At 42.9% G+C, this 72,089-nt stretch overlaps 1 protein-coding gene across 1 annotated transcript; it reads left to right on the forward strand.

The window, feature by feature from the left end:
* The first annotated feature begins 16,795 nt into the window (after positions 1–16,795).
* LOC140190571 (transcription factor GATA-4-like) lies at positions 16,796–46,776 on the forward strand. The gene is made up of 6 exons (XM_072247248.1): positions 16,796–17,630; positions 32,205–32,371; positions 39,893–40,018; positions 43,563–43,650; positions 45,378–45,502; positions 46,119–46,776. Exons 1-6 carry the CDS (start codon positions 17,141–17,143, stop codon positions 46,254–46,256), a joined length of 1,134 nt encoding a protein of 377 aa, XP_072103349.1. The 5' UTR covers positions 16,796–17,140; the 3' UTR covers positions 46,257–46,776.
* The last annotated feature ends 25,313 nt before the right edge of the window (positions 46,777–72,089 follow it).

The following is a 72,089-nucleotide window of genomic DNA, read 5'->3' on the forward strand; positions in this document are numbered from 1 at the left end:
AAATGAGTTTTAAATGCCTTAAATTTCTAATATAAATGTAACAGAATTAAATCACAGATAAATGAAGTTTGTTCGGTTTTTTTAAAGGGTCAAATACTCTGCCAAGCTGTAATTATGACTGAGTGTAAAATTAAAACCTTGCGTACATGATTAAGATTTTCAGCATATTTTGTAATGGGGCTAGTTCTTAAAAATAGCTTAACTTAATATTATTACAGATGACACCCCCCCCCCTCCAATTCCATCTTAAACAGCTGCAAACAGTGCAGGCTATAGAGGAAGCTTGAACCAGTCACTTCAGTTTTTGGAGTTCCACATTAAACTAGGAGAGTGCAGGAATCCCAAACCTGGTGCCAGTTCCATGGGTTTTAACAGCAATGTTAGTAAATTCAGCCTCATTGCTGCATGAAACTTTGGACAGAAAATATGGGTTTGCAGGAAGAAAAATGGGTAAAAATGAAGTAATGAATATTATGAAAGGGGGAGTTAACATAGAACAGGCATCCAATAGGAACAAATAGAAAAAAATCAAAGTCGAGTTGTGATCTTGAAATACTTGAATAGGAATCTGGCAATGTAAAACCTAGTATTTCTAAGTAGTGTTAAAAAAGTATGAGTGACGTAACAAAGGGTGTCAGGTATGAATTGAAAAAGGATTTTAAAATTATACAACCAACACACACAAAATGCTGGTGGAACGCAGCAGGCCAGGCAGCATCTATAGGAAGAGGTACAGTCGACGTTTTGGGCCGAGACCCTTCGTCAGGACTAACTAAAAGAAGAGCTAGTAAGAGATTTGAAAGTGGGAGGGGGAGGGGGAGACCCGAAATGATAGGAGAAGACAGGAGGGGGAGGGATGGAGCCAAGAGCTGGACAGTTAATTGGCAAAAGGGATACAAGGCTGGAGAAGGGGGAGTATCCTGGGACGGAAGGCCTTGGAAGAAAGAAAGGGGGAGGGGAGCACCAGAGGAAGATGGAGAACAGGCAAGGAGTTGTTGGGAGAGGGAAAGAAAGAGAGTGAGTAAATAAATAAATAGGGATGGGGTAAGAGAGGGAGGAGGGGCATTAACGGAAGTTAGAGAAATCAATATTCATGCCATCAGGCTGGAGACTACCCAGAAGGAATATAAGGTGTTGTTCCTCCAACCTGAGTGTGGCTTCTTCTCAACAGTAGAGGAGGCCATGGATTGACATATCAGAATGGGAATGGGATGTGGAATTTTCTGTTGGGGGATGGAGGTATATAGGGACTGTTCCTGGTGGGGGATGGAATTTTAAATTATACCATGTTTTGCTACAGTAGTCTGGAATATCCCTACAAAATGCCGGAGGATCTCAGCAGGCCAGGCAGCATCTACGGAAAAAGTACAGTCGACGTTATGGACCAAGACCTTCTGGCAGCCCTGAAGGCGGTCTTACTGAAGGGCCTCAGCCCAAAACGCCGACTGTACTTTTCTCTGTAGATGCTGCCTAGCCTGCTGAGTTCCTCCAGCATTTTGTGTGTGTTGCTCGGAATTCCAGCATCTGCAGATTTTCTCTTGCTTGTTCCTAGACTATCCCATCCATTTCTGGCCTGCAAATTAAATGGGATATACTATTAAACAGGGACATTTGGTGGGGGCTTATAAGAAAACCAGATGTTAAAAGGGTGAAAAGGAATTGAATTGATGCTGGAAATCTGAAATTTAAAAAAAAAATAGAAACTGCTGGAAATATACAGAAGATCAAGCAAAAAATATCCCCAAGCAGGGTATAAAATCGATAACTTTTTTATACTTTTGATTTCCAGATAGATTAAAATTAGTTCTAATTCCTATCTTGTTCATTCGGTAGGGGGATATTTACATTGTTTTGAAGATAACATGCCTCCCTTTCCCCTCTCAACACACAGGCAAGAGTCAATGTTTCAGATACAAGACTTTCCGAGAATTCTACCTGTTCCCCCACCCCAACATCTTCTGTTTTTATTGATGAAAAGTAATTCCCAGCATAGATGTTTTCTTTCTGGTTAATACTTGTCAGAGCTCTCTTTTAGATTATGAAGGCAGAGGGAGATAGATAAGCAATGGTTTGAAGGGTGATAGTGGATAGACAGGGATGCACTGTCGACCAAGGTAACATTATAATGAGATCAACTACATCTCGAGGTTAGGTGATCATGCTCCTGCTCCTAGTTTGTATGATTCATTCTTTTGATTCAGTAAGCCGGTAAAATCGATGTTTGCTCATGATAAACCAGAGATCAAGGGTAGAAAAATCAAAATAAATGAGCAATTCAACCAAAAGTGCAAACTAGGTGATTTGGTTGTCCAAAAGTGTGTGAAATCAACCCCAAACTTTGCAATGGGAAACTTTAGCTCATCAATTCTTATCTTTTAAAAGGATCAAACATATAAATAGTATTTCACTGGAATGAAAGACAAAATAAATAAAAGAATAAATCATTTGAAGTAAAAAAAAATTTTAAAATATACCAATTTGGTGTTCTTGTACATCAGTCACTGAAAGCAAGCATGAAAGTACAGCAGGCAGTGAAGAAAGCTAATGGCATGCTGGCCTTCATAACAAGGGGAATTGAGTGTAAGAGCAAAGAGGTCCTTCTGCAGCTGTACAGTGAGACCACACCTGGAGTACTGTGTGCAGTTTTGGTCTCCAAATTTGAGGAAGGACATTCTTGCTATTGAAGGAGTGCAGCGTAGGTTCACAAGGTTAATTCCCGGGTTGGCGAGACTGTCATATGTTGAAAGATTGGAGCGACTGGGCTTGTATACGCTGGAATTTAGAAGGCTGAGAGGGGATCTTATTGAATCATATAAGATTATTAAGGGATTGGACACGCTGGAGGCAGGAAGCATGTTCCCGCTGATGGGTGAGTCCAGAACCAGAGGCCACAGTTTAAGAATCAGGGGTAGGCCATTTAGAACGGAGTTGAGGAAAAACTTTTTCACCCAGAGAGTGGTGGATGTATGGAATGCTCTGCCCCAGAAGGCTGTGGAGGCCAAGTCTCTGGATGCTTTCAAGAAAGAGATGGGTAGAGCTCTTAAAGACAGCGGAATCAAAGGTTATGGGGATAAGGCAGGAACTGGATACTGATTGTGGATGATCAGCCATGATCACAGTGAATGGCGGTGCTGGCTCAAAGGGCCGAATGGCCTACTCCTGCACCTATTGTCTATTGTCTATTGTCAATACTGGAAATCCAAACTCAATGCAGGGAATGCTGGAACTATTCAGTCAGTTACTTCCAATGAGGTAAAACTTAACAGCGTAAATGGCAGTGCACAGGATGACAAGGGGCTGTAGAGACAGTTAATTCCATCACGGACACAACCTTCCTGCCATCAAGGACGTCATCAAGAGCTGATGCCTCAAGGAGGTAGCAACCATCATCAAGGAGCCTCACCACCCAGGACATACCCTCCGTGCATTACGACCACCGAAGAGGAAGAAGAGGAGCCTGAAGACCCAGTGTTTTAAGAACAGCTTCTTCTCCACTGTGAATGGTCTATGAACCCATGAACATTACAGTTTGTCTTATGCACGATCGACTGACTTATGTAACTTATGGCAAATTTTATGCATTGCACTATACTGTCGGAGCAAAACAATAAATTTTATGAAATATGCCAGTGACAGTAGACTTGACCCTGATGTCGAGTTTGGCCGCTTCCATGGAAAGAGAGAGAAAAAAAAATCCATTGACACTAAGTCTGCTTCTCATCCCAAAGATGCCGCCTGACCAGCTGATTATTTCCTGCATTTTCTCGGTTTGTTTTAAATTGTAACGAATGGTATTCTCCTGCCTGAAATATACTTTTCCTCTTCATAGATGCTGGATTCTCCCAACATTTTGTGATTGTTGCTCTGGATTTCCAACACCTGCAGAATCTCTTGCGTTTATTCCAGACATATATTTTATTCTGTGGCATTAATTTGCCTAGTAATTTAACATATGTAAGTAGGTGAATTCATTAAAAAAGCTCCATACCTCCAAAAGTAACCACGATCCCTATTTTGCTATCTTTCAGGTTCCTGAATTGGCAATTATTTCCTAATCACAGCTTTCAGGAAATTGGTCAGAGCCTGATGTGGTTCCGCACAGTTTATTAAGGTAAATTTATGACTCATAATCTAAGTATTGGCCTACAAATGATTTTAAATAAGCAGGTTTGAAAGTAAAAGCACAGGAACCAGAAACACACAGGATGATTTATTGACTTCCACTGGCATTGAAAATACTCTTGCAGCTGCGTGCAAGGTTGCCTCTGCCTTTTGCATACTGTAATCATTTAATACAAAGATAACTGATGCATGCACGATAGGACGACTCTGAGAAAACCTTGATGTCTGAGATGGTTTTGTTTAAACTCGTTGCTAATTGGGCAAGTTCTACAAATTCCAATGTGGCAAGGCACTTAGGGAGGTTGTTGCTAAAACACGGGATTCAAACTTCGATTTTTTTTCCAGAAGTGAAATAAATGAAGCCACAGTTAGTTGTGGAGGAGGGCTGCTTATTGAGCAATCTGTACCAGAGAGAGACAGCACACAGTCCATAGGGAAGATGACTTTGAAAAGCTTTCTCCTTCCAAACCCTGGCAAGGAAAGGAACATAAACAAAAGACACAGTGATAAGAATAGAGAGAAAATACAGAATAATGGAGAGAAAGAGAGACAAGAAAATGTCACACAGACGAAAGACACACATGCATTAATAAAAAAGCTTTTCTTAAATAAATCACATTTGATTTTAATTTTTTACCATTCAATTAAACTTCTGATGTTGGGGAAGAGGTGTGTTTAAAGGCAGTAAAAAGTAAACATTTTCTGGACAATTTCCATTTGCAGTCCGAGTATTTAAATATTATATCGTATAGTGTTTCGTAATAAATTGTAACAATGCTTACACCCAAATGTAAAAATTCCTTGATGCGGCAGTCTACTTTGTCCATACTACTTTACGGTATCCTTATATCAAGAAATCAATTCAGTTTAGGAAATGTGAAAAACAAGCATGCAATCAGGAAGCTGATGTTGATAATCAGCAAACATTATGACAGTTTATAATAAACAACACTATATGAAGATTATTTTGGTCTCCTAATAGATGTGATGATAGTTAAGCATGCTGCAAGTAAGAAGAATGACAAAGAATATTACTGGTTTGGTAAAATTGTGCCTTGTGTAAGTAATGGGACCTCAACCCTAAGTTATCAAAGAATGCTATGTACACACAAATTCCAATTTAAGAATAATAGTTAAAATTTACAATCAGTGACCCTTCTGGTTAGTCATCACTGTAAATGGAAAGTAGTTCATGGATTCGCTATGACAGAATTATTACTACAATAACTACATTCCAAAAAATACCAGCAACACATATCAAAGTTGCTGGTGAATGCAGCAGGCCAGGCAGCATCTCTAGGAAGAGGTACAGTCGACATTTCGGGCCGAGACCCTTCGTCAGGACTAACTGAAGGAAGAGCTAGTAAGAGATTTGAAAGTGGGAGGGGGAGGGGGAGATCCAAAATTATAGGAGAAGACAGGAGGAGGGGGGATGGAGCCAAGAGCTGGACAGGTGATTGGCAAAAGGGATATGAGAGGATCATGGGACAGGAGGCCGAGGGAGAAAAAAAGGGGGAGGGGGGGAAAAACCCAGAGGATGGGCAAGGGGTGAGAGGGACAGAGGGAGAAAAAGGAGAGAGAGAGAAAGAATGTGTGTATAGAAATAAATAACGGATGGGGGTAAGAAGGGGAGGAGGGGCATTAGCGGAAGTTAGAGAAGTCAATGTTTATGCCATCAGGTTGGAGGCTACCCAGACGGAATATAAGGTGTTGTTCCTCCAGCCTGAGTGTGGCTTCATCTTTACAGTAGAAGAGGCCGTGGATAGACATATCAGAATAGTAATGTGATGTGGAATTAAAATGTGTGGCCACTGGGAGATCCTGCTTTTTCTGGCGGACAGAGTGTAGGTGTTCAGCAAAGCGGTCTCCCAGTCTGCGTCGGGTCTCGCCAATATATAGAAGGCCACGTCGGGAGCACCGGACGCAGTATATCACCCCAGCCGACTCACAGGTGAAGTGTCGCCTCACCTGGAAAATACCTCTATTTTAATTTTATTGAAATTCAGCATGCAACAGGCCCATCCGACCCCTGAACCTCACCACCCAGCACTCCCCCCATTTAATCCTAACCTAATCACAGAACAATTTAGAATGACCAATTAAACCGCTAACTAGTACATCTTTGGACTGTGGAAGGAGACCAGGGAACCCAGAGGAAACCCATGCATTCCACAGAAATGAAGTACAAACTCCTGACGGGCAGCGACAGAAATTGAACCAGGATTGCCTGTACTGTAAGGTGTTGTGCTAATCACTGCTCTATGTGCCGTCCTTAATTGGTAGCAAAGCACTTCGGGATGTCCTGGTGTAGTGAAAGCTTCTTTCTTCCTTCTCTCCCTCTCTCCTTTTCATGCATTCCTTCTTTCCTCTCATTATTCTATCCCTCCCTCAATTTTCCTTCCATCCCTTAAGCATTCCTTTGCCATTGTCACTGTATGGATCAACAAGATAACTGATTCGAGGAACATTCAATGAATAAAATAGAGATACCTGTTATTATACAGAAGCCCTTGGACAATGAATGCTGTCTCACAAGAATGGCACACAACGAGATATAATTGGACAAAAGTGGAAATTCTTCTGTTCAATCCGTTTAAGCAAAAATTGTGAGCATCTATCTATAGTCAGACCGTGGTATTTTAATGAAAGTTTGATTCATCTGTCCATGGTCTTGATCTCTTGGCACTTCAGTTCTAAAGACCAGCAGGAAGAAAGCAAGACAACTATCAATAGATACAGAAGTAGCTGATTCCATAGCTCTAGCAACTGCAGCACTTTCCCCTGTTACAATTGTTCTCCAGATCAATCCTATTTGATGAGCCAATTAAGTTAGTAATTATCAAGTTAATAATGTCAATATCCTCCACGAGGACCACAACTTTGACGTGGTTTGGAAGCTTGCGTGCCTGAATGACCCAGTGAGCTGTGTTGGCTGGAGTCAGGGCTTTATGCTTTGGCTCTTGGTAGGGTCACCCGTGGCAAACAATTTAAAAGGGTAGAGGCCAGACTAAGAGTGGTCCACTGGCCCTCCAGTTCCAGGGATTCAGCTCAGGGCTAACAACCCTGAATTGTTCCGGAAACAGTAATGAAGAACCCTGACTGCGACAGTATTCCTGAGTCTCCAACTGGGACTTGCATGATGGACAGTAGTGAAAACCAAGAGGAAGCTACTAGTGTGATAAAGAAAGCCCTGAACACCACCAGAGATGGAAGACCTTTATTGCTGCCCTAAATGCCAGCAGCTTCACAGGCAGTAGGTAATATCAATGAAACTATTTGTATGTGACACATCCAAACTTCTTGATTTTTATTTTATGCTGAACTCATTAATTTATTTGGTTAGCAGTTCAGTGTAACTAATTTCCTGTTTCACCTTTGCTGGATTTTTCCATTCTTTTTATGATCTGTGCTAACGTTTCCAATGTAAGGGGTTTCACTGGAATATTGGGCGCTAGCATTTTAGCCTACTAACCAAACTGTCAATATTTACTGTGCGTGATAAATGGCTTCATAATTAGTTGCATTCTTAAACATGATATTGTTAGCTAAAGGGAAGCTCAGTTGCTCACTTGCATTGCAATATTGCAAACCTTCTGTTGCCCTTATCAATGTAATACTAAAGGAGTTCTATACTAATGTTATACCAACAATGAAGCATTATAATGTCACATAGGACGATAGTGACAATCCCACCACACACCTACAGACAATGGAAGGAGTCCTTCTACCAAGGCCGCTGGTTTTCCCTTTTCTGATATACTTCAAAAAGATTATGCGGTTGTTAACACGTTGCTGTTTGTGGGACCTTGCAGTATACAAACGGCAACAGGGACTACGCCTCAGCAGTACTCCAGCAAAATACTGCTGATGTTGGCAGCATGAAACAAAGAAATTATGTGCTGAAAATCTCAGCAGGACAGGCTGTGTCTGTAGACATAGAAATGGAGCTAAACTTTCAGGTTAATGACCTTGGACACTGGCTGTTTATAGAGATGTTATTCATTAAAAACACAATAGATTATCACCCTCACTCATAAATCAATTTCAAACTATTACAGCATATGGTCAAATATTAATATTCCATCATTTAATTGTTAACTTATTTTTCAGATTGTTTCGGCAAACACGAGAGATCCATTACTCATCTTCAGTGTATTCTGTTGCAAAGTAACATTATTTCCAGTGTCCTTTCGTATATTTTAATTTTTTTCCCTTTTTTTAAGTATCTGAGATGATGCTTGTTCATTCCTTGTTTTCATCATCTTCTCCAAATTTCTCATTGTCTGTGTCAGCTACACGGCTGGTAACAAACTCACCTCTTCACCTGTACGTTGAAAACTCTTTTCATATTCCAGAAACGTGGCCACAAAAACCTGCACTGAATCTCAGGGACAAACAAGAGAAAATCCGTAGATGTTAGAAATCCAAGCCAAACAAATAAAATGCTGGAGGAACTCAGCAGGCCAGGCAGCATCTATGGAAAAGAGTACAGTCAACGTTTCGGGCCAGGACCCATTGGGCTGAGTCCTGATGAAGGATCACAGCCTGAAATGTCAACCGTACTCTTTTTCCATAAATGCCTGCTGGGTTCCTCTGGCATTTTTTCAGTCTCAGGGAGGCTGTTTTGTGCTTTGGGGAGTATCTTTTAGTTAAGATATTAAACTGAGGCCTCGTCCACTGCCTCAGGTGAATTTATTAGATTCTTTAATGCTATTTTATAAATGTTCTCCTGTGTCATGGCCAACATTTATTCCTCATTCTATTTCTGGTCATTATCACGTTGTTGATTAGGCAAATTGGCATGTACAATTCCTACATAATAAATATAACTGTACTTCAAAAGTGCATCATTAGCTGTAAAATACTTTTGGGACATCTTGGGAACACATAAATGAAATGTTTTACTTTGTTTTATGACAATTTTCTAGTTGTGAATGTGATTGTAAATTCTGTTGAACTTGCCACAGTGGTAACGTCATCGGCAATCCCAACCTGACCCTCAAGAGTAGCTGGATGGACACTTGGAAGGGAATCAAACCAGTTTAACTCCCACTCAATTTAAGAGCATTGGAGCAACCCATAGACCATTTACCAATTCATTGGTCATTTACTATTACCCAGCAGGCAGTGGATATTTGACCAATGGGTATACTCAGGACAGGGATGGATTCCTTCAGGTATTTGTGGGCTAAGGGAAACTAAGGTGGATGGTGTGGGATCAATTATGTTTTTACTGGATAGGTGAGCTGACTCAATGGTCTATTTGTGCCACAGTGATCTGCAGCAAACCATAATTTATTCAAAAACATCATTAATTAAGTAATGTAAACACGATTAATCATATAACCATATATAACCATATAACCAGGCCATCTCGGCCCTTCTAGTCCGTGCCCAATGCTTACTCTCACCTAGTCCCATCTACCTGCACTCAGCCCATAACCCTCCATTCCTTTCCTGTCCATATACCTATCCAATTCTTTTTTAAATGACCAAATTGAACCTGCCTCTAGCATTTCTACTGGAAGCTCATTCCACACAGCTACCACTCGCTGAGTAAAGAAGTTCCCCCTCGTGTTACCCTTAAACTTTTGCCCCTTAACAAAAGTTGAGTAAGTAATATCTTTTATTTAAATATATTCTGGGTTCTAAATTAATTAAGTTCATATTCAATCACTGGTTGCCTACCTTATTCTGCTATGGACCCCTACTATTAGCCAAAAGGTCTGTAGAGCCTAGGTTGGGGACCCCCTGTTTTAGATGCATTAAAAATTCTTTTGGGGTCATTTTCTCTGGCAAGAATGTTCAGCAACAATGAAATCACAGCAGGATTTTAAATATCCAATCTTAAGTGCTCTGAAAATGTTATTGTCTGCACCCAACATGTTAGTATCTACTTCCTCTTTGAGTTATGTTGAAGGAAAATTAAACTAATTAAAATACAATCTTATGAACTAGCAAAGTGGCACTTGATTATTTAAATCTTAAACATTTCACATAGTAATGTAATTTTAATTTTAATTATAGAAAGTTATATAAAGATTATAGAGATAATACATTATATAAAACTGTAGATTGTATTTACCTTGTGGTCTAAATAACATCCACAAACTATTTAAAATGTACTCTTGTTGTCTGTTACTCTGTCTAAATTCTGATAATAAATGATAGTCTTACTACTTAGTTGCCCATTTTGCAAATCTCTCTCAGGTGATAGTAGAGTCCAAGAAATTACCTGTGAAAGACTGAAATGATGGGTTCTCAATAAGTAATATTTTGTTAAATCTTTGCTGCTTATGATTTATAATTGGGCAATGCTGTGTGAGAGATGTTAATTACAAATCTTAAAATGGAATCCCAGAATAGTTACAATACAAAATAAAGAGCTTCAGCCCATCACCCAGGACATACTCTCTTCTCGCTGCTGCCATCAGGAAGAAGGTACAGGAGCCTCAGGACTCACACCACCAAGGTTCATGTCCCCTCAACCATCAGGCTCTAGAACCAGAGGGGATAACTTCACTCAACTTCACTTGCCCCTTCACTGAACTGTTCTGACAATCTATGGATTCACTTTCAAAAACTCTTTATCTCATGCTCTCAATATTTATTGCTTATTTATTCTTTATTATTATTTTTCTTTCATTTTGTATTTGCACAGTCTGTTGCCTTCTGCACTCTGGTTGCTCGCTTGGTTTGGTCTTTCATTGATTCAATTTTGATTATTGGCTTTATCGAGTATGCCCATAGGGAAATAAAACTCAGGGTTGTATATGGAGACATATATGCACTATACTAATAAATTTACTTTTACTTATTTTTACTTTTTTATTACGTTAGCTCCTTGATTTCCTCCATTATTTGTCTAGGGCCACCATCAAAGATATTTTAAATAATATCTATCTACCTCATGAAACCTTGATTGCTTCTATTTCCCAAACCACTTCAAGCAATAAGGTCCAGATCATTAACACGCTCGGAATTAAAATGAATTCTCACATTGTCCTTGCAAGATTTTTCCCATCACGTTGTATCTACTGCAGATTTAAATAAAATATTAGTTCCCTTGCCTTGTCTTATTCTACATCTTCTGCTATCTGCTGCAGTCGCTGCATTATCACACAGTGCACCCACCAATCAGAGTCATTTCAGTGAAAGCGAGATCCTCACGTTTCCTGTTGAACCTTAGGTCAGCCAATGATATCAAAATAGCAAAATGAAATTGCAGAAGGGAGGAGCCATTAAACATAGTAGATGATGTCAGATTGTCTTAACACTACACATTGAAAAGATAACTTTTTAGTACAGCTCCACTGTTTAAATCGATTTCAGATTATGAATATTTTGTTTTACCTACAGCTCAAAAAAGAACATCCGTTTCATTTTTCATGCTTTCAAAACTATTAGACCTAAGGCATCATGAATTTAAAAGCTATTGTGTCATGGGAGCACAGTGTTAGCAAAACGCTTTACAGTACAGGTGATTGGGTTCAATCTGTCTGTAAGGAGTTTGTACCTTCACCCTGTGTTTGCATGGGTTTCCTCCGGGTGCTCCAGTTTCCTCCCACAGTCCAAAGACATACCAGATGGTAGGTTAATTGGTCATTGTAAATTATCCTATGATTCAGTTAGGGTTAATTCGGGGGTTGCTAGGCTGTGCAGCTCGAAGGACCAGAAGGCCCTATTCTGCTCCGTATATTAACAAGTATTGCATTGAATTGAATAAGAGTAAATCATATTGATATTTGGTGGGGAAACCTAATATCTTTACTTTTATAAAAGTGATCAGCCAGTTTCAAAATATAAACAAGCAACTTCCAGAAAATGCAGATCATTTACTGTCTAGTTTTGCACATTCCATGTCGTTTCCTGAATGATATTTCTGCATTTGTTATTGTCATGATTTAAGAATGCTGGGTGGCTGGTTAATCATGAGATTAGGATATTTAACTTTGCATAAATACCATTAAGGTCTGTTGGACTAAAAGATTTACATAATGTTGTTTTAAGCCTTTATTAGTAACTCTATGCTCCCCGTTGTGTTATATTTATATGCTTACATTTTAAGGGAATCATATTCCACTCTCTAATCTTGTCAGCTCATGTCATGAATTTTGGTAGAAAGTGAGAATCATAAAACATTAAACTGATAATTTTATTCCAAAGAATAATGGTGTTAATATATTTTATTGAGTTTGTTCATGATTGAGAAAGTACCTGGAAAATGCAGATAATGTAACTTCTAGTAATTTGTGTTGTCTTCCAGAATATACCATGACTGTGTGGCTGTCACCAAACCTTGACAAGCTAGCTAGGAGACATACTGTATGACAAATTTTATCTGAATATCATCAAACGAGGCATATTGAGGCTACTTTCATGTTTAAAAAGCTGCCTAAACGCATGATGTTTAAAGTAACATGATTTAAGAAATAGCATTACTCAGAAATTCGAAAGGGAGCAAAAATAATCCCTGTACATTCTTGTGACATTAACTTCGCTTTTTTTTATTCTCACCTTTCCACAACATTTAAACTTTTTTGTTCTTTTGTGATGTCTTAAAGCACAACAGAAGAAATCACATATTCAAAAATGTTCTTTACCTTCGGTTCTCTTTATCTTGCAATTTCATGCTCTCGGTATTTATTTGCTATTTATATTTGCATTTGCACGGTGTATTGTCTTCTGTGCTCTACTTGATCTTTCATTGATCCTTTTATAGTTACCATTCAATAGATTTGCTGAGTATGCCCGCAGGAAAATGATCTCAGGGTTGTATGTGGTGTCATATACGTACTCCCATAATAAAATTTACTTTCAACTTTGAACTTTGAAATGGTCACGGAAAAGATTCACGGTAGCTCCTCCGATCATCTCTCAAAGGGAATAGTTTGCTTTTTCATGACCTCTTCCAAAGCAATCGGATTATTTACTGCTTAACTAATTTTATGATAATAATTGCTTATAAGTATGACTTGATAATGTTTCTTATACTATGATAAAACAAGATCATATGACAGTTTACTAATTGAGGTTTTAATAGTTTTCTAACTACTTCCCTATCAATATTGTAATTACCAGCGACAAAAAAAGATCTCTGCAACACTGCCTTTACAGGTCCCATTTTTCCACTGTGTATCACCTTGAGTTTTATTATTAGAGTCTTGTGCTAGCTAAGGAAAACAACATTTTCTTTTGCTCAAACATCTTTTGAACGGATAGATAAAATGTGCTAACAATCATTCTCAAACAGCGTTAAGTTTGATGATTGTAATTAATGAGGTGAATGTGAAAAGAAGTTCACCTGACAATGCAGAATAAATGGAACAAGTGTTAAGCAGCCTTCACACCTATCTCCTGACACATTTTTATCGCGCATGGAAGGGGAGTGGTGTCCTGTTTAATGTGTCGCTTAAAATCAATGCCAAAACCAACACTTTTAACATAAAGAGGGTCAAACTGTGCCCCGTGACTAACTTCCAGTGGTTGAAAGGGGTGTTCCTTCAATATGTAAAAGTCTTCAGTGATTAGATTAAGAGATGCAAAAGGTCTAAATTGACTAAAGAATGATGTTAAAATCCACAGTAAACACATGTTTTTTCTCAGCACTTAAATACGGGGATTTAGTGAGGTAAAATGATATGTAATGTAATGGGGTTAATCTGTTCAAGGGCAGAAAGTATGTACATTAATGTTCAGGTATTTATATTTTCTCACCCAGGCCCCTGTCAGCTACGCACTTTCAAAACTGATACACATGAGCCCAACCTTTATAACAGTAAGAGAGATACGTCATATTCAGAGTTCAAATTTCAAAGTAAATTTATTATCAAAATACATATATGTCACCATATACAATCCTGAGATTCATTTTCCTGTGGGCATACTCAGCAAATCTATAGAATAATAATCATAACAGAGTCAATTAGAGGAACCAACTGGGCGTTCGACCTGTGTGCAAAAGACATCAGACTGTGCAAACACGAAAAGAAAGAAATAATGACAGTAAATAAGTAAGCAGTAAGTATTGAGAATGTGGGATTATCAGTGCTTGAAAGTGAGCCCATTGTTATGGGAACATTTCAGTGATGGGGGAAGGGAAAATATTCCCTTTGTTTCAAGAAGCAAAAGGGTAATAATTGTTCTTGAACCTGGTGCTGTGAGTCCTGAGACTCCTGTCCCTTCAGCAGCGAGAAGAGAGCATGTCCTGTGTAGTGGGATCCCTCGCGTTTCCTGCGACGACAGTCGTGGTGCAAAAAGTCAAAGACTACCTGATGCACAAAACCTTCCAGCATCTCAGTGTCAGACTTGGTAGTGCTCTGTCTTCGCGCGGAAGCAATGAACCCCAACCTGGTTCATTCCATGCGGGGCAAATACCTATAAACAGAAGTTCTTCTAACGCCAGCGCCATCAAATAAAGCGGTAAAGTCTAACAACAAGAAAGTCACACACATCAAAGTTGCTGGTGAACGCAGCAGGCCAGGCAGCTTCTCTAGGAAGAGGTACAGTCGACGTTTCGGGCCGAGACTCTTCGTCAGGACCACCAGCAACTTTTATGTGTGTTGCTTGAAATTCCAGCATCTGCAGATTTCCTCGTGTTTGCGTTACAAGAAGAAAGTAGGTGGGTAAGGTTGTGCCTGTCCGTGGTTGATAATATTATTGGGTAAATCGTTTTTTTTTATTAGAAAAGACATTCGTGGGATTTGATGTTAATGTATTTGGAGCTTTCAACAATGAGCAGTTTGTAGACCGTTTCCAAAGCACAGTCTAGATCAGCAGGTTAAATGTCAGTTTGGATTAATTCAAAGACTTAGTCCTATAACAAGCACCTCAGTTTGCCCCCCGTCTATCTGCCTTGTTCCGTAGATCCATTCAGCTGAAGGAAGATTTTCAGGCCACTGCAAGGGATCCCTTCGACCCAATGAGTTTGCACCCGCTGCGAGTTAGCACAAGGCGAAATTAATCACATTTCATACCCTGGTTTCAAGTTTGTCTTCCTTCCAACCATCTTTTAGGAATATCACTTCGTAAAAAAATAATTTCCTCACCTTTCTCCTCAAACCCATAATGATAACTAAATAACCGACTCAGTCAGGAAGCAACTTTTCCTCACGAGCAGTTTAAATTCTCGAAAATGTTTAAACAAATGCAATCCTTAAACCTCATCATAATATTTATTTTTTTCTCTCTCTCTCTTTCTCTGTGGCATTCGTCCCAAAATCTCACGCCTTCCTTCGACGACCATAACGTTCTATTCTTCAAATTGCCGCGATGAATCCGCGCTAAACGACCCGTGTGTCATTTGTCTCCTTTCTGTAACGATACCTAAAACTGTACGGAAATCTGGTGTGGCCTTGTATATATTTATGGTCATCTTTCCCTTAATGTAAAAGTAGAATTCTGCTTCGTTCTGGAGCCATCTCAGGGTGCTTTAGCTGGATTGCCTATCGGCGCGTTGGGGCAGGGGGTTATATTTCCTTAGTCTAGACCATTTACTGACTTTCCACAAAGTATAAGGTCCCAATTCTTATTTTTCAAGAGTTGCATGAGAGAGAAAAATATATACTAGGTGGACTCATGGCCACAGTTTACCTAGTCTGTTCCAAACCGAGATACAGTACGATTAGGGTATCGCTTTGGAATAACATCAGATGAACGGTTGTCAGTGCTGTTGGTTCGTATCGCTCCGGTGTAACATAGAATTCACTTGATACCAAAGAAAATTAAAATATGTTACAAGATCTGAGAATTTATTTTATTCGATTAAATTTTTCGTCGAAAGAGACTGAAGATCCCCAAGTAAAAGTATTTAAGTTGAGTAAGTGTCCATGTGTTACCATCAGTTTTATAATTTAAATAATGGCTTAATATTTTCAACATCACGACCGCCCGGCACAAATCTCTGCTGATTTTACTTTCATGAACTGTTAGCCCAGGTGGAAACCTCGAAGTCTGAACGTGCCGCCATGTTCCCAGGTCAGACACAACGCACTTGTCTCGTGTACTTGCATCTGCCCTGAATCTTCGGTCAAACTGGGTTATTTCTGTCGCTGCCGTTTTTGCCTCTGGGTGAATTATTGTCCGCTGTCATCACGCGTATTCCTGCGTAAATGAAAAGTTCATCAAGACCTCTTTTCAGATTTTGCATGGCATCAGAATATTTGAAGTTTAAATGTTCTCGCTCGCGTACTCTCTTAATCCGGTTACAGCCATGTAGAATAAAAATAACAGAAGACCGGTTATAGAAAGAATGGGAATCTTGAATCTACTAGCCAAAAAGAGCAATTAGAGAGTTAGCAGCAAATCAAAAGAAAATTTTACAGGTTGAATTGGGCACTCCTTTCTTGAAATCAAAATCCTTATTTGGATCATGTTATTATAACGACAAATAATAATATTTGCGAGCCTTTCGTCCTGCTAAACAGCCATATGCAGCGCCGATAAACGAGGTGGGTAAAGGCGCGCGTTCCCGCACCTGGAGAGCGGAATCTGCCGGGATTCCAGCCGGCTGCAGACCCGGGTAAACAGGGCAGAATAAAGACCGCCCCGGGAAGTTGAGTGAGGGCTGGGGCTGAAATAGTTAAATGGCAGATTGACAGCGAGATGCATTCACTGGGAGACGTTGGCAGGTGGGAGGGTCCTCCGAAATCCCCCATGATTTGACTTCCATTTCCTTTCCCTTTTTCCTTCGATCTTTGACCAGCTGATGAACTCTGCCTCTCGCTCTCTCACTCGCACCCTCTCTCAGTAGTTCTGTCAGTCAATCCCCTCCCTCGGCGGATGTCAGTGGTCTGGATCTACTCTCCTGCTTTGGGACGGACTCGGAACCGGCACCATTTGGCACCAACTGAGATCGCCAGGACTTTCCACTAAAGGACATCTATATTCAGTGAGAGGGGGTCGACGCTGTGCGTCCCTGAGACGGGTCCCGGTATCCCGGGACATCAGGCGGGTGGCACTGCTGAAGTTTCTCCCGGTGCGGGACGGCGCTCCCGTTGCCCGGTACCCTGCCCCGGAGATGTACCAGGGTTTGGCCAATCCCTCGCCGTACACGGCGCACCCTGACCCGGTCGGGGCTTTTCTGCACTCAGCCAGTTCCGCCGTCTACGTCCCAGGTACCAGGATGACCAGCGGGCTCTCGGGTTTTTCCTACCTGCAGGGCGGCTCCCCCCAGCAAGGCAGCCCGGTGTCGCCGCACCCATCTTGGGCTCAGACGCAGGCTCAGGCGGCGAGTAGCGAGCCTTCGTGCAGTCGCAACCATGGTTCCTACTCTTCCAGCCCGCCCATCTCCAGCGGAACCCCCGCCTTCGGCAGCCCTCTGTCCATCTCCTCGGCCGCCGCCGCCGCTGCCGCCGTGCGGGACCAGGTCAGCATTAGCTGGACCCTCAGTGGCTCTTTCCCCAATCACTACCCACAGTACCTGAGTTCAGAGGCGGCTACTGCCTGGAGTTCGGCTCCCATGGACAATGCTGCCTTCAGTTTCCTCCCGGGTCGCAGGCACGGCGAAGGTAAGGCTGGAACTGGGTGTTTGTGGATTGGGGAATGTGGGGAAAATGCTCCAAAACAAAAGAGCAACGCGAAGGGGCTGGGGCTGCATGAACCCATTTATTGTTCGCCAGAATAACTGTTCAGGATCTTTCCCTTGTTCTGTCCGCCGGCTGGCCACGACTACAATTCATTTGTTACTTCCTAAGCAAAGTAGAGTTCCAACGAATCTTGTTATTCGTAGGTTTAGGTACGGAAGAAAATCAAGACACGTATTTCTAATGCTTAATGTTGGCATTTTAATTTGCGTTAGCTGCAATCTACAATTTAGAAACGTTAAAAGCGATTGTTATAATTAAAGTGTTGATGCTATCTACAGCTTTATAAACATCACAGGTTTCACCGTGAGGGTTCCTGATCGGACTAAAATTGATCATTCTGATAACTTTAAAGAAACTGTCAATGTAACTGTACTTAGTTTCTCCGTTTCATTAATGGAAAGATGTTAAGGACGAACTGTGTCATTCTCGCCTACTTTTGAAAGCGACAGATTATATGACGTGGCCAACTAATTTTGTAATTTTTTTCAGGCGTTTTCGTAATCTGTGTTTTCACAGATTGTGTTCAAACCGTGATGTCAATTAACTGGAGTAGATTAGGACGGAGCACAAATTGTGCTTTGAATCCAATCGAAGGGGGTTGATTGTACCTCAGTTGCTGAGGAAGCGCAACTGAGGCCTTGTAGAAGTTTGTAGCGATTCTATGCCTGGTTTAAGCAGAACGTACACATTGGAACCTGAGATTAAGAGAGAGACAGCCGAGTCCGCTTTTTTAAAATAAATTCGCAATTCAATAATTAAAATGAGGATTTAAAAACATGGAAGTTAACGAACAAGTCGCCGGGCTTCAATTATTAGGCCGTCTGTGCGGAGCAGAATCATATCCCCGGGAAAAAGAGAAACAAAACGTTTCTGACGCGGTGAAGTTACGTTAGTTTAGGTTCCAAACCTTATTTTGTTGTGTGTGTCTTAAATGTTATGTAGCTCTGCTACTCCGATTACGGTTTGTGCCTATTGACGTTAAAGTGATCAAACTGTTAGGGGAACTGATCAGTTTGCCACAGAGCCCGGTTGGAGATTGGCAGCGTTGCTAGGGTAAAGCTTCCAGTAACTTAAAGGTAATCGAGCGGCGACTTTACAGTCAAACCCTTACTATGGTGAATGTTGTCCACTTTGCCCCCTTATGAGTTACAAGCTCATTGAGTGGGTAGTGCTATCCCTCAGATTTAGAACATGCTGGGAAAGGGATCGGGTAACAACAAGAAGCCCGCAAACCAATAACTGGAATTCTGTATCCAGAATTCCCTTAATACTTGATAAAGTATATATTTTCTTAAGGACCAATGCCACATATTCCAAGTAAACAGAGCACTTTCCCTACAATTCCTCCCTGATTCCTTGATTTGCACTTTAAGGGTCGGTAGCAATGGCTGGCCGCAGTGTTTATTTTCGTAGAATTGCGTTTAAGTTTTCATATTCTTCGAGTGAGGTCTGTAATTAACTTTTCAATGTAGTCCGTTGTGACGGTCCAGTTCTGATGTAAAACGCCTTTATTGTACATCGTGCATAATAGCAGAAAGTGCAGGAGTGAGTGAGGTTGGGAATGGGATAGGTGCTGGGCCCATTGAAAAACATAACACTGTTGACGATATTAAAATATATTTTACCAAAGCACGTCAGGTTTGCGACTTTCCTGAGACTTTCGTTCTCCAACTCCCCGGAAATGCGGTAAGAGAGAATCTGTGTATGCGCATTTTGAGATATTATGCAACCATATTCTTCAGCCATCTTGTAAGGTATAGATAATTTTAAAAAATCGAAAGAGTGAAGAGTGAAGAAAATTCGCGTCCAACATCCAATCTTACACTTTTTTTTTCCGTGTTAGACGAACCAGTAGAACGTAGAGATCCAGAAGTCCTGTAACTACTAAATGTCAAAAAAAGTTCATATATATCCGTCTACTGCTTCGGTCTGTAAGCAGGCAACGGAAAGTAAGGGTGATTTTCCTGAACGTTTTACTCATTCTGTTCAGTCTCTGCAGGCCGTTTTGGAACGGCGTTGCTGCTTAGTTTAAGGGGAGTCGATTTCCTTTGTAGCTACAGAATGATATAGCTGTGAGTGGGAGAGTTACCGGAAAAGGTGTTTGGCAGGAGCGGTACATGTTTTGTATCAGGAAGGGAATCATGGAAAGTTCTGTTTTTTTTAGCTGAACTTAAAAGATTTCGATTGTTGAAATATAAATCTTTACTGAATGTTGTTTTTTAAAAAAAAAACAGGGCCTATAGGCAGTGCCTTCGCGTTCAGAGCTCCGGCCCACACAGCAGTGATTGAAATACATGGTCATTTTTTCTCTTAGATATTTCTTAAATGGCCAGACCTACCTATCACATACAAATAAAGTAAGCTGCTGTTTTTCAAACAGAATTTTCAAAAGATTAATTAGTTTAGTTTGCATAGAACGGTGCCATATTGTGTGATACGTGTAAGTATGGCGGTTCGCGAATTGGGCTTGAGAACCTTTCTTGAATTAATCGATAAATAATGGTCGACTTGTTGCTGAATATTCTCTTTATAAAAATGCCCAGACCGCAATTCGCTCCCATTAAAACCTTTGACTTAAAACCACGTCCTTGCAGAAATCAACTGTACCTTCGTCTGTAGTTAGAATTGGTCAGAAAATTAAAACACCACTGGTAATAGACCATGCAGGGAATTGTTTGTGTGTAGGTTCGAAATCTCACAAATTTTAGCATGTGTAGGTACACAGGGCTCTCTGTCCATTGCAAAATCAGCCAGGCCCTAACAGATAAGATTTGATCCCGCGGTAATATCCCCGAAAGGAGTGAGGCCTCCGTCGTCAGATTTGACCATGGGCATTGCTTCCTAGTTGACTATCTACGCACACCTGAGCAGTACGATATGGGGAGCAAGCTGTTAATCCCAAAATAATGCCAATGATAATCGTCGCCCAGTTCTAATTTGTGATCTTTTTTCCCTGTCTCATGTGAAGGCGAGCCTCGTGCCTTCTGTAAAATAAAACCTAACCCTAGGAGGGTGCAAATTGATTCCTGCACCACTCCCTACCCCAAATTATCGCTGGTTAATTTAGGGTTCAAGGCCCGGTGAAACGATAGTGTGAAAGCAAAGGGCAGGAGCACTACAAAATGATCAAAGCCAGTTGAGAAACGATTATATTAATTGCCTTTCCAAAGACATAATTAATATAGTTATTTCTAAGATCAAATCATATTTTTGAGACACAGCAGGCGAGCTCAGTCGATTGCGATGCGACGACTACTTGCGGCGCGAGGGAGGGAAAAGCTTCAAGACTGCATAAAGCTGCTGTGATCAGTGTTTTGTGTCGTATTGTAGAACACTGCGGGACATTCTGAGCGGATAATGTCTCGGGACGGTTGACACACTTCCTTTATTACACACTTTGGGAGGGAAAGGCAGGTGAGGGGCGAGGGGAGGTCGCTGTTGTGCGAAATGGAGCACCTTGCGTGTTTAGAGGTAGAGCCGGGTATGTATGAGCCCGCTTTTTCCCTCACCGGTCCACAGCCAGCCATCCCTTAACCCTCCGTCCTCTTTGTGACGCTATTACGGACCTAGAGGTCCGAAGAGAGATCATTTGGGAAATGACTGAAGACTGGATGCGAGGGTGCAGTTGGGCCGGGGGATGAAGAACGTCACTACCCCAACCCACCTCTTCCAGATATTAATTGATTCTGTTTCTATTCCGCTAATATGGCGATATACAATTCGGAATGGAAAGGACTGCCGATTCTTTTATAAAGATGGACCCTTTGGGATATTCAATCGGACAAGCATCAGGTGGAATTACCTTACCAATTTCCATTGCGGGCGAATCGGGAATTGATTTATTCTGCAATCTAGCTACCAACGTGCCTTCCTGATTTTAATGCAGGATGGTTGGTAATTAAATCCAGTAATGCAAAATTGTAAAATACAGAGCATTCTAGTACCTGGGCTTACGACAGGTGTTACTGTCCAACATGTTCCGGAACTTACCGTCGAGATCCCTCGCGATCAATCACTTAAGGCCACGTATCAATTTTACATTTTGCGAGCTTCCCCATCATGGGAGAATATGCCCAAAGTCAATTATTATTTGCATTTCTTTCGGAATAAAAATGCATCCTTTTTCTCCCCTGCTGAATTTCAGTAAGACTTCGTGGTCTTGGTAAACTCCCGCTGCCAACAACTGTAAGGAAAGAGATAATATGGGGGCTCTGGCAGCGACCATGGAGGGAGAAACTGTTAAAAGTTTCAGGTCCGAGACCCTTCGTCAGCACTGATTTTGCTTTTCGCCAATATAGATTGGGCACGTTGAGGTTTGTCGGTGTTTAAATTCATCTGAAGCTGTTGCTAATAATTTAGATATTGCAGGAATTGAGAATTGTTTCGGGCCCGCCGATAATTCGGCGCCCAGGGAAGTCTGATTGTGTAAACATTTCCGCCCTTTCACCGGTCCGGGCGCAGCGGCGATGGGAGACAGTAGCACCCTCCGGACAGAATCACCTCTAGTATGAGCAAAGCAGACGGAGCGATGAACGGTTCTCCTTCCCTGGGAGATTCGCCTTCTGTGGAATTCGGATAGAGACTTATTTCTTTTAAACTACACCCAGCGCCTCGGCAGTGCACAGATACACGAAGGACTGCATAGAGATTGACAGTGTGGCCAGGTTTATAATGAGGACAAAAATGTTATTATAGATCAAAACGAACAATTTCTTGCCATCACTCAATGGATAGCAGGGGGCCGATTCATCAACTCCGTTTTGAGCTGGAAAGTCAATGGAAATTACACGAGATTGGGAACAGTCCTTAACAGTCCAGTAAACTGCTTTTAATAATGCCCTTGGGAAGAATAATTCATTCATTAAGCGAAGTGGATGAGGGATTAGGAGCGACTGGGAAGGGAGGAGATATAAACTGGATAAATAACGGAAGCTAAGGGGGAATTTGCAGTGGGGTGGATATAGATGAACCGCCGGCGACTGTCTGTTTAACTTGCACTTGAGACTCAAAATCACTTTCGCACTTCTGCTCCTGTCCTCTCCGTAATTTGCGTCACAAATGTCGCCCACAAACTCACAGCTGCCAAGATATTGAAGTCAATCCGAGGATTTATTGAAAGCCGGAATTATGTATCGCGGGCACTTAAAATTTTGAGAAAGCTGCAGTATTTCAGACGTAATTAAGATTGCTTTTCCGATAGTCTGGAATTACACGCCGACTCCGCCAACAGCACAGAAGCACTGGTTCCGTTTTAACAACGTAAATGCAATGCCTCTTAAAGAATAATTCATTAAACCCGTGTCTTTTTTTTCACAAAGCACAGACGTAATTAAAGTTTAAGGCAAAAAGTAATTTTCTTTCCAATCATTTTGCTTAGAGATAACCGCGGCCTGGACACGTTGGGAGAGGTCAAAATCACAGCTCGCAATCGAAGCAGAACTTGAAAACACCTCCTAAAGTTCTCCTCAGTAGTTCTGTCTTGAACCAATCCAGGTCCTCTGTATTATTTTCATTTCATAAATATAATGAACACGTTTTTTTTTAAATTAACAGCTGACTACTGCTTTATTTGACCCCCAACGCCCATCCATATTCTGGCCAAGGTCTACCGCTGCTCGCCAATTAACACATTTTCCCCGTCTCTGCTACAAACGACAGACGTGTTGGTCCGGCAGGCCGGTCTTCCTTAATGATGTAATTTTACAATTTTATCTCTTTAAAATCCAGCTCATCTGACGTGATTATTTTTACAGCTTCTCAAGCTGAATATTAAATATCGCAGACACCGGCTGCTTTGCTTCATTAGAAGCACAGAAAACACTTTTGTTCAGGCGCATGGAAATAACTTGACGAGCGTTAGGCAGTAAATTAAAGGACCAAATATAAGGGACTGTTGGTTTCTGGAGGATAGGGTCGCATTAGCACGCTGTTCCATATCTCCGCCGTTTCTTTCATCAGATTATACATGTACATGCCCCCAGATCTTTTGACCGCCCTCCCCCAACTTTTGACCCTTGTTGATTCATTTTGTCAGATAGACGAGGCATGTACATTGCGTACCACTGGACGAAGAAAATGTGATCTCCGTTCACTTTTCCAACTGAAGTTCAAAGTAAATTTATTATCAACGCCATGTAAAACCCTGAGATTCACTTCCTAGCGGGCGTGCTCAGTAAATCCAAGAGCCGTAATAGAATCAATGAAAGACCGCACCGAACAGGACGGACAAACAACCAATGTGCAAAAAAAAGCAAGAAACTGTGCAAATACAAAAGGAAAAAAATGATAATAAGAAATAAATAAGCAATAAATATCGAGAGCAGGAGATGAAGCCCTTGAACATGAGCTCATAGGTTGTGAGAACAGTTCAGTGATGTGTCGGGTGAAGTTCTCCCCACTGGTTCAAGAGCCTGGTGACTGGGGGGGGGGGGGTAATAACTTGGTGAGGTTGCTGACGTGGCAAAATCCAAATCTAATCCCTGTCCCTTAGGGGGGCAATATGGACAGAAGTGAATTAAGAAAGAGGATTAATTTTTATTGAAATCTTTCCCCTACATCAAGCTCTGAACACAGAGATTCGCTAATATTATGTGAGTTATGTGAACAATAAATCGCTGATGGAGATGAATTCACGTCAAAGATAAATGAGCGGACGAATTGTTTTTACAACACCCGGTCGGAAATACGCTGACCGGCTCCTGGAGAAGTATTCTCACCTTGGTTAAGTGACGGAGTGAGGGTGGGGGAAAGTACACGAATAAGTGAGGAATACCTGGCAACTGATCTACAACTAAATCAGGTCTTCGATTGAAATAAGGGTCTGACTGGTGCTCGAATACTGTGAACTGGGTGCTTGCGATCGGTGTTTAGAGAAAATTGAGTGCAACCTAATATTGAAATGGGCGCAGATTAAGATCTTATCCACCAGTCCCCATCTGTAAATCCAGATAAAGATTGGTAAAGTTACCGACACAGCCAAAATGATTGTACAAGTTACTTTAGTAACGTGGTGACATCTTTACAGAAGACCGTCAGTTATTTCTTTTATCTGTTGTACATGAAAGTTATACTGAAATTCGGTGCAAACAGTGATTTCATCAATCATTCCACTTCAACCAAGCCGAGGTGAATGAACTGCAACCAACGGGCAATTGTGCGATTTGTACTTGAATTTCACCTGAATTGCTCATACGATGGTGGGGGGGGGGGGAGAGGGGGGAAGAAGTATTTAGTCTGGGCTAGTTACGTAGCAAGATGTTTTAATCTTTTTATCTCCGAAACCAGAGAATCAGAATCAGGTTTAATATCACCAGATAATGTCGTGAAATTTGCGGTCTTTGCAGCAGCAGTGACATGCAATACCGAATAATAGATTGTAAAAACTGAATTACAGTAAATATATATACCGTTTATTAAATTAAATCAGTAGTGCAATTTTTTTAAAAAAGTAATGATATAGCGTTCATAGGGTCACAGTCCATTCTGAAATCGGATGGCGGAGGGGAAGAAGCTATCCTGAATCGTTGAGTGTGTGGAAGGAGATACGCACCCCCTTCCTGATGGAAGCAACCATTAAAAATGCTATAATGAACTTAATTGTGCGAAGAAATTTATTTTCAGTCGGTAGCAACCGATATATGATACATTATTCACACGGTCAGTGAGGTTCATTATAACCGTTTTAATCCGTTTTCAACTAAATGTAGTCTCAGACTACGACTGATATTCAAAGAAGGGTCAGAGGTGATAACGTAGAACCGTACTCGAACTGGATTTGTTGTTTTGGACTGCCGTTGGGGGCAGATGAGCGGCCTTATTATTTGTAACGCGTTATATCTGAGCTGGGAGTTATTGATAATTAACTAGAGGCACTCAAAGTAACTAACCGGTTCCAACCATCAACGTTTTCTTGAACATTGGAAGAGTACGGCCCCGTACAATCCATGGGCGAGCAAGTGGCCGTAGTTCACATCACGATGGCTTTTCCACGTTTTCCCCACTTGGACTTGAAAGCATCTCTTTCTACCCAGTGCTGTGCTTAATATAATAAATATTTCGCCTCCTGGACAAAATCGTACCGAATTTAAGCGAATTGGAATCTAAAGTCTCTCACTGCTTGCTGAATTGATTGACCTGTGATTATTTTTAAAAAAGCGGCGAACACTATAACGAACTGTGTACTACCGATAGAAGAAAAGAAATGACAGAAGTCAAATGACCTTCAGGTCAACATTAAGGTACAACTTAGCACTAAAACCAAGCCGAGTAAGATTCTCTGGACGAATTACAGCTTGTCTAAAATTTTAAAACATGGGCCAAATTTAATGTTGGCATTCGGGCAGCTGGGACTGGACACTACGATAATTGCACTGAGCTTGATTCCATTCCAAGGAGCAGGTCTGAAACAGTGACCTGAAGCACAGTCTCAGTTTGACCAATTATTGTCTCCGGTGCAAAACAAACAATGCTTTGCAATCATTATTACTAAAAGGAAAATCCATTTTCAGGGTTTACCTTAAATACTTAAATACATATCCTTCCAACTAATAAATCTTGGACGCAATTTCTAACCCGATGCCCAATAGCGGTCGTCGAAATTACAGAATTATACAACACCACTGCACAGAAAGAGGCCCTTCAGCCCGTCTAGTCCATGCCAAAACATTAATCTGTCTAGTCCCGTGGATCTGCACCTGGACCACAGCTCTCTATACGCCTCCCATCTGTGTACCTATCCTAATTTTGCTTAAATGTTAAAATCGAACCTGCATCCACCACTTGAGCTGACAGCTCATTCCGCACTCTCATCGCCCACTGAGTGAAGAAGTTCTCCCTCATGTTCCCCTTAAACATTTCACCCTAACCCATAACCTCTGGTTATAGTGTCACCCAACCATCGTGGAAAAAGAAAGCCTGCTTGAATTTATCCTATCTATGCCCCTCATAATTTTGTATTCCTTTGTCAAATCTCCCCTCAATCTTCTACTTACCGGGGAATAAAGATCTAACCTATTCAACTTTCTATACAACTCAGGTCCTCAATTCCTGGCAACGTCATTGTAAATGTTCTCTGCACTCTTTAAATCTTATTTACACCTTTCCTGTACATAGGTGACCAAAACTGCAGACAATGCTCCAAGTTAGGCCTCAACAACAGCTTATACAAATTCAACGTAACAGCCCAACTCTTATTCTCAATACATTGATTTATAAAGGTCAACGTGCCAAAAGTTTGTTTAAGACCCTGTCTAGTCTCCCTGTGGATGCCAATTTCCAAGAATTATGGATCTATGTTCCCAAATCCCTCTGTTCGACTGCATTCCTCAGTGCCCTACCGCTCACCATGTAAGACTTACCCTGAATGTTTCTCCCAAAGTGCAACAACTCACACTTCCCTGCATTAAATTCCATCTGCCATTTTCCAGCCCATTTTTCCGGATGGTTCTGATCCTGCTGCAAGCTTTGATAGTCTTTCTTCTTGTTCACACTGCAATCCGATTATTTGCTGATCCAGTTTCTCACATCCAGATCATTAATGTAGATAACAAACAATAACAGGCCCAGCACCGATCCCTGTGGCACACCACTGGTCACAGGCCTCCAGTCAGAGGCAACCTTCTACTAGCACCCTCTTGCTTCCTCTGCGAAGTCAATGTCTAATCCAGTTTACTATCTCATCCTGAATGCCAAGCGACTGAGCTTTCTTGACAAACCTCTAATGTAGGACCTTGTCAAAAGTTTTGCTAAAGTCCGGGTAGACAACATCCACTGCCTTGACTTCATCAACTTTCCTGGTAATTTCCTCGAAAAATTCTATAAGATTGGTTAGACATGGCTACCACACAAAAAAAAAGCCATGTTGAGTCTTCTTAATCAGTCCCTGTCCATCCAAATACTTATATATCTCGTTTCTTAGAATATCTTTCAGTGACTTTCCCACTGCTGACCTCAGGCTCACCAGCCTATAATTCCATGGCTTATTCTTAGAGCCTTTCTTAAACATCAGAACATTAACTATCCTCCAATCCATCAACACCTCGCCCCTGGCTAGGGATGTTTAAAATATTCCTGCTAGGGCCCCTGCAATTTCTGAACTAGTATCCTATAGGGTCGGAGGGAGCACCATCTCAGGTCCTGGAGATTTATCCACCATAATTTGCATTAAGACAATAAGCATCTCCTCCTCCATAATCTGTATAGGGTTGATGAACTCGCTGCTGCTTTGCCTCACTTCTATAGACTCTGTATCTGTCTCCCAAGTAAATACAGATGCAAAAAAAATCAGTTTAAGATCTCCCCCATCTCCTTTGGCTCCACGTGTGAGCTACCATTCTGACCTTCCAGAAGATCAATTTTGTCCCCTGCAATCCTTTTCCGCTTAAGATTTCTGTAGAAGCCCTTCGGATTCTCCTTCAGCTTGTATGCAAAAGCAATCTCAAGCCTTCTTTTAACCCTTCTGATTTCCTCTTCTGGTGTTCTCTTGCATTTCTTATACTCCCCAACCACTTCATTTGTTCCTTCCTGCCTATGCACCTCATTTTTCTTAACCAGAGCCTCAATATCTCTCGAAAACCAACGTTCCCTAAACCTGTTATCTTTACCTTTTATTCTGACAGACAAAATGCAAACACTGTACTCTCTAAATTTCACTTATGAAGCTCCCATATCTCAAGTATTAGAACAGCAACACTAAGCTAGAAGCGCATTCTCAGTCAAAAATATGCTTTGTGTTGCACTCAGTCATAGTCATAGAGCACAATACGAGGCCCAATGACCCACCATGCCTTGGTCAACCATCAAATACCTATCTATACTAATCCTATTTTCTAGCACTTGGTCACAGCCTTCAGTGTCTTACTGACGCAAGTGCTTGTCCAGTACCTGCCCCCATCACCGCCTCCAGCAGTGCATTCCAAATTTCAACAAAAAACAACCTGTCCCAATCCACACTTGCGAGATCCTTTCTGATGCCATCAAAATTGGCTTTTCTGCAATTTAGAATCTCAACCCAAGGACCAGACCTAACCTTTTCCATAATTACCACGAAACTAATGGCATTATGATCACTAGTTGCAAGGTCTTCCCCTACACAAATTTCTGTCACCTCTCCTGTGTCGTTGCCTAATAGGAGATCTATTATCATTCTCTCTAGTTGAGAATTCTGATTAAGGAAACTTTTCTGATTACATTTGACAAACTCTTTCCCATCCAGCCCTTTTAAAGTATGGGAGCCCCAGTTAACACGTGGAAAGTTAAAACCAACAACTATCGCCACCTTATGTTTCTTGCAACAATTTGCTATCTCTCTACAATTTTGCTCCCTGAATCCCGCGGACTGTTGGGTGGTCCATAATACAACCCCATTAACCTAGTCATAAAGCCTCACCAGATGAGCTCCCCAGTCTGAGCACTGCCGTGAATTTTTCACCGACTAGCCAATGCCACCCCTCCTCTTTTAATTCTCCTTGCTCTATCATGTCTAAAACAACAGAACCCCGGAATATTGAGCAGCCAGACCTGTCCCTTCTGCAACCAAGTCTCACTCATAGCTACGATGTCATAATTCTACAATACTCCTTGCAATGAAGTATACGCAGCTCAGAACATCAGTCCTAACTTGCTCGACCTTTTGATTCCTGACTTTTGTATGTAGGATTTACCACATCTTTGTCCACAACTGTTCCACTATCTATTCTGGCGCTCTGGTTCCCATCCCCCATTAATTCTACCTTAACCCCCCGTACCTCACCTGCAAACCTTCTCGCTAGCATATTAGTCACTGTCCCGTTCGGGTGCAAAGCGGTCCTTCTGTACAGGATCCACCTTCCCTGGAAGGGAGTCCAATGATCCAAACATCTGAAGACCCCACCCCCACTCCGCACTTTCTCCTTAGCCACGTGTTAAACTGCACGATCATCCCATTTACGGCCTCCCTAGCACGTGGCACGGGTTCCACTCCTGAGATCACGGCCCTGGAGTTCCTGTCATTTAATTTAGCAGCTAACTCACTCCCTGAACTCATTTTCTAAGAGCTCTTCATTGATGTCATTGGTACCGATGTGGACCACAAACTCTGGCTGTTCACCCTCCCAATTAAGAATTCCGTGGACTCGATCAGAGGAGTCCGTGACCTTCGCATCCAGCGGGTAACATACCAACCAGGAATCTCATTCTCGTCCACAGAACTCCTGTCCATTTCCCTAACCAATGAATCCCCTATCACTACACCTCGCCTCTTCTCCCCACTTACTTTTTGAGCCACAGCGCTAGACTCATTGCAGGAGACTTGACTACTGTGTCTTTCCTCTACTAGGACATTCCCCTCACCCCCAATGTTATCCAAAGCAATATACCTGTTATTGAACAGCCACAGGGTACTCTGCTCTGCTGCCTATCACCTTCCCCTCTCCTGACGGTCACATTGTTTCTTATGTCCTGCACCTTGGGCGTAGCCACCTCTTTATATGTCCTGTCCATCAACCCCCTCAGCCTTCCGAAGTTCAGCCAGTTCCAGCGCCAATTCCTTAACATGGTTTGTTAGAAATTCTAGCTCGATACATTTCTTGCTGTTGTAGTTGTCAGAGATGCGGGAAGTCTCCCTGCCTTCCTAAAAGGAGCATTCCACTATTCTACCTAACATTCTCGCTGCTCTAAATGTGCAGCCAGAAAGAAAGAAAGAGTAACTAATGAAAAAAAAACAAATCGACCTACAGGCCTGGTGAGGCAAAGACTCGACTCCCCACTCAGACACTGGCCCACTCACACAATGGCCGCTCTGCTTCAACCTAACTTCTTTTGGATCTTACCAAGTGCCCAGTTATGCACAATCCAGTGTGTCCTCGGGAACTGTGGCGTGCAAAATTATAGTATCTAATTATGTTGCCAGTATAAAAAAGGCATGCGATTAATCCTGACAATTTGTTTAATTATTTCATTGAAGTTGTGCTTCATTAAAGCTCTTTGCTGTTTTTCCAGGATAACATTGTATTATATATCACGTTATGAATTTTGTAACTGCAGAATTACACAGGAGGGCAAGATCCCGCTTTCTAAAAGTTTACCCAGAATAACAACCGGACTGCCCACTTGCTGCAAATATTATCTTCTTCCGTTGAAAATCCAGAGCAACACACACAAAATGCTGGAGGAACTCAGCAGGTCAGGTAGCATCTAAGGAAAGGGATAAACGGTTGACGTTTCCGGCCGAGACTCTTCATTAGGACAAAGAGTCCTGCAGTCTCGGCTCGAAACGTCAACTGTATATTATTTTCCATAGATTCTGCCTGACCTTCCGTGTTTTATCTTCATCCAGTGTTTTTTTTTAACTGAATGGGGTATTGGACAGGTTGAAGCTATTGTCTCCAGTGCTCCAGCCATTCCAATTCCTAGCAACTGTCTGATGTCAATTCAGACTGCACATGATGTTAGTGTCCTGTTTGACCCTGTGTTGAGATTCTGACTCTTTCTCCGCTCACTACTAAGGATGCTAATTTGATCCATTGCGACATTAGCCTGCTGAAAACCTCAGCCATGCGTCACTTCATGCATGTGTACCCTAACAAAGTATCGGCGAGCTTTTTTGTTCTACTCTGTACAGCCTTGAGGGCATCCACAACTCTACTGTCCGACCATCAATATCTATCACCTGCCCTTGACCCATCCATCGTGACGCGATGGCTCCACCGTAATTCTAAGATCTCTTTTTCGGCTACATTAAGAGCTTTGGTCTTTTCTAACTCTGCCATTCCCTCAAGTATTATAAATCTCTGAAATATTTTCTCCTCCAGTTCTCTATGTAGTTGTCCACCAATAGTCGCCCAGAGAGGACGGAACTCTCTCTATGCTGCTCCGCCTTTCCTGCCCCCTTTAAGACACTCTTCAACCCCCAACCCTCGAACCAAACTATTGCCTAGTGATTTTAATATCTCACAAGTGACGGGGCATCGTTTTTTTAAAAATTGTTTGAAAACGATCTTACGAAGGTATTTGAAAGGTTTGTGTTCCATAGTCTAATAACACAGCACATCTCTCGAATATTCAGCTTGACGCCGCTTAGTTAGTCCAACTCTCACCTTAATTAATGCAAACTCCTCTCGGGCTTTGCCGCTGTGAATGCTCTTTGCAAAAATCCATATTCGGGGACGGACTGCAGTCTGAATCACTTACTGAATGTAAAACCAGCTCTTTACCGCCGATTTCTCACCAACAACTTGTTTACGTTAATGCACAAGTGTCTATACATCTCACTGAAAGAATGAGAAAAAAATAGCAGTCCACTCGGCCCCTCTGGCTTATTCTACCATTCGAGGTTATCAGCGGTCGCCCCGTGTCCACTGATGCCCTTGATATGAGAATTCGCCGATCCCCCGTTTTGGATCCTTAATTTTATATGGCCGGCCTTCTTAGCGTGTAGAACAGTAAACTGTGTTATTAGTCTTTTTTAATGGAGTTTGTGAGTGTGCCTAGCAATTACTTTGAAATCTTCTCTTTGCCTAGAACTACTTGAAGACGTCCTTGAAGGCCGAGAGTGCGTGAATTGCGGGGCCATGTCTACCCCACTGTGGCGGAGAGATGGGACCGGCCATTATCTGTGCAATGCCTGTGGACTCTATAACAGAATTAACGGGATTAATCGACCTCTTATCAAACCTCTCAAACGGCTGGTAAGATACAGGAAAGCGTGCTCCGTGGCGAGATTGGAGGTTTAGGTTGATGTTGACAGAAAGGAATCATTCTCTCTTTTTTTGTGTGAACAATCATAAACACGTCTCCTGAGCAATAATCTCAAAGTGCTCTCCGACGGTCAATAAACGGCTGCCGCACGCTTGATTAACACCCTGTGTTCAGCATGAGCTGGAGTTATTCATGAGGAACAGACATTTTGTTTCCATTGTTTGTACCCGTTATATTTAATGATTTGTTTTAGTCAAGGTAGAACTTTGAACTTTGAAGAGCCTTCAGGAAATGTTTGAAATAATTTCCTTGTTTTTTTCAAACATGTAAGCAACGTTTAATTAATGATGCATCAGGAAGGCAGTTTAATATGTGTATATTGATATTATTAATGTAGATATGCGCTTTTATTTTGTTTAAGAGATTTAATTGTCTGTTAAACTTCGCAATCATTGATTTTCATTCATTCCGGTTAAAAATCTTCAATATATAAAAAAATCCTAGGACGACAAGATTGAAAAGCTCAGTTTATGAGGCTATTGTTTTGTTAGCAGGGTATAAATTATTGAGAATACAGAGGATAGAACAATACAGAACAGTTCAGACCATTCAGATCGACGATGTTGTGTCGACTTTTTAATCTACTCAAATGCTTCCCTCCAGCGCAACCTTCAGCTTTTTCTTTCATCCACGTGCCTATCCAAGATTCTCTTAAATCTCCGCAATGTGCAGTACAGTGTATGTTTCCATCACCAATCCCAGAGGAAAGGATAGGTATGTTTCCTACTTACAGAGTGGTAAGCTTCACGCGCGTACCACTCTCTGTGTAAGAAACAGACCTCTGACACCATCTTCCCCGCCCCCCCCCATTCTTTCCTCCAATCACTTTAAAATAATGTATTAGTTATTTCTGCTGCTTGCTCGGACGCTTAGCTCCGAAATGGAACACAGGCCATCGATGACCTCCCGTCTCCAATGTCCTCTGAAGTCGGTGGTGTGGTCAGAGTTTCCATTGCATCCACCGTACAGGGGATTGGCAGTTACAGCTTCATTGGAGCCCCGTTGGCCTTCCATACGCGTTTCCACCTCCAACAACAGGGACAATAGCGTTGGACATTGAGACGCAGCTATTTACGCCCTACGGGATAAAGATGATGACTGTCCACTCTTCCTCTGCATCTTGCATTTATACACATATATCAAGTTACCTCTCATACCTCTTTGCTCCAAGGAGAAAACCCCTAGCTCGCTCAAACATTCCTCACAGAATATGCCATCTAATCCAGAGTGCATTGGATAACGCTCCTCTGAACCCTGACTAATTCTTATAATGAGGCGACCATATTTGAACTATGCTATATAAAAAATGTTTCAACTCTTAGCTGGGCAAACTTTTATGCCTGTCGGATACCTTGCATGGACCTATTCCTTTAGTTAGTCTTGCAGTGCGTATTCCAGTAACCGATCAGAACGCGAGCGTTTGTTGCTCTTCTTTCCAGTGTGCTCTTCTTTCCAGTGAGACAAGATAGATTTGGTAACTTGAATGTAGAAATCTATTATTAGGTAAAAGCACAAGCAGGAAGTCAGTTGAGCTTAAACGGTTAAGAACATTGCAACAGACGAGGACAATCCAGCCTTTCGAGCCTGACCCTCCACTCAATGAGTTGATTGCTGACGCGTAACCTTGTTATTTCACATTTTTTTTTCTAATCAGTTTCAGTTATTTCATGGACAATTTAATTAGCCTCAATGGCTGTTTGAGGAAGAGTTCCAAGCCTGCACCACCACCCCCCGCCCCCCCCCCCGCCATCCTTTCAACATGGAAGTGACCTCGAGCTTCGTCCGTCCAAATCAAGAATTAGGAGCAGGAGGAGGCAATTCGGCCCTTCGAGCCTTTTCTGCCATTCACAGAGTTTATGAATGATCTTTTACCTCAACGCATTTTTCCATTTCTGTCCTTAAATCCTTTAATACTCAGAAGTCTATCGATCACTATTTTGAAAGCAGTAACAAATCGCCTCAGTCGTTAATTGTCTTCAACTGTTCGATTCTACACCATACTGCTCGACTTCCCAATGAGGGTGAACAGGTTGTCTGCATTTATCGAGTTCTCCATTATAACCTTATAACCATTTAATTTGCCTGTTAATTTCCAGCGAAACCAATCACATTTTCAATTATTTTGCCTTACAATATAATCACTGGATACCAGATATTATTCTGATAGCAGATACCACTAGACTGAAGGACATCTTCTCCTTCACTGATATCAGACTCTTGAACGGACCACATTTGCGATAAGATGGCCCCTTTGTCTTATATTCTACCTCCTTATGATCGTGCGCTTTATCGTTTACCCGCACTGCACGTTGCCGGTAGTTTTTACACCTCACTCTAGCTCATTACACCGTGTGATGATTTTATCTGTACAAGCAGTGGGCAAGGCAAGCTTTTCTCTGTATCATGATACAAGCGATAACAACAAGCCAATACCAATACGACACTTCCTCCTAAAGCAATGTGTTCTTTCTAAGATGTTGCGCTAAGGTTGCTCACGGAGCTCCAGGTGTGGTCCAATGAGGACTCCAGCAGAAGTCCGAGCACTTTGCAGTCCTGTCCATACACCCAGTCTCCCGCCAGTTAACTCATTTCCTGCTCAGATCTATAATATTCAATTCCACAATTTACAACTTTAAGAAGGGATTTATCAAATATCTTCTGAAAGTTCATGTAAGTTCTCTCGACATTCACTTGCCGATTACTTTCGGCTATATATATTAAAAAAAGTTTTGGAAACGCATGAGACCGCTGATACTAGAATCCAGACTAAAAACAAAACGAAGTGGCGGCTATAAGAACTCGGCGTGATAGGCAGAATTCGTGGAGTCAAATGATGGTCAGTGCTTGAGATCGGATATTCTATATCCGTACCAAAAGTATGTGGTGAGGATAGAGATGTGAGAGGAAAGAGAAGCTGTTAGGTGATAGGAGGAACCAAAGTAAACGAGAGGGATGATGAGTAGATAGAGCTCGGTGCCGGTGGGTGACGAGACTTGGTGATGGGAAGGAGCGAATGGCAGAGATGAACAAAGAGAGGGCAAACTTCGGTGGTCTGGTGGGAGTGGGAAAGGGACACAACAGGTAAGGGTTACATGAACTTGGAAGATTTTTTTTGTTCACATTGAAATGTAAACTACTCAAGTGGATTGTGAGGTGTTGTTTTGTGAGCCTTTCCATCTTCCCCTTCCCTAACCCGCCATCCTTCTCTATCTGGTTCCATCCGCCCATCAGCTCTCCCTTATCCGCTTCTGTCTCAACACCACCCTCCCCCACCCCGTTTCCTTCTGTCCATTATCCCCTGATACCCTGATCTGGTTCCAACTATTACCTACGAGCTTCCTCTTCACCCCTCCCCCTTATTTCAAAACACTACCTTCTCTCTACATACGCCGTCCTGATGCAAGGTCTCCATACAAAACATCGAACGTCCCGTCGTCTCCGTAGTTGCTGCTGGACACGCTGAGTTCTTCCAGTAGCTAATCTTCTGCTACTTATCAGGCATTAGCTTTCCTTTCCAAACTCTTGTCATTTCTCTGTGGCCAACTTAAAATGTCTACGCACAAGCGGATGCTGGAAAATCCAAACAACACACACAAAATGCTGGAGGAACTCAGCAGGCCGGGAAGCATTTATGGAAGAGAGTAAACAGCCGACGTTTAGGGCCGAGACCCTTTATCAGGACGCAAGATGAAGGGCCTCGGCCCGAGAAGTCGGCTGTTTACTCTTTTCAGTAGATGCTGCCTGGCCTGCTGAGTTCTTCCAGCATTTTGCGTGTATTGCCTGAACATGTTCACTGTGCAGTTGTCGCATCCTATATGATGGATACAGGTGACTTCCTAGTAACAAAGGGTGGATTATCTGGGCTACAATTCACTGATTTCCCCCCCTCGTGATTTTTCAAACCCTAAGAGGAAGCAGTTTAGCCTCCAGGCCATGTTTCAGCAATTATGCTTGATATACATCTTAATCCCTGCCCCTGGCCTTCGTTTCCCAACCCTTGCCTAACGCAAGTCTATCGAATTAGTTCCCCGTGCTCTATTTACTTTCAAGACGTTTATTCAGCTTAAATAAGTTTCTTATGAAACGATTTTCTTGAGACTGCCTTTCTCCGAAACCAAATGTCAAAAGTGGTTCTCCAATTATTAGTTAAATTGGAAGAACTGATATGTTTTATACGGTTCTGTATTGCAAGTGTTAAAGCAACTACACGATTTATTGCAAGTTTAAACCACAAGAGGAGGAAATGCTGCAAATTCTGTGGTTAGGAGCATTTAAACTAGGCCACTTAATCAAGACAATTTGCCGATTGATGTAAAATGTAAATTCTGAATAATTCCAAAAAGAAAATGCGTTATACGACAGCTTCTGTTCGGATATAACCTGGTTATAAAATAATGTTTTCCTTCACGGTTATCGTGACACGGTAATATGAATTGTCACACGCACAGTCCTGAAGAAGGGTCTTGGACCAGAACGACTATTGTTCACCCGCCCCGGCCTCGGGGGTCCCATAGATGTGCCGCACTTGCTGGATTCCACCAGCATTTTGTGCGTGATGTTCGAGATTTCCAGAATCTGAGAATCTCTTTTTATAGATATAAATTGTCACTAGGCTATTATAATACAAATTATTCATATACAGGAGGGCGTCACGTAGTTATTGCAATTCAGAAGGCAGGTTTACGCAGTTATTTGTTCCATGAACGTTGAGCTGGTGCGCAAAATATTTTATGTAATTTTATTGTATTTTATTAAAATGGTTGAACAATCCGGTAGCTACGATATGGTAAGTGCTGGAGCTTCTTGTGGTCTGAGCGACGACAATAGGTCACATCATCGGATAGCGTAGTGTTAGCAAAACGCTTTACAGTACCAGCAACCCGGGTTCAATTTCCACCGCGGCCTGTAAGGAGTCCTAAACAACAGGAATTCTGCAGATGCTGGAAATTCAAGCAACACACATCAAAGTTGCTGGTGAACGCAGCAGGCCAGGCAGCATCTCTAGGACGAGGTACAGTCGACGTTTCAGGCCCTTCGTCAGGACTGTAAGGAGTCCGTACGTTCTCTCCGTGGCGGCGTGGGTTTCCTCCGGGTGCTCTGGTTTACCACCACAGTCCAAAGACCGACCGGTCACTAGGTTAATTGGTCATTGTAAATCGGCCCGTGATTAGGCTAGGGTTAAATCGGGGGGATTGCTGGCCGGCTCGAAGGGTAGCAAGGGCCGATTCCGCGCTGAATCTCAGTAAATTAAGAAATAAATAATTCACAGTAGACATTCACTGGGTTTTTTTTGCAAGGAATGATGTGATAATATACTGAGCGCCATGTATTTATAGTAAGATTATAGTTAGTTATCTTCATTTTAGCTATAGATATCTGGAGAACTTACTAGTTGAAACTCGTGACATAATAATTCTTCTCACGGGATCCTCTTTATCTGGAGCTTAAACTTGCCCTGACTAAAACGGAGGACCGACCTGCAAACACCTGAAAGATTGCTAAAAGATAGAAATAGCAAAACAGATCTCAAAGGCGTTTCGCTGATTTGCGGGAAGGGTTCGGTTTAATTCTCAGCTACGCACCGGATAATTAATTTGTTCATATGCACAATAGGCCCATGATACTCACTTTTGTTTTGTAAATTCATATCACTATCAATGTAATTAATATTGTGTTCGGGTTCAGAGGAGGCGTTTAATTTTAAACAGGCAAGGCTCTCAATCCATCCATTAATCAGTCAGACACCTGATAAAGGAAGCAGGGATTTCATTCGCATGGGATTTTTTTTAAGCGCGTGGTTTATCAATAGTGTCGCTGCTACGGTAATATAGTGTCTGTGTAATGTAACCTGGATGAGCCGTAGATTACTTGGACAATTCCCGGCTCCGTATGATGTTAATTTGTTATGTCATAACAGTGGGGAAAATACCCATAACTCGCCAACAAGATGCAGACTAAAACAACGTACCTCAACGTTTGTTTTATTACTACTTTTTCGTAGAATGGAATCCGGAACCCAGATTAAATATGAACTCATCGCTGATTCTTGGCCAGACCCCACAAAAACTGAAAAGACTATATTTGGTCAATTATTGATGAATGGTCAGCCCGGATTCGAGATAGCATTGCCACCTGATCCACGTTTGGACAGGTTAATCCTCTCGTTCAATGCACGTTCCTGACATTTTTTTAAATACATGCAAATCAGGCAGTGGCGGACTTTCCACTTTGACCCTACTCCCTGCGACATGACAGCTTTATCAGAAAACATAAGAAATGATTCCTTGCCCTGTCCGGGCCTCGTTCTGCCAACTGGAGACGGCAAAATGAGGGGTCAAGTCTTCTGAAGGAAAATACCGGCTCCATCCTGTTTCCCTTATTCAGTCCTAAAAGCGTCCAGGTGGAACCAGCCACCAAATTCAGTAGCAAGACTCGGCAACCCAGAGAGGTAGAAAGAGCAGGGAGTAAACTGCAGGGACAGTAAAGACAAGCCATTTTTATAATAAACCGGATTTGGTAGCCGCAGTTCTCCAAGGGATATCTAATCTGCTGGTAAATTGCACAGACAAGGAAAAAAAAACTAGAAGCAAACAATGCTGTCTCCTCCTGTGAGAAATATGTAACTGTTTGATGCTTAATGTGAAAATAAACAGGCGTCAAAACAGAAATAGATCCAAATGTGATCCAGTTACTGAGCTTACACATTCCGTTGCAATATGGCCGACTATTTTCCCCCCTTTTCCTGGAATTTACTCGCTCTCGCCATATAGAACATAACCGCGTTCTTTCACACCTTTGCATCTCAAGTAGTGATCAGAAGACCGCAGCAAAGAAAATAAAACTCTTGGCAGAAACAGCGACATTCAAAGGGGTTCTGCTTCTGAATTCACACCTAGGTCAATTATATTAACCAGTCTTTTAGGTCATTTACTTCTGTTCAGCCCACCTTGGAATAACAATCCTCCCCCCCCCCCCAACCCCCAGCCTGCGATAGAACAGTACACGCCCTTCGTGAGGTCAGCCATTTAAAAGCACAAAACTAACAAAGGCCACCGTGTATTATTAAAGTCTAACAGCTAGTCTTAATAGCTTTACTTATTAAGCAATAGTCAATATTAAGGTATATTGGCGTGACTGTCAGATAGGTTAAATGATTTACGGACGGGACCAAAGGTTCAAACTGCTATTGTTCTGTAAATACGTTCGATACCATTTTAAATGGCTCTTGAACCAAGGCAATCTATAGTGCTAAAGGTTACTGCGAACCAGGGAGCCATTGGCAAAGTTTTTTCCTTGGATCTTGCACAATAGGTGCCAGTCTTTCCCGCCGGGAGACTGAAATTTCCCGTCTGTAATAAATGTTCCTTCTCATTTTGGAAAACGCATTGTATAGAGATACATTTCATGATGGCTGCCGCGGGTGGATAGTAACGCCGGTCTTTGTCTTTCAGTCTGCGTCTCGGAGAGAGGGCCTGTCCTGCTCCAACTGTCACACCACTACCACCACCCTGTGGCGGCGCAACGCGGAGGGAGAACCCGTGTGTAACGCCTGCGGGCTCTACATGAAACTCCACGGGGTAAGTGGACAGGGAGAGAGGCGGAGCGCGGACCCCAAATGCACCACACGGATTCAGCACCCACCGAGTTCAGGCAAGGTCACCTCAGTTGGTTCGGCAAATATCGGCCCTCTCCGGAGAGATAATTTGCACATTGTAATAATTACTACAGTCAGAAAGAAGGTACAACTGGAACCTGAAGACACACACTCAATGTTTTAGGGCAGCCTCTTTCCCCTCCGCCATTAGATTTCTGAACGGCCAATGAATCCACGAACCATTTTTGCTCTCCTTTTGAACTACTTATCTAAATTTTAATATATTTCTTATTAGACCACAAGATATAGGAGCAGAAGTAGGCCATTCAGCCCATCGAATCTGCTCCGCCGTTCAATTATAGGCTGATCCAATTCTTCCAGTCATCCCCACTCCCCTGCCTTCTCCCCATACCCTTTGATGCCCTGGCTAATCAAGAACCTATCTATCTCTGCCTTAAATACACCCAATGACTTGGCCTCTCCAGCCGCTCGTGGGAACAAATTCCACAGATTTACCACCCTCTGACCAAAGTAATTTCTCTGCATCTTAGTTCTAAAAAGACGTCCTTCAATCCGGAAGTCGGGCCCTCTTGTCCTAGAATCCCCTACCATGGGAAATAACTTTGCCATATCTAATCTGTTCAGGCTGCTTAACATTCAGAATGTTTCTCTGAGATTCCCCCCCCCCCCCCCGCAACCATTCTCCTGAACTCCAGGGAATACAGCCCAAGAGCTGCCAGACGTTCCTCGTATGGTAACCCTTTCATTCCTGGAATCATTCTTGTGAATCTTCTCTGAACCCTCTCCAATGTCAGTATATCCTTTCTAAAATAAGGAGCCCAAAACTGTACACAATACTCCAGGTGTGGTCTCACGAGTGTCTTATAGAGCCTCAACATCACATCCCTGCTCTTATATTCTGTACCTCTAGAAATAAAGGCCAACATTGCATTTGCCTTCTTCACAACCGACTGAACCTGAAGGTTAACCTTTAGGGTATCTTGCACAAGGACTCCCAAGTCCCTTTGCATCTCTGCATTTTGAATTCTCTCCCCATCTAAATAATAGTCTGCCCGTTTATTTCTTCCACCAAAGTGCATGACTATACACGTTCCAACATTGTATATCATTTGCCATTTCTTTGCCCATTCCCCTAATCTATCTAAGTCTTTCTGTTTCCTCAACACTACCCGCTCCTCCACCTATCTTTGTATCATCGGCAAATTTAGCCACAAATCCATTAATACCGTAGACCAAATCGTTGACATACATCGTAAAAAGCAGCGGCCCCAACACCGACTCCTGTGGACCTCCATTGGAAACCGGCGGCCAACCAGAATAGGATCCCTTTATACCCACTCTCTGTTTTCTGCCGACCAGCCAATGCTCCACCCATGCTAGTAACTTCCCTGTAATTCCACGGGCTCTCATCTTGCTAAGCAGCCTCATGTGCGGCACCTTGTCAAAGGCCTTCCAAAAATCCAAGTACACCACGTCTACTGTATCTCCTTTGTCTACCCTGCGTGTAATTTCCTCAAAGAATTGCAGTAGGTTTGTCGGGCAGGATCTTCCTTTCAGTAAACATTATTATACCGTACTGCTGCCACAACAAAAAAAAATACAAATTTCACGACATACGTCAGTAGTAATAAACCTGATTCTGATCTGACGCCAGAGAACTGAAGATATAAAAAAAAATGCAGATATAGGAAAACTGAAAATCGGGTCAATTTTTGGTTTCGGCTGAGCCCAAAGGTCGCAACTTCCGAATGTTTAATACCCTGCGTCCTCTTAGAAATAAAATGACAGAATTTAAATCAGACTTTTGCTACTTCCCGTTGCCTCCCGAATCAGCATTGCTTAATTTTCTGTATTACCAATGCTCCAAAATAGAAATTCTAATTTTAGTTACATTGTTTCCTTTGGTAGCTCGAATTTTATGGAAATAAAAAAAACAAAACCATTATAAAATGTTTTGTTTGCTAAATCTCAAATATCAGTTCTAAAGTCGGGCAGGTGGATGTTGGCAGGGGAAACACACACACACACACACACACCATATGAAGATCAATTTCACAGGGACTGCCGTTAGTGGCGCCCTCAGGGCCGCGACAACACGCCGGAGGCTGAAGTTCCACGCTGTACACTGAACCGCAGGCTGCATGGACAATGAGCTAGCGTGGCAGAGTTGCGGGGCCACCACGCCCAGATTCTAACTGCCTCCTTAGACGAGCAGCAAAGATCCCAAGGAACTATTGTGAAAAAGAGCAGAGGCATCATACTCTCGTCGCATCGGGCATTGTTTAGCCTTCAATCAGCAGCAATGGGAACAAATTATCCGATCGTTATCACGCCGCGGGAACGTGCGAGGCAAAAATCGCGGATCCATTTTTCCAAAGTGAGACCGCCCTTGAAAATGCCTTTCGTTGGCTGGAAGACGCTACAAATGCGGATTTCATTATTCCGTTAAAACCCATTCTGTTGGGAATTTGAAGGAAAAAGAAGGGATGTAGTTTCAGTAAGTGTGCAGAGATTAAGGCTCTGCGGTTCACAACACCACATGCCACAGAGGTTGTCGTTCTTCAACAAATATATTCAGTCCTCCTATTTTAGTTCAGCCAGTTATCTCACATACCAACTCCTCTTTTAAAGATAATCATGCGGCGACGCGAATGAGCAATGGCCTATTTAAATTCCAACATTTTGTTTCTAAATGGGCGCAGGGAATTAGTTACTCGACACCACTTGGTATTTGAGGGGGGACTTGATAGAGGTGTTTAAAATTATGAGGGGGATTGATAGAGTTGATGTAGATAGCCTTTTTCCATTGAAAGTGGGGAAGATTCAAACAAGAGGACATGATTTGAGAGTTAAAGGGCAAAAGTTTAGGGGTAACATGAGGGGGAACTTCTTTACTCAGAGAGTGGTCGCTGTGTGGAACGAGCTTCCAGCAGAAGTGGTTGAGACAGGTTTGATGTTGTCGTTTAAAGTTAAATTGGATAGATATATGGACAGGAAAGGAATGGAGGGTTATGGGCTGAGTGCAGGTCGGTGGGACTAGGTGAGAGTAAGAGTTCGGCACGGACTAGAAGGGCCGAGATGGCCTGTTTCCGTAATGTAATTGTTATATGGTTATATGAATAACGTTACACTGTGAAGTCGCATTCAGTCCTCGTTAGTCTGAAAGGTTTAATATAATTCGTGAGTGCAGGTCACCCCCACATTGATTTAATGTGATATTTCAATGGTAATGGTGGAAACTGCAGCACTGAAGGAGGCCGGCGCCCCACCGTGCCTGGGACCTTACCATTCCTCACTATAATTATAAACACAAGAGTTACTGCAGATGCTGGGAATACGCACAACATGGCAGAGGGGCTCAGCAAGTCGGGCAGCATCTGTGGATGGGAGTAATAAGTCGACGCTTCGGGCCGAGACCCTTCATCAGGACTACTTATACATTTATATATTTTATACATTTCTTTGATTGGCCATTTCACTGACCATTGTTTTGTTTCGCCCGGTAGATACCGCGACCTTTAGCAATGAAAAAAGAGGGCATTCAGACCAGGAAGCGGAAACCAAAGAATGTGAACAAAGACACATCTTCCGCTGGTAAGCAACAGCGGGCAGTGCTGGTGAATTTAACCAGACAGCTTTTCGGCCTTTAGTCTAAGCAAGCAACAGAAAAGAACGGGATATGTTATTAGTGGAATAACGTACACCGGCAAGCTTGAGACCGAAGAAGCACTTTCAGTTGGAGATATTTTGACAGCTCTTAACATTTCCAGCCAACCTACATCCACGTAGGTTACAGAAAAAAATATAATTCACATCGCATTCTAAATGATAGAAAGTTTAAAATAATAGATATTTAGCGGGAAGTTCAAGCGCTGACAAAGATTATTGGCAGACAGGTTAGTGTGTAACGGAAACTTCTCCGAGATGGTTGCGAGATGGGCTGCTGCAACGCGGAGGACAGTGGTCGTTGGTTGAGGCCGGAGAAACCCGTAGAATTATGTGCGAGGACCGAGAATCTCAGCAGCGGGCGGGCATGTAATGACCAGGGTAACCCTGGGACCCTACTTATGTCCAATTTTGTTAACCAGGGCCCCTTTAGTTCACCTACAAAAGGGTTCCTCTGCCCACCGTTCAGCAGACGGTGCCGACATTGCAGGCACGTGAGAAAATTTGCTTCGCCTGCTTTCGACCGGTTTTTCTATCCGCGCGTCAGATGCAGGGAGGTGCGGGCCGGTAATGACGGGGTTCTGTTGAACTGGCATTATCCCCTCGCTTTCTGTCATTAAGGATCGGCGGTCTGCTGCCGGGAGAGCCGCGGGCTTGTGCTGTTGGGCCGGATGGAATTGATGGGTTTGCTGAGTCGGTTGGTGGGAGACAGACCGGCCTTGGTGGCTGATAATGGGTCGTCAGTAAGAGCGTAGAGTTACAGTTGCCGGGAGATGTGGGACTATAGGTTTACCCGTCAGCATGGTAGAAGAAACAGCATGTTCTGCCGCTGACCGGGTGATTCAGACTGCCAAGGGGTTTTGTGATCGGAGTGGCACAGAAATACAATCAGGGATCATGGTAAACAAGAGGAATTCTGCAGATGCTGGAAATTCAAGCAACACACACCAAAGTTGCTGGTGAACGCAGCAGGCCAGGCAGCATCCCTAGTAAGAGGTACAGTCGACGTTTCAGGCCGGGAGTCCTGCCGAAGGGTCTCTTCCTGAAACGTCGACTGTACCTCTTCCTAGAGATGCTGCCTGGCCTGCTGCGTTCACCAGCAACTTTGATGTGTGTCGCAGGAATCATGGTGGCGGTCAGTGGCTGGGAATGGATACGGTGGTTGGCAGATAGGAAGTGGAGGACAAGATTACCTGCGGCTGGATGAGGATTGGGCCAAGGCGGATTTGCGTGAGGGGTGGCTGAGTCGGTTGTTACGGGAGAAACCCACCTTAAACGGGCCCGATAATCCTATAACGTCAGATTCTTATTAGCAAGAGTCCTTTTAGTTCACACGCAACTTGGTTTGTCAGTGAGAGTCCTTTCTGCCCAGCGTTCAGCTGGCGGTGTTGATATTGTGTGCAGAATGGAAAAAATGTTTACAATACTTTGCAGGTTGTTGAGCGCCTTTGCATTGGCGCGTCAGATGTAAGGAGGTGCCCGGACAACAGTAACAGACTGTATAAGCTGCATTATTTTCAATAATGTTTCATTTCGCTGTGAATGTGGATCACTCACCTTGGGCACAAAATGTAACGTTGCTAGGAACTTTGAATACGGTTCATGATATTTAACCGACACAAATCCGATATTTCTGTTATATCTTTGTCTCTCAGCTCCCTTTTCAAGTTTGCCATCCACCCCTACTAGTACTACTGCTGGTGCGTTAGAACTTATCACACCAAAGACCGAGCCAGGCCTTTACTCACCTGCATGCAGGGTCCAGAGGTTTAACACTCAGGTAAGCCCATAAGTGTGAAAAACCTGGTGGATCACCTTTCCATGATCCACCGGGTTCTGGGAAAGATGACTCAGATGTGCTCTAGAGCATGTGGGAAAGAGCAATGTATTACAAGGGTTAAAAGGTAGAGCTGGGTGATATTAGCTCCATCCACCACTTGATTCGCCACAACCCTAGACTTAGTTCAACATTCTTGTCTATGGCCAGAGTTTCTACCTGTGGTGGGGGGGTGGGGGGGGGTTGGTGAGGGGGTGGCGTGTATTCAATGTTGAGCCAAGTTAAAGATCTGCTCCACAGACAACAAAATGGATGGGTGGACAAATGAGACAATGCATGAAAATCTGAACAACACATAGGTGGAGATCTGGTAACCTTCTGGGTACTTGAAGGAATCTCCCCTGTTCCCCCTCAGTGGCAAATAATACAATCAAAGGTGCTTACTTAATTGACTTAGGCTTCTTCCCAATTTTTCCCTGACATGTTCCACGTTCATGCAAAGTTTCTAGAGGTCAAATGTTACTACAGAACCATATCAACATTAAAAACTTAACATAAAGTGACACTTCTGATATTCCCAATGATCCACTTCAATGCCTCCTCTTTCTATTATTTCCAGGACACTTTAGGGGCAGGTGGCAATTGTCTTCGCTTCAGCATTCCAGCTTTGAAACTGACAAACTCAAGTGAACCGAGCACTAGTAGAGAATCCAAGGAAGGCAAATCCTACCCTTTCGGCAGCATGGAGATGGTCTGACACCAGCGAGACCACCTACCGCCAGAAATCTCTCAAAGCTACAATTTCACTGATGGAGTTTGCAACTGAGATTCATTTTTTACCTTAAAGGAAAACTGGAAATGATAAAGAAGATAAAAGAATGCCAGGAAGAGAAATCAAATGGAATGCTGGGTCATATCATGTTATAATTTAAAAGAGTGAGTGTTGCAAAAATGATGTCTTACTGCTAAGGCTTAACACTGCCTAAATTCCTTGTAGGTGACCTTGGCACAACCCTGATCCAACATTGTTTGTAACTAAGTGCCTTTTATGGATCACCATTTGCTGTATGTCTCTAACTTTCCACTTGAAATGGATATATTTGGAGTGTGCTGCCTAGACAGTTGCACATTTGGAACAGTTTGAACAGATCTTGCCTCTGGTAAAAGTACGTTTGCGTTTCATTGGGATATTATTTTTTCTTAATGTAAGTAGTTCTTGTTGTATTATGGATGGTTCAGGCTAATAATAAAATGCAACTTAATAAATTCAGATTGTCTCCTGCAATGTGTCTACTGTATTAATCAAAGTGGCTTAGTGTGCAACCTCTTAATGCCCTTAACATGGGGTATTTACCACAAAATGAAAACTGGAGCATTTAATGATATCTTTGAAACTGGCCTTTAAGGATTATTTGCTGGTTTGTATGAATACATGAACACAGCACAGGGCCAGAGTATGTTCAAAGGACTTGAGATAAAACTATTTATCCTTTTTTAATAAGAAATATTTTCAAACTAAGGACATTCATTGTTACACAAATCATTGAAATATATGAGGGATACCATACACACAATAGCCCATTTCTGGTTTTGCAAGACAGACTAGTATAATTTGATAAGAGCACTAGTGAGGAGCAAAAGATGCAAGGTGAGGCATGATGATCAAATACACCAACAGAATGAAGGGTAGCATAATAAAGAATTCTTCTAGGGAGTGACAGGAAGCATAAAATTAAATGCATTAAATAATGTGCTACAAACTATAAGTGTATTCAAGTGTATTCAACTATGAGAGTCCCACAGATTGAACAATGTTTTTATCGTCGATAGGTATATATATCTCAGTCCATAAGATATAGGAACAGGATTAGGCCATTTGGCCCATCGAGTCTGTTCTGTCATTTTGTCATGACTGATCCATTTTTCCTCTCAGCCCCAGTCTCCCGCCTTCCCCTGTATCCCTTCATGCCCTGACCAATCAAGAATCTATCAACCTCTGTTTTAAATATACATAAAGTCATGGCTTCCATAGCTGCCTATGGCAATGGATTTCACAGATTTACCAGTCTCTGTCAAAAGAAATCCCTCCTTGTCTCCATTCTAAAACGACATCCTCTATTTTGAGGCTGTGCCCTCTGGTCTTTCCAAATCCACTCTATCAAGGCCTTTTGCCATTGGATAAGTTTCAATTAGGTCACCCCTCAATCTACTAAATTTCAGTGATTTTAAGCCCAGAGCCATCAAAGACACTTCACATGACAAGTCACTTAATCCTGGAATCATTTTTGTGAACCTCCTTTGAACCCTCTCCAGTTTCAGCACATCCTTTCCAAGATAAGCGGCCCAGAACCGCTCCAGGTGAGGCCTCACCGGTGCTTTTTAAAGTCTGAACATTACAGCCTTGCCTATATATTCTATTCCTCCTGAAGTGAATGCTAACATTGCATTTGCCTTCCTCAACACAGACTAAACCCACAGGTTAAACTTTAGGGAATCCTGCACAAGGGCTTCCACCTCAGATTTTCGTATTTTCTCTTCATTTAGAAAATAGTCAACCCTTTCATTTTTTTCTATCAAAATACATGACCATACATTTCCCAATACTGTATTCCATCTGCCTCTTCTTCTCCCATTCTCCTATTCTGTCTAAGTCCTTTTGTAGCCTCCCTTTCTTCGAAGAATTCCAACAGATTCGTCAGGCAAGATTTTCTCTTGAGGAAACCATGCTGGCTACTCTATTTCATATATATTCCTCTCCACGCCCTATTCTAATTACAGGGTTCAACCATTAATTCTCAGAAATGGAATGGGATGGGATTATGTCAGAGAGTGTCTGGTTTTGGAAAACAGCATTGGTGAAAACAAGTGATGAAAGATGAACCTATCAGTAACTTCTGGCGTGTCCCATAAACAGACCCCCCCAGTCAACAACTTAAATATCATTTCCCTCCAAATCACCAAAGGCTTCCTTCTGCAATTAGGAACAACCAAGTATAGTATCATCAGAGTTCTATCCAAATGACCAGGACCCCTCCTTAGTTCCACTGCATTCTCTCACTCTCTCATTACACCTATTGTTCTTGCATGCCTCAGCCTTGTGAAATAGGCTTCCTGCTTGAAAGCCGATATGTTTATCAATCTGCCTTCTTATGCAAAAGAACCCTGGGAGAAAGAAAATTTATAATGTCTGGTGGAGGGGGATACAATAGGGTCTTTTAAGAGACTTTGGATAGGTACATGGAGCTTAAAAAAATAGAGGGCTATGGGTAACCCAACATAATTTCTAAAGTATGTACATGTTCGGCACAGCATCGTGCTGTATCTTTTCTGTGTTTCTATTTCATTAGGCGAACACTTACAGAAAGCCTGTGTGGCAAACAGAAGTGTCAGGAGTGCCAGGTGTAGTCATTTGCCACACACCACAGAGTTCTCATGAACCTCCAGTTTCTTCTTCCTGTGGTCAATAATCAGCTCTTTGGCTTTATTGATGTCAGGTGAGATGTTGTTGTTGTGGCAACTTTCAACCAGGTTTTCAATCTCCTTTCTGTATGCCGATTTGTCACTGCCTTTAATTCAGCCAACAACAGTGGCGCTGTCATCATTATCATCGTCATTATTATGTGCCACGTCCTATGATGTGGGCGATCATGGTCTTGACCATGATTATTCTTAGCAAATTTTTCTACAGAAGGTGTGTGGCATTGGCTTTTTCTGGGCAGTACCTTTACAAGACGGGTGACCCCAGACATTATCAGTACCCTTCGGAGATGGTCTGCCTGGTGTCAGTGGTTGTACAAACAGGACTTGTGATGTGCTCATACGACCGTCCACCACCTGCTCCCATGGCTTCACATGACCCTGATCGGGGGTGGGGGGGTGTGAGGGGGTGGTAGACAGGTGCTACACTTTGCCCAAGGGTGACCCGCAGGCTACCGGAGGGAAGGAGCGCCGTGCACCCATTTGTGTCATCGGCAAACTTAAATATGACATTGGACCTCAGTCATAAGTGTAAATCGAGTAGAGCAGGGGGCTAGGCACACAGACCTGTTGTGCACTTTTGATAATAAATTTACTTTGAACGGTGGACTTTGAGTATAGACTCCATGATCACCAATCAGAAGATTTTAACCAATGCTAAAGATCACCTGAAGGATAATATGGACATTGGCAATGTTTGCAGCAGCATATGGAAAGCAAAGAATCTTGGTCTTGATACGTGTCACGTGGGGTCTGGTGAAGAAAAGGACAGTCCCTTATCAATGTCCACTCGAGGCGATAACTCTAACACAACTTCCTTCCTATTTCTTATTATATTCAAAATAGAATCGGGGTAATCACAATGCTTCTAGATGCAGAAAAAGCAGCTGACATCCATTTGGTGATTTTTGTTAAATATTCATTTACGGGATGTGGGTGTCACCAGCTAAGCCTGCATTTATTGCCCATCCCTAGTTGCCCTTGAGAAGGTGGGGATGAGCTGCCTTCTTGAACCGCTGCAGTCCCCGAGGTGTAGGTACACCCACAGTGTTGTTAGGCATGCAATACCATGATTTTGACCCAGCAACAATGAAGGAACGGCGATATGTTTCTAAGTCAGGATGGTGAGTGACTTGGAGGGGGATTTCCAAGTGGTGGTGTTCCCAGGTATCTGCTGTTCTCGTCCTTCTAGATGGACATGGTCGTGGGTCTGGAAGGTGCTGCCTTAGGAACTTTGCTGTGATGTTGCGGTGCATCTTGTAGATAGTACACACTGCTGCAACTGTTCGTAGACGGAGGGATTGGATGCTTGTGGAAGGGGTATCAATCAAGTGGGCTGCTTTATACTGGATGGTGCAAACTTCTTGAGTGTTGATGGAGCTGCACTCATCCGGGCAAATGGCCAGTATTCCATTACACTCCTGACCTGAGCCTTGTAGACGGTGGACAGGCTCTGAGGAGTCAGGAGATAGTTACCCAATGTCCTGGAAGTGTGGGTATAAGGTCACTGCACGAGGCTTTGGCATGAGGCCACGTCAGATGACTCACCTGCTGACGCTAGTCATTCAGGGCTTACGGATGAAGAGGCATCTACTGTCAGAATGTTCTGATGTGGCCCAAGTGTGGAGAGAGAAGCATCAAAATGGGCTGACAGTTCACTGACTTTAATGAGAACTGTGGCAGAAATTAAGGGAAAAGAAAAGCAATAAACTCTTGGCCAAAAGAACCATTAACTAAAACTCTCAAACTGAAAGTTAATACCAACACTATGGCTGGAAGCAGTGACTGCATACTAAATGAATACCATTTCTTTATAGCGTCCGTCAAAACAGTCGTCCTCTTTCCCAGACAAGGATGAGCGTAAAGCAGGGAGCGTAAATGTTGCTGTGATTTTGGTTAACTCTCAACAAGACTGGAATGAAAAGAAAGGAGTTAAATACCACCATAATGAAAGAGTAATGAGCTGGAATGTTTATACTCACGAGTGCGATTGCTGAATCTGTGCACAGCCCGTCTACAAGGAGCCCGCAGCAGAATCCATGGTTGTGACACCTACCTGGAGAGGGTTAGATTCCTTTGGGTTAGCCACAAACAACAATGATAGGAGAGAATGGGGAACAATAGCTGGGAAAAATTGTCCTTCATGGAATTCTCTGCCCCCAGTGGTGAAGGGGAGCTGGATCATTAGAAATTTTTGAACTGGAGCTGGATAAATATTTGAGAAATTGGGGAATAGAGAAGTGTGGAGAAATGATATGAAAGAGTCAGTACAGATCGGTTATGATCACATTAAATAGTGAATTAGGTTTGAGGGGCGGATGTCCCTACTCCTACCCCTACTTTTTGTATTGTGTTTAAACTAAATATTCAGGCCTCTTTAAGGAGAAAATATTATGCTGAAGAAACAACTATGAATCATGCAAAGAAAAAATTGATTTTCTGCATACATATCATTATACTTGTCTAATTAATGAAGCGTTTAAACAAAGTTAATTAAGTGCACCAACAGCCCTGTCCATCACAGGCAAAGCCTCTCGTCATTGAGCACTTTTACAAGGAGCACAGGAGTTTTAGGACCCACATCGCCAAGTTCAGGAACAGTTATTACCCTTCATCCCTCAGGCTGAGAGAGTGTGGATAACTTCACTCACCACAACTCTGAACTGACTTTATAATCTATAGTCTCACTTTCAAGGACTCTACAACTCATGTTCTCTGTATTATTTATTTTTAAACTGTTTGTACAATTTGTTCTCATTTGCAGTCTTGCCAGTCTTGAATGTTTGTCGGTCTTTGTTATGTATTGTTTTTCACAATTTTTTTATTGTATTTCTTTATTTTCCTGTAAATGCCTGCACAAAATGAATCTCAAGATAGCATATAGCAAATTCTCACTTTGATAATAATTAATTTACTTTAGATTTAGGAACTAGCAATTAAAGTTCAAAAGTTGTAACTTCATAAACAAACACTCAATAATGGGCTGGTGGTGAAAAGATATTAACTTTGACGTCTTCTGTTTACATTTATGTTCCACCATTGAAGAATGCAGTAAGGTTTTGCCTCCCCGTTCACACAATCAGAATACTTTAAAGGGATTTAATACACACCGTGATCAGCAATGGAGTGGCATCATTAGACTTTGGTCTGTGCAAAAGGCAATATCGCCCTCCTGGGCATGGTGGGAAATTCTAATGAGGCGATAAAGCGGAGAGGTGCTCGGTAGCAATGGGGGAAACTGAGGGATTACAAGCTTAATGTAATGAGCTATTCTGGCCTGAGTGGGGCACTAGAGAGCACTGGGTGCCAATATTATTAGAGCACCTGAATTGGTTAACTGTTGTTTAATGAATTGACTTTATTTCTAATATCCTTCACTTACATGAGTAAAACTCTTTATGTTAAATCTCCGTCTAATTGTGCAATGTGCAATTTATAGTAATTGTAATAAATAGTATGTACAACAGGATAGTCAATATAGCATAGAAATACAATTATATCAGCGTGAATTAATCAGTCTGATGGCCTGGTGGAAGAAGCTGTCCCGGACCCTGTTGGTCCCGGCTTTTATGCTGTGGTACCGTTTTCCAGATGGTAACAGCTGGAATAGTTTGAGGCTGGGATGACTCAGGTCCCCAATGGTCCTTCGGGCCCTTTTTACACACCTGTCTCTGTAGATGTCCTGAATTGTGGGAAGTTCACATCTACAGATGCGCTGGGCTGTCCGCACCACTCTCTGCAGAGCCCTGCTACCAAGGGAAGTACAGCTCCCATAGCAGGCAGTGATGCAGTCAGCCAGGATGCTCTCAATTGTGCCCCTGTAGAAAGTCCTTAGGATTTGGGGACTCATGCCAAATTTCTTCAACTGTCTGAGGCGAAAGAGGGGCTGTGGTGCTTTTCTCATCATGTGGCCAGTATGTACGGACCACATGAGATCTTCAGTGATGTGTCTGCCGAGGAACTTAAAGCTGTTCACCCTCTCAACCCCAGATCCATTGATGTCAATAGGGGTTAGTCTGTCTCCATTCCTCCTTTAGTCTACAACCAGCTCCTTTGTTTTGGCAACATTGAGGGAGAGGCTGTTTTCTTGACACCACTGTGTCAGGGTGATGACTTCTTCTCTGTAGGCTGCCTTGTTATTATTTAAGATAAGGCCAATCAATGTAGTATCATCAACAAATTTGATTAGTAGATTGGAGTTGTAGGTGGCAACACAGTCATGGGTATACAGAGAGTTAAGGAGGGGGCTTAGGACACAGCCCTGAGGGGCACCTGTGTTGAGGGTCAGAGGGGCAGAGGTGAGGGAGCCCACTTTTACCACCTGCCAGCAATCTAAGAGGAAGTTCGGGATCCCACTGCACAAGGCAGGGTGAAGGCCAAGGTCTCTGAGCTTCTTGTCAAGCTTCTGTATCCAAGACAACATTCTCACATAAGCATCCTTTTTCTCCAGATGTGTAAGGACGGTATGTAGAGCTGTGGCTATTATGTCATCTGTCGATCGGTTGTGTCGGTAGGCGAATGGTAGGATGTTCAGTGTGGGTGGTAGCAAGCTGCAGACGTAATCCTTGACAAGCCCCTCAAAGCATTTGCTTATTATTGGGGAGAGTGCAACAGGACGCCGGTTGTTCAGATTTGTTACCTTGGTCTTTTTAAGTACAGGAACAATGGTGGATGTTTTGAAGCAGGAGGACAATGAGAGTCATTAATCATTTAAAATTCCTTGTGTTTTTCTCGAGCAATTCACCTTTTGTAATGCAGTCTCCTGATGCTTTCGGTTTAAATTTATTAAGTTTACTTTGATAGGCTTTGGGATTCCATGTTTCTTAAGTGGATGGCCGATTAGTGCTAATTGCAGGGCCCTAGTTTTGAGAATGTCACATCTCATGGTGTCGCTTGGCTGAGCCACCAATGTCCTGTTGGAATTATTTTGAATGAACTCTCTTCGCCGTTTCTACATCAGAGCCCGTCTTTCCTCTGCACTTGGGTTCCCATATTGCCAGCACACATCGTGATACTTAATTTAAGAAGTGAATTTCTTATTAGAGGCGTAAATGAAATCAAGGCCCATGCTCTCAATTCTCGGCAACTTTGAGAACTTTGCACTGAGAATGATGAACACAGAATGTTTGCACACAAAAGTGAGACGGCTCTCAAAAGGGAAATTGCCTAAGATGCTCTTATGTGGTTTTTGAAACGGTGATAAAATTCTTCAAAGACTCAAATGCTTTATGCAGTAATGAACTCCAGAATATTAGGCATGACATTGACTATTTTGTCAGAATTATTTGCAAAGTTTAATTAAATCAATCTTAAATTGCAAGGAAATGATGTAAATCTTATCAAAGCCATATTTCTGTCCAAGTTTACCCTATTTAAGTGCAACATTGGCCATTGCAACCTTTTCCAATTTCCAAATCTCTGAGTTGGAAAAGAAAGAAAGAACACCAGATGAGATTTTTCAAGCTTTGACCAGTGACCAATCCAGACTTCGGAAGTTTGAGAGGAGTGGATTTCAATTCAGCTCCAGTGCCAGACTAGAACAAGGCAGCAGTGGATCACAGCAGCATAACTGAGCTTCGACCAGCTACCAATCCACTTATGGGATTGATTAGCAAGAGCAAATTAAGGAAAGGCAGGGGCAAGCGCAGAGATCGTTGTCACGGTGGCTGTCATCTGAGTGGACAGAATCAGAGAGGTGATCTTGAGGCTTTGGCTCTTCGAGGCTTCAGCAAAAGCAGCTTCTGTCAGAGAAAGCTAAAAAAAAAAGACTAGGTTGTTTTTCTTTCTTTCCCTTCGTTATATCTGCTCAGTTAGGAAAGTAGAGATGCCAGGCCAGATAGCTGAATGCTCCTCTTGCGGGATATAGGAAGGCAGAGAGACCTCCAGTGTCCCTGACGACGACATCTGCGAGAAGTGCATCCAGCTGCAGCTTCGAACAATCCACGTTAAGGAGTTGAAGCTGGAAATGGATGAACTCTGGATCGTTCGGGAGGCTGAAGGGGTGATAGATACAATATGTAGAGAGGTAGTTACGCACAAGTTGAAGGATACAGGAAAGACAAAGGGATTAAGGAGCCAGTGCAGAGTACCCCCTGTGGCCATCAAGTGACAAGGTCCTGCATAGGGAGATCAGGGGGTTAGGTGCTAAGTTAAAGGGCAGAACCTCCAGGGTGTGATCTCAGGATTGCTGCCCATGCCACGTGCTAGTGAGGGCAGAACTAGGAAGATTGTACAGTTTAACACATGGCTAAGGAGTTGGTGTAGGAGGCAGGGCGTAAGATTTTTGGATCATTTGGCTCTTTTCCAGGGAAACTGACACCTGTACAGAAGAGAACAGGAAGGGTACTAATATCTTCGGGGGAAGGTCTGTTAATCCTGCAGGGGGATGAGAACCAGAGTGCCAGAACAGTCAGTGGAGAGGCTGTGGAGGCAAATGTTGGTAAGACGTCAGTCAAGGTCAGGAGTGAAGAGGAGGAGTGGCATTACTAGTCAGGGAAAGTGTCATGGCAGTTTTCCATCAGAACAGATTGGAAGAGAACATGACTACTGAGATGTTGTGGGTGGAACTGGGAAGTAGGAAGGGTATGATCACATTAATGGGGCCATAATACGCACCACCCAACAGTCTGAGGGTGTTAAAGGAAAAAATTTGCAGATAAATCGCAGACTGTTGCAAAAAAACGTAAGGTTGTTCTAGTTGGTGATTTTAACTTTCCACATGTTGATTGGGAATCCCATATTGTAAAAGAATTAGATGGGAAGGAAACAACAGGAATTCTGCAGATGCTGGAAATTCAAGGCAACACACATCAAAGTTGCTGGTGAACGCAGCAGGCCAGGCAGCATCTGTAGGAAGAGGTGCAGTCGACGTTTCAGGCTGAGACCCTTCATCAGGACTAACTGAAGGAAGAGTGAGTAAGGGATTTGAAAGTTGGAGGGGGAGGGGGAGATCCAAAATGATAGGAGAAGACAGGAGGGGGAGGGATGGAGCCAAGAGCTGGACAGGTGATAGGCAAAAGGGGATACGAGAGGATCATGGGACAGGAGGCCCGGGAAGAAAGACAAGGGAGGGGGTACCCAGAGGATGGGCAAGAGGTAGATTCAGAGGGACAGAGGGAGAAAGAGGAGAGTGAGAGAAAGAATGTGTGCATAAAAATAAGTAACAGATGGGATACGAGGGGGAGGTGGGGCCTTAGCGGAAGTTAGAGAAGTCGATGTTCATGCCATCAGGTTGGAGGCTACCCAGACGGAATATAAGGTGTTGTTCCTCCAACCTGAGTGTGGCTTCATCTTTACAGTAGAGGAGGCCGTGGATAGACATGTCAGAATGGGAATGGGATGTGGAATTAAAATGTATGGCCACTGGGAGATCCTGCTTTCTCTGGCGGACAGAGCGTAGATGTTCAGCAAAGCGGTCTCCCAGCCTGCGTCGGGTCTCGCCAATATATAAAAGGCCACATCGGGAGATGTGGATACATCTGCTCTCACTCCATCCTCCCGCCACCCCACTAGGACGCATCTCCCCCATTTCACGTACACCTGCTCTCACTCCATCCTCCTGCCACCCCACTAGGAATAGGGTTCCCCTGGTCCTCACCTACCACCCCACCAGCCTCCGGGTCCAACATATTATTCTCCGTAACTTCCGCCACCTCCAACGGGATCCCACCACTAAGCACATCTTTCCCTCCCCCCCTCTGTCTGCATTCCCCAGGGATCGCTCCCTACGCAACTCCCTTGTCCATTCGTCCCCCCCATCCCTCCCCACTGATCTCCCTCCTGGCACTTATCCGTGTAAGCGGAACAAGTGCTACACATGCCCTTACACTTCCTCCCTTACCACCATTCAGGGCCCCAAACAGTCCTTCCAGGTGAGGCAACACTTCACCTGTGAGTCAACTGGGGTGATATACTGCGTCCGGTGCTCCCGATGTGGCCTTTTAATTCCACATCCCATTCCCATTCTGACATGTCTATTCACGGCCTCCTCTACTGTAAAGATGAAGCCACACTCAGGTTGGAGGAACAACACCTTATATTCCATCTGGGTAGCCTCCAACCTGATGGCATGAACATCGACTTCTCTAACTTCCGCTAAGGCCCCACCTCCCTCTCGTACCCCATCTGTTACTTATTTTTATGCACACATTCTTTCTCTCACTCTCCTTTTTCTCTCTCTGTCCCTCTGAATATACCTCTTGCCCATCCTCTAGGTCCTCTCCCCCCCCGCTTGTCTTTCTTCCTGGACTTCCTGTCCCATGATCCTCTCGTATCCCCTTTTGCCTATCACCTGTCCAGCTCTTGGCTCCATCCCTCCCCCTCCTGTCTTCTCCTATCATTTCAGATCTCCCCCTCCCCCTCCAACTTTCAAATCCCTTACTCACTCTTCCTTCAGTTAGTCCTGACGAAGGGTCTCGGCCTGAAACGTCGACTGCACCTCTTCCTAGAGATGTTGCCTGGCCTGCTGCGTTCACCAGCAACCTAGATGGGAAGGAGCCTGTCAAATATGCTCAGGAAAGTTTCCATTCCTCAGTACATAGAAGTCCCAATCAGAGCGAATGAAATACTGGATCTGCTATTAGAGAGGGTGACAGGATAGGTGACAAAAGTTTGTGTAGGGGAACGCTTTGCATCCAGTGACCAGAATGCCGTTAGTTTCCAAGTAAGTATGCAAAAAGATTGGTCTAGTCTGCAGGTTGAGATTCGAAACCGGAGAAAGGCCAAATTGGATGGTATCAGAAATGGTTTGGCAACTGTGGATTAGGACAGGCTATTTTCTGGCAAAAGTGCACTTGGAAAGCGGGAGGCATTCAGAAACTAAATTTCGAGGGTACAAAGATGCATGTGCCTGTCAGAATAAAAGGTAAAGATAAAAAGTGCAGGGAACCTTGGTTTTCAAGATATGATGAGGCCCTGGTTAAGAGAAAAAAGGAGGTGCATAGCAAGTATAGGCAGGTAGGAACAAATGAGGTGCTTATGGAGTACAAGAAATGCAAGAGAACACTTAAGAAAGAAATCAGGAAGGCTAAAAGTAGGCATGAAGTTGCTCTAACAGACAAAGTGAAGGAGAATCCTAAGGGTTTCTACAAGTATGTCAAGAGCAAAAGGATCGCAAGGTACAAAATTGGTCCTTTGGAAGACCAGAATGGCAATCCAGGTGCGGAGCCAAATCAGGTGGGGGAGATCTTAGATGCACTCCTTGCATCCGTATTTACTCGGGAGATGGATACAGGGTCTATAGAATTGAGGTAAAGTGGCATCAACTTCATGAATCTTGTACAGATTACACAGGAGGAGGTGTTTGCTACCCTGAGGCAAATCAGGGTGGATAAGTCCCCAGGACTTGACAAAATGTTCCCTCGGGCCTGACAAGAGGCAAGTACAGGAATTGGTGTGGCCCTAGCAGAGATATTTAAAACATCCTTAGTGACAGGAGAGGTACCATAGGATGGGAAGATAGCCAGTCTTGTTCTACTGTTTAAGAAAGGCTATTAGCATAAACCAGGAAATTATAGGTCTGTGAGTCTGACGTCAGTTGTGGGAAAGTTATGGAAGGTATTCTAAAGGACCGGATAGATAAGTATTTGGATAGATATGGACTGATTAAGGATAGTCAGCATGGCTTTGTGCATGGTAGGTCATGTCCAACCAATCTTATAGAGTTTTTTGAGAAAGTTACCAGGAAAGTGGATGAAGACGAGGCAGTGGGTGTTGTCAACATCCACTGCCTTGGAAGGCATTTAGGAAGGCATTTGACAAGGTCCTGCATGGGAGGCTGGTCAAGAAGGTTCAGTCGCTCGGCATTCAGGATGTGGTAGTAAATTGGATGAGACATTGGCTTTGTGGGAGTAGAGAGTTGCCTCTCTGACTGAGGCCTGTGTCTAGTGGAGTGCTGCAGAGATCGGTGCTGGGTCCTTTGTTGTTTGTTGTCTATATCAACGATCTGGATGATAATGCGGTTAATTGGGTCAGCAAATTTGAAGATGAAAGCAAGGTTGGGAGTGTAGTGGACAGTGAGGAAGGCTATCATGGCTTGCAGAGGGATCTGCATCAGCAAAAATGGGCTGAAAGTTGGCCGATGGAATTTAATGCAAGACAGGCGTGAGGTTTTTCACTTTAGGAGGACCAATCGGAGTAGGTGTTACATAGTGAACAGTAGAACACTGAGGAGTGTGGTAGAACAAAAGGATCTGAGAATATAGGTATATAATCCATTGAAAGTGGCATCACAGGTAGATAGGGTCATAAAGAAAGCTTTAGTCACATTGGCCTCCATAAATCGATGTATTGAGTACAGAAGATTGGATGTTATGTTGAATAAGATATTGGTGAGGTGTAATTTGGAGTATTGTGTGCAGTTTTGGTTACCTACCTACAGGAAAGATGCAAACAAGTTTGAAAGAGTGCAGGGAAAAGTTACAAGTATGTTGCTGGGTCTGGAGGACCCGAGTTATAAGGAAAGATTGAATAGGTTAGGACTGTAATCCTTAGAATGTAGAAGATTGAGAGGAGATTTGATAGAGCTATACAAAATTCTGGGGTGTATAGAAAGGGTAAGTGCAACCAAGCTTTTTCCACTGAGGTTGGGTGGGAATACAACCAGAAGTCATGGATTAAGGGTGAAAGGTGAGAAGCTTAAGGGGAACATGAGGGGAATCTTCTTCACTTAGAGCATCAAGAGAGTGTGAATGCAAGTGGTGCATGCAAGCTTAACTTCAACATTTAAGTTTGCATAGGTACATGGAGGGTAGGCATATGGAGGGCTATGGTCCCAGTGCAGGTCAATGAGGGTAGGCAGTTTAAATGGTTTTGGCATGGACTAGATGGGCTGAATAGCCTGTTTCTGTGCTGTACTTGTCTATGACTCTATGATGATCTTCAAGTATACTGTGCCCACCTGGGTGAGCTGCATAAAGACACGTCAGAGAGATTTCAGGATCTTAGCTCAATCCAAATTCCAGATTGCAATGAGGAATTAACAAGAAGGATGGAGGAAGAACTGATCTCACTATAAAATGATTTTGAGCTGAAGCCGAGATTCAAAAGGTCATAGCAAGAACAAAACCTCTGGACACTATGCTGCTCTGGGGAAAATGTCAGGATGTTCTTTATTGCCTTTCCAACATTATGTTTAGTGGAGTGCCGTTTCAATGCAGTCTCCCAACTTCTTTCAAAGTAATGAAACAGACTGCAAATTACTGGAGGTGGGGATCTAAGACTCGTTCCGATTGACATTCAGCCTGATGTTGAGAACCTGATATCACTGCACCAAACCTGTCCACCTCATTGAAAGGTGAAAAAGCAATGGGGTAGTGAATGGTTGAACTGTTAATATACTGATCTAAAATTGTAGATGAAAATAGCTTTTACCGTAATTAAATAAAGAAATAACTTTATTTGTAGCTTTCACTAGATTTGAATACCTATTGCAATTATTGGTCACTGCTTTGAATTTGCAGTTCCTATTTTCTTCAACTGTGCATCGTAAAACAAAATTCTTTGTAGCTTTTTATGCAATGGCCAGAAAGGGAGGGGGTGCTGGAGATGTGGTCTGGGAGCCAAGGAGCAGTAACTCAAAAAAGTTTGGGAACCACTGTTCTAGACTGAATGATGGGTGGGGGGACAGTATAAAGAAGTGAGGGGAATGGGAGGAGATAGATGCCAAAGCGAAAGATGGATCCGAGTGACAAGGGGTACAGGCAGAAGGAGAAAAGCAGAGTGGATGTAACTACAGAAACTGGGAGGTGATAGGTGTCGAATGGCTGTTGATGGAGTCTAATGGGCAAAGAAGGAAGAGCAGGGAATCAAAGGAAGGTGGTGGGGAGAGCAGATGGAAATATTGTGGGTTGGAGGGGTGGATGAAGACGACCCAGTGGGAAGGGGTGTGTGTGTGTGTGTGTGTGTGTGTGTGTGTGTGTGTGATGGGCAGATGGAATGGGTGAAGGATGTAAATGAAACAGGGTTACGAGTGAACTGGGTGTAGGAGGAGCTGGGTAGATCAGGATAAGAGACTTGGAAACCAGAAACCTAAATCAATGATCAAGTTCAAATCCTCCCAAAGCAGTAAATTTAAATTTGATTTCCAAACTGTGATTCTACTTTCAATGATTCATATATAAACCTTTTTTATACCATTATGCAGAGAGTCCATGGTTGGGAACCGCTGATATATAATTGCCCCTTTCTTGGGCCCAGTTTCTGGGTCTTTATCTCTCTTCTCCATGATGGTTGTATGTGTTGACTCTGAGACTTCAGGAACTGATTCTGATAGTGGTAGCCACCTCTTTTCTTCCTTTCCCTTCTTCCGGTTTGTGTGTCTTGATCTTGAGAAGGTTCATTTAGCTCATTGGAGTATTCTCTTATGAATGGCTCCCTTTATGATTTGATCTCTCCCCTTGGTTGCAATTTCATTCGTGCTCAATTTCATTCCTGACCACAACTCATTTGCATCCCTCTGTGCGGTTTCCATTAAAACAGCAATTTCAACTGCTCTCTTAAATGTAAGTTGTGCTTCAGTTAGGAGCCATTTTTGAATGCTTTCTTACAAGGTTCCACGAACTAAAGGATCTCTCAGTGCATCATTACGCCTACGACAGAACGGACACTGCTCAGACATCACTTCAATTCAGCCTCATATGCTGAAATAGACTCCTCTTCTTTTTGATTCTGCTTATGAAACTGAAAGCATTCTGCAATCAAAAATGACTTTGGTTTTAAATATTCCTGCATTACTTTGACAACATTAGCAGAGCTCATTTCTGCAGGTTTGATTGGAGCAGTTAAACTTTGAGGCAAACTGTATGCTTTTTAACCCAATACTCTCAGCAAAATTGGTAGTTGTTGCTCATTGGCTATTTCATTTGCTTCAAAATGCTGTAAAAATTTCTCCATAGACAAAATCCAGTTATATGTTGTGTCTATCTTTCTGATGAGGCCAGCCATTTCTGCCCCTTTTTTATGATTATTATCACCCAGAGTCACTCTTTATGAACCTGTGAATTCCTCCAGTTACTGCCTTATTTTTTAAAACTCTATCATGTTTTCCCTTCTGAAGAACACGTACTGTGCTGTTTTTTATAAACTCGACATTCCTCTATGCTCTTCCTTTATTTCAAATGTCTCCTGATCTGCAACTGGTTGGTAGCCATCTTGGGTTCGTTTTAAAAGTACCTCGTCACCGATGTTAAGTTTTGCAACTTCAAAACATTAAACAAATTCAAAGGAAGATACAAGAGTCTGAAAATATGGGTCTAACTTCAAGTTTATTTTTAAGCGAGGCACACACATATCACATGGTAGTGTGATGACGTACGTAATTCATGTATTTACATATATAATCCATAATGAATTATTTAAATGACAAATGTTTAATCAAACAAGATATATATGCAAGATACTGAAATATTAGATACACAACGGTCCTCATTACCAGGATCTGGGAGACGAAGTTAACTGCTACCCTCTGCACCATCAGGACATAGGATCCCAGCAGCACCACCAGTGCTATCCAAAACAGGGCCTGGATATGCCCTTCAATAAAATGGCTGCCCAACAACAGTCAAAAAGGAGCTTCAATCAGAATTGCGAAATAATCCCCTGTTGGGGACCAGTTCAAGAATGGGCCTGGGATGACAGAAATTGGTTGAGTGTTGTCAGTGAGCTGCAGGTCATTTCCAGAAAGAGTGAGGGATAAGGGAAGGGTTTTTCCTTCACCCTTCCATCTTCCATTCCCCACTCTGGCCTCTTCTCCTCACCTGCCTATCACCTCCCCTTGGTGCTCCCTTTCTTATCTTTCTCCCATGGTCCACTCTGCTTTCCTATCAGCTTCAACCCTTTCCAGCTTTTCGCCTTCCCCACCCGCCTGACTTCACCTATCACCCTCTAGCTATCCTCCTTCCTTTCCCTCCTCCTTTTTATTCTGGCATCTTCCCCCTTTGTTTCCAGTCCCAAAAAGTGGTCCCAGGCTAAAGCACCAACTACTTATTTCCATAGATGCTGCCTGATCTGCAGAGTTTCTCCAGCATTTTGTGTGTGTTGTTTTTTTTTAGATCTCCCCTCAGCCTTTATTGCTTCAGAAAAAATACAACCCAAGTTGTCCAAATTCTCCTTGTGGATAATACACTCTAGTTCAGACAGCATCCTGGTGAACCTTTTCTGCAGCCTCACCAAAGCTCCACAACTTTACTATAATGAGGTGATCAGCACTGAATGCAATCCTCTAGATATGCAGTAAGCAGAATTTTACATAGCTGCACTGTAACATCATGATTCTTGAACTCAAAGACACGACTAATAAACGCAAGCATTCCAAATATCTTCTTTACCACTATCAACCCATTCAGGGAGCCATGGACATGGATCCAAGTCCTTGTTGTGCCTCTATGGGAGCAGAACTCAGTAAAGGCAGAGTTATTTACGGTTGGTGCAAGTTAGTCAGGATGTGTGGATGGTTCTGGATGAGTGGTGGATGATCTGAATCACAGAGATTGAACGAGAGGGAACAGGCATTGTCAGGGGACAAAGTTCTTCCTCCCGCTATCATTTTCTGTAATGTTTAGGCATGGTGACGAATTCACCAACAAGCAACATGAGCAGTAACAAAGAAATTTTCTCAGTGTTACAAAGAATGAAGCAATAGTTGAAGGCATCCATCATCTCCTTGACTCGTTTGATCAATGTGTTATCATATTCTCTACAGCGGGACAGGAATAGAAGAAGCTTTGCTCTGTACCTGCCCCTGGAGGGTGTGATGGGATGGTGTAGAGCACGGGTTCCCAACCATTTATATGCCTCAGACCAATACCAGTAAGCAAGGGGTCCATGGACCTCAGGTTATGAACCCCTGATTTGACCTCTTTTGTCTGTGTGTGTCCATTTTGATCGTATCTGCACTCCGCACGGACAAAACTCCACAATCTTATGGAAGAGGGCTGTGTGTTCCAGAGGTGGATGCGTGAACAGCATGTCCGATGACTGTCCCCAGAGATGGAAGAAAAGAACACCGTCTTTGGTGCCCATTCCCAGAGGAGGAGATGACAGTGTGTTTGACACCTGCCCCCAGAAGGTTTGTTTGCTGTGTAATGTGGTGATTTCTAAGATGGGCTTCGGTGGTGCACTGGATGGAGAGAAACTCTGAGACGCCCATCACTCGCAGGGCTCACCCCAGAAATGCCCGCCCGAACCTCTCGTCACAGCCCACTGCCAGGGCAGGGTACCAGTTTCATGTCACAGTGAGTTGGGCATCCCCTTGTCCCTTTGCAAACTCACCAGGGTGGGAGGTGTGTGAGGCTCATGTGGGGGGGAAGGAGAGGGCTGGAGTGAGGACCCAACATCTCTCCTGCCACTAAAAACATTGTCTGAACCTACCCTTGGCTCCCCAGCTGCATCCGTGACCCCCTCTCTATGTTGTTCACCCCACTCAGCATGGGACGAGACATGCCATTCTCTCTTCTTCCCCCTCCCACTGGGCAGAAGATACAAACTCCAGACAGCATGAATCAGGTTCAAGAACAGCCTCTAACCTGCTGTTGAACGATTGCCAGTACATTAAGATGGACTTGACCTCACAATCTATCTCATCACGACTCTTGGACCTTATTGCCTGCCTGAACTGAACTTTCTCTGAAAACGTAACTCTTTATTCTGTGCTCTGTTACCGCTTTCCCTTGTACTACCTCAATGTTCTGAAATGATCTGTATGGAAGGTATGTAGCACGAGTTTCACTGGACTTCAGTGTATGTAGTAATAATAAACCATTTTAGATTAGATAGATTATGAGAACACTCAGTCCTCGTTTATTGTCATTTAGAAATGCATACATGCATTAAGAAATGATACAATGTTCCTCCAGAGTGATATCACAGAAAAACAGGACAAACCAAAGACTAACGCTGACAGAACCACATAATTATAACATATAGTTACAGCAGTGCAAAGCAATACCATAATTTGATAAAGAGCAGACCATGGGCACGGTAAAAAAAAAAGTCTCAAGTCCCGATTGACTCTCGAGTCCTCGATAGCAGGCGGCAAAAGGGAGAAACTCCCTGCCATAAACCTCCAGGCACCGTCAACTTGCCGATGCCTTGGAAGCAGCCGACCACAGCCGACACTGAGTCGGCCCGTCGGAAAACTTCAAGCCTCCAACCAGCCCCTCCGATACAGCCTCCCGAGCGCCACCTTCTGCCGAGCGCCTTCGACCTCACCCCGGCCACTGAAACAAGCAAAGCCGAGGATTCGGGGCCTTCTGCTCCGGAGATTCCAGTTACCACACAGTAGCAGTGGCAGCGAAGCGGGCATTTCAGAAGTTTTCCAGATGTTCCTCCGTGCTCTCACATCTGTCTCCATCAAATCAGTATTGTGCACGGTCCCCTACTTGACAGATTACAGATATCATTCACCGGAGAGGCCGCGCGTGCTGCATCGCACCGCAATCTGCTCCTTCTTTATATGGACATTGTGCAGGCAGGAACTAATTTAGTAAGGCATGTAAGTAGTTCAGCAGAGCAGTGTGGGCCAAAGGGCTTGTGCCTGTACTGTACTTTTCTATGCTCTACAATTTATGTTTTATTTCTGCTTTACATTCGAAATGCTGCTTATCTGATACTATGTGCCTGTGACGCAGCTGCAAGTGAGGCTCTCACAATAAGCTCGACCTTGACCGCCAATGTCCTGGCCAGCTGGAACGGGGTATCTGAACTCATGTGTTCTGCCTGCAGAACCCCTCTTGCATCAGGAGACCAACACAGAGGGCAGCTCACCAAGTGAGGTCTCTCCAGCGTCCCAGAGGAAGAGAACTCTCCCTGAGCAGGACCTCCCAGGGCATTCCCGAGTGGACCTTGCCCCTGATTATATAGCGCCCTATGTAGTCTGTGTGGACGGTACGCTGATGGAAGCTTGCCCCCGTCCCTCAGGAGCATTCCGAGTGATTGCGTCTCTGTTTGGTGTGGAAGCGCCAGCGCACAGGATCGGGAAGAGCTGCAGTGGATTATGGACAGCCAGTTCCATCATGAGCACTAGCCTCCCAACCATCAAGGACATCTTCATTTGGCAGTGTTTCAAGAATCCATCATCGATCAATGGGGATCTTCACCATATGGAACATGCTGCTTCGCATTACTGCCATCAGGGACGAGGTCTGGGAGCCTGCAGACCCACGCTCACCATTTTAGGAACAGCAGATTTCTGAATGGTGCATGAACCCATGCATAATGCCTCACTATCCCCTTATTGGATTATTTTTTTTTGTGATTTATAGAATTCCCAGGCACGACGTTGAACACTGCCTCGCTCCGTCACAGCCACACGACAGCTGCGGTGTGCACCAGTTGCAGAGAACACTGCAGTTGCTTTGTGCATCTCCTTCACCCGTATCTCCCAAACCTGAGACCCTTGTTCACCTCAGGATCAACGACAGATAGCACACAGGTCCAGCAGATTCCCCACACAGCAAATTGAATTGGAATGACATGGCTTAATGATTAAAGATGAACTTTTCTTTTGTCATATGTGCATCGAAACATACAGTCATTTGCATCAGTAATAAATGCAGTCCGGTTTGTACTGGGTCAGCCTCCAGTTATGGCCATGTCTGTGGAACTAACAGAGCACGCCCACAACTCACTAACCCTAACCCATACGTCTTTGGAAGGTGGGAGGAAACTTCTGCACCCACAATGAAACCCACATGGTTACGGGGAGGATGTACAAACTCCTTACAGACAGTGGCAGGAACTGTCAAAAACTACACTCAAAAACTTCTACAGATGTACCATGGAGAGCATTCTGACAGGCTGCATCGTTGTCTGGAATGTGGGGGGGGGGGCTATTGCACAGAACCAAAAGAAGCTGCAGAGGGTCATAAATTTAGCTGGCTCTATCTTGGGTACTAGCCTACAAAGAACCCAGGACATCTTCAAGGAGCGGTGTCTCAGAAATGTAGCGTCCATTATTAAGGACATCCAGCATTAAGGACATGCCCTTTTCTCACTGTTACCATCAGGGAGGAGGTACAGAAGCCTGAAGGCACACACTCAGCGATTCAGGAACAGCTTCTTCCCCTCTGCCATCTGATTCCTAAATGGACATTGAACCCTTGAACTCTACCTCACTTTTTTAATATACATTATTTCTAATTTTTGCACGATTTTTAATCTACTTAATACTATAATTGATTTATTTGTTATTATTATTTTCTTCTATATTATGTATTGCATTGAGCTGCTGTTGCTAAGTTAACAAATTTCACGACACATGCCAGCGATAATAATCCCAATTCTGACTGAATCCTGATCTTCCAATCGATAGCTGGAATTGTAAAGCAATACACTAACTATCTGTGTAAGTATTGACATTAACTGAACCTCATGCAAAACCTGTCATTCTGGAGAAGTTGTCGTGTTTTTCATCAGAGTGTGATGACGTGCTCAGGAAGGACTGGACCCAGGGAGGAGGAATGGCAGGATCCCCAGGAAGAGGCGGAAGGCTAAACCTCGGAATCAGAGCCTTGGAGGAGTGACACCACGAGGTAAGTCATCCTCCCCGACACAATGACACAATCTGAGCCCTCTTTAAATAACCATAGACTGCGGGGAACGTGTGCCAGCCACAATAAACTTGACAAGATTAAACCGAGAGCACAAGGAATTAACAATTCCAGTTAAGATATTGACTAGTGAATACAGGTGCTCAAAAACCCCGGAAGCTCAATGCTGTACATGGCAAGACACAGTGCTGATGACAGAGAGAGTAAATTTTATGTCAATTGGAACTACACCAAAATCAATTTATCTTTTCAGAGCACTCATTATAGTCAGACTTTATACAACCAATATGATCATAAACTTCAAGCCAATAAATTGCAAGCTAAGCTTTGTGCTTATGAAAAGCAATAACTTTTATTCATGACTCCCTGGCTGGTCTATGTCTGTCTATGAGCTCAGATTGTCACATGATATCACTGGACAGTCTGGCAGCTCAAAGTCAAAGTCAAGGTGAAATTTATTATCAAAATATGTACATTCAGTGGCCTCTTTATAAGGTAAAGAGTGGGGCACAGTGTTGTCTTTTGCTGCTGTAGTCCATCCACTTCAAGGTTTGGTGTGTTGTGCATTCACAGATGCTTTTCTGCACACCACTGTTGTAACACGTGGTTATTTGTGTTAATGTCGCGTTCCTATCAGCTTGAATCAGCCTGGCCATTCTCCGCTGACCCTTCTTATTAACAAGGTGTTTTTGCCCTCAGAAATGCTGCTCACAGGATGTTTTTTTTTATTTTTAAGCACCATTTTCTGTAAACTCTAGAGACTGAAGTGCATGAAAATGCCAGGAGATCAGCAGTTTCTGAGATACTCAAACCACCCTGTCTGGCACCAACAATCATTCCACAATCAAACTCATTTAGATCACACATCTTCCACATGCTGATGTTTGGTCTGAACAACAAATGAACCTCATGACCATGTCTGCATGCTCTTATGCTTTGACTTGCTGCCACATGATTGGCTGATTAGATATTTGCATTAACAAGCAGGTGTACAGGTGTACCTAAAGTGCCCACTCATTACAGTGTACACGTGGACAATAATCTCCACTTTGACTTAAATAGGCAAGCTTTAGAAGGGTATAGTTCTGGTGCGAGTAAGTAGTCACTAGTGGTTCCCACAATCTCAGTTACTATATTTGCACTGGTGATTGAATCCATGACAGTGCTGATACAATCATGTCAAGACTCTGAAGAGATTGAAACAGCAGGAACAGAACACAGGATTTCCCTTGTTAGAGATTAGGTCACCGTGTAATCAATAAGAGTGCGGTAATTGGCTGTTGCAATACTGTATTAAATAACAGCATATTTAAAGTGTTGACTTTAGGAATTACATTGTGTTTTTTTTGTGCCTCTGCAGGAGGATTATGGAGCGTTATCCATCCCTGTTCTCTGCCAGCATTTCATCAGAACGTATTTATTTTAGCTAAGTAATCATTATAAGATATGAATACAATATCAGAGTTTATCAGTACAAATTGCAACATCTGAGCTGCAGAGTGAAAGCAACGAGTACATTATAATATGCAAATTTATGTAATTAAACTCAACGAAATGCGTAATTTACACATTTTGGGCTGAGAACACCTTTGTTTGATGAACACAATTTGCAGTACACGTCATGGCTCTCAAGATTGCATTGACATCAGTATTATCAAAAATACACATGTTTGATATAAAAAAATTGGAGAATATTCACTCTGTGAGTTAATAGGAACAATAAACCTCAAGGTGCACTAATAAAGAGAGATCACACACCTACTGGTATTGTAAAGCTGTAACATGTTTACAGCCATACTGTTTCATTTACTGCAAACTATTTGGGGTATTTCTCAGTGTTTGAATTGAAAGCTCATTCTTTCAATGAAGATGAGTGTATTTTTATTACATTTGGATAAAAAAGTGGAAGTGCTTTCCATCCTATCATGACAATTAACTTTAAAACTGGTCAAATCAACTACACAACTCTCTTATTAGAAGAGAATACTCTGGGACCAACAGATTAGATTTTTTCTTTCTTATTCAGTAGAAATCATTAACTAAGATTATTCCTCCTACCACATGACAGTTTACAAGAAATCCCTCTGAAATAAATCTCAAAGCTCTATGGTCCTCTCACCAACAGTTCCGAAAACTGAGAATTCAATCTTTCCATGCATTAATTCAGTCACTCTCCTGAAAGACCCTGCCATTATCAGGAACTGCACAAACAGATGATAATGACAGGACCTCCTGTCAGTGCTGGCGTCTTAAACTTGGATGGCAAAATCCTGCCTTGTTGATTTGGTCGGTGACTGTGAAGCTGATGTTATTTTTTCTGGCTTTTCCACCAGTTTGGAAGCTGAATGATTCACATGCTAACTATTTACGCTGAGGGAAAATTTGATGAGATTTATCCAAGACCTTATTCATTTACTGATCCATTAAATTTAGTAAAGCTTAAACACCTCAAAGTGTTATGTCAATTTTTATATTTGTCAAATCAGTTATTTTCCTGTGGACAACAGTTTTCATGTTAAATACACGATGATGTTCCACTCATTGTCTTAACATGCTGTCTACATTTCTGCTTCTTCTGCTTGGTACTGCGCAAGCACTGCTGGACAGCGGTTATAACGCGCAGTCGGTGAGAACGGCGTGGGAGTTAAATTGTAAAATAAGCTTTTTTTGACTAGATCCCCTAAATCGATTTGATTGAGTCTATCTTTAGAAATATTAGTGTCAGAAATACTGCGCAGGTCTGGCGGCAGAAGATTCCACTCTCTTGTTGATCTTGGGTAGAGGGAGTACTGGTAGCAAATCTTATTGAATGAAGAGGTTCCAATATGTGAGGTCCAGTTTGCTGTCGAGTTGAACTGACCCTGTGATGAATTTGGATGTTTGATGGAGTGATGTTGTGAACTTCTTTGAAAATGAAAATTAACCGCAGTTTAATACCGCAAACAACAGGAATTCTGCAGATGCTGGAAATTCAAGCAACACACATCAAAGTTGCTGGTGAACGCAGCAGGCCAGGCAGCATCTCTAGGAAGAGGTGCAGTCGACGTTTCAGGCCGAGACCCTTCGTCAGGACTAACTGAAGGAAGAGTTAGTAAGAGATTTGAAAGTTGGAGGGGGAGGGGGAGATCCAAAATGATAGGAGAAGATGGGAGGGGGAGGGATGGAGCCAAGAGGCATTAGTACTCCATCTGTTACTTATTTTTATACACACATTCTTTCTCTCACTCTCCTTTTTCTCCCTCTGTCCCTCTGAATATACCCCTTGCCCATCCTCTGGGTCCCCCCCCCCTTGTCTTTCTTCCCGAACCTCCTGTCCCATGATCCTCTCGTATCCCTTTTGCCAATCACCTGTCCAGCTCTTGGCTCCATCCCTCCCCCTCCTGTCTTCTCCTATCATTTTGGATCTCCCTCTCCCCCTCCAACTTTCAAATCTCTTACTCACTCTTCCTTCAGTTAGTCCTGACGAAGGGTCTCGGCCTGAAACGTCGACTGTACCTCTTCCTAGAGATACTGCCTGGCCTGCTGCGTTCACCAGCAACTTTGATGTGTGTTACGCAGTTTAATACATTGGTTTTCAAGTGGCTCCCATTGATGGTTAGAGAGCAAGTTGGCGACACTGAATTTCTTGCTGTAATCGTTTAACACAAAGCGAGCAGCACGGCATTGGGTTTTTTCGATGGACTTCTTATTGTTAGCTTGATGGGGATCCCATATGGCCGTGCAATACTCAAGCTTTGGATGGACGAGTGTCTTGTACGCCATGTCCTTGACGCATTTACTACATGAGTGGAGGTTTCTACTCAGGATACCCAGCATTTATTTGTTTTGGCTGTAATCTGATTGACGTGGGATGCCCAATTAAGATCCTTGCTAATTTCAACACCAAGATATGGGTGGTGGGTGACTGTTTCAAGAATTTGTCCATTCATGTTATACGTCGTGTTAATTGGTTTAACTTTGTGACTGACATGCATAGCATAACATTTAGATGAGCTGAAGGACATTTGCCATTGAGACCCCCATTGACATTTACTTTCCAAAGTTTACTTTTAGGAAATGTTGGAGTTAGAAAATGATATTCTGAACCATGTTGTGCACAAGAGCTGCTTGTACAAACATCTGATCTGTTGGTCCTGCAGTTCGGCTGGTCTACTAGACCCAAAGAGTGGTGTAGTTGGTTTGACAGGCTTTATAAATTCGAGCTAATTGTTGTGATAGGAAGAAAAGTAAGTACACTTTTTTATCCTAACGCAATAAAAATGCACTCATTTTGTTTGAAAGAACACACCTTCAATTCAAACACTGAAAAATACCCCAAAAACCAGCAGTAAATGAAACAAAAACAAGAGAAAATCTGCAGATGCTGGAAATCCGAGCAACACACACAAAATGCTGGAGGAACTCAAACAGCTGAGTAAATGAAACAGTGAGTGTATCTATGTTAGGGCTTTATATGATCAGTTTTGATATGTGTATATATTGTAGTACTGCAACAAAATTTGAGAAGATTTACCAGTGCAACCAGAACTAAAGAGACTCAGGGGAATTAGGAGCTCACATGTATGCAG

The sequence above is a fragment of the Mobula birostris genome, chromosome 30 (assembly GCF_030028105.1).
Source record: "Mobula birostris isolate sMobBir1 chromosome 30, sMobBir1.hap1, whole genome shotgun sequence".
In the NCBI taxonomy this organism is placed as follows: domain Eukaryota; kingdom Metazoa; phylum Chordata; class Chondrichthyes; order Myliobatiformes; family Myliobatidae; genus Mobula; species Mobula birostris.

What these genes read in the sequence shown, in the direction of transcription:
- LOC140190571 (XM_072247248.1), top strand. Translation starts at nt 17,141, where the DNA reads ATGTACCAGGGTTTGGCCAATCCCTCGCCGTACACGGCGCACCCTGAC. An exon ending in TCTACATGAAACTCCACGGG is followed by an intron (nt 40,019 to 43,562) that starts GTAAGTGGACAG and finishes TTCGCCCGGTAG; the next exon opens with ATACCGCGACCTTTAGCAAT. An exon ending in TCCAGAGGTTTAACACTCAG is followed by an intron (nt 45,503 to 46,118) that starts GTAAGCCCATAA and finishes TATTATTTCCAG; the next exon opens with GACACTTTAGGGGCAGGTGG.